General features: G+C 45.5%; 2 protein-coding genes across 2 annotated transcripts; one reads left to right on the top strand and one right to left on the bottom strand.

The window, feature by feature from the left end:
* Positions 1-8312: 8312 nt before the first annotated feature.
* ZCCHC3 (zinc finger CCHC-type containing 3) lies at positions 8313-12335 on the bottom strand. Its single transcript, XM_055434939.2, has one exon. The coding sequence runs from the start codon at positions 12125-12127 to the stop codon at positions 10913-10915; it is 1215 nt and encodes a 404-aa protein (XP_055290914.1). The 5' UTR covers positions 12128-12335; the 3' UTR covers positions 8313-10912.
* An 8579-nt stretch (positions 12336-20914) lies between these two features.
* C15H20orf96 (chromosome 15 C20orf96 homolog) lies at positions 20915-42945 on the top strand. Its single transcript, XM_088844382.1, has 11 exons — positions 20915-21185; positions 21471-21519; positions 21983-22133; positions 32609-32721; positions 35011-35169; positions 35666-35765; positions 36798-36955; positions 37036-37137; positions 37316-37402; positions 38071-38189; positions 42651-42945. The coding sequence occupies exons 1-11, from the start codon at positions 21166-21168 to the stop codon at positions 42709-42711; spliced, it is 1119 nt and encodes a 372-aa protein (XP_088700508.1). The 5' UTR covers positions 20915-21165; the 3' UTR covers positions 42712-42945.
* Positions 42946-71509: the final 28564 nt, after the last annotated feature.

Genomic DNA, 71509 nt, shown 5'->3' with positions numbered 1-71509 from the left:
GGTAACGAGGGAGGAGGAAAGAGCAGTGTGGAAATCTTACATAAGAAACCAGTTTGGATGTCACCTAGAAAATCTTGGGAGATAAAAAAAAAAAAAATCATGGGAGATGATAGCCAGAGGGCAAAAAGGAAAAAATAACGATGATAGCTACTGTTTACTGAGGGCCTGGCACTCTGCCAAACCCTGTATATGACTTTATTTCAATTTCTTATCAGTCCTGATAAGGCAGTTACCATTAAACCCATTTTTCTGCTAAGGAAATGGCTTGTCTGAGCTAAGAAATGACACCACCAAACAGGGATATTTGTAGTGCCCAGTACAAGTGTGCAACTGGAGGCCCATATACCATGTGTCTCTATAGTTAGAAGTGATCCATCAATTTAATGTGTTAAATATGGTATCTTCTCCTCCTTGACAGATCTATTTTCACCACCACCTGGAAGGGCCAGGTTCAAATTAGAATTCCAGGACCCTTGAAGATCAGAGCGGGGATTGTCTGCCCAGGGAGGGCTGCCCACTGGATCCTGTTTCTAACCCTTGTCCTGCTACCTCCCACCCCATCAGCGAGGGACCCAGCATGCATGAGTCCACATCACACCCCAGCCCCCACATCCATCTGACTCTTACAAACAGCTACTCTGAGACCTAAGCCTCAGGTCTGTAAGGGGTGCATCAGGCTGCACTGCCCTCAGCTGAGATGAACCCAGGGATGAGGCCCACGGAGGCGCTAAATGAGCATAGGGATATTTTGGAAGGGACTTCTGAGGCCTCAGAGAATGGTCTGGAAAAGGAGAGCACAGACTCTGGGTGGGCAGTTCCTCTTGTGCCCACAGTTTCCCACCCCACCCCCTGAGGAGGGGCAGGGCTCAGGGCCAGAGCTACTCTTGCCAGGGGTAAGAAAGTGTTTTGTTAAAGTTAGGCATTCACAATCCACTGGGCCTCATAGTGTGGGAGCCATGCAGGCTAAGTTTCAATGATACCCTTCAGCGGAATGGGGAGAACGGTCTGACCTTCAGGCTGAAGGAAACTCTTACCAAAGGTGAAAAGACCAAAGGAGTGAATTGCTTTAAAAAAAAAAAATTATTATTATTTTAAAATTGACATGTAGTTGATTTACAGTGATTCAGATATACAGCAAAGAACTCACATATATAGAGAACTTTTCAGATTCTTTTCCATTGTAGATTATTATAAGTTACCGTTTATCACCCCTTGTGCTGCACAGTAGGTCCTTGTTGTCTGTTTTATATATGGTAGTGTGTATTTGTTATCTCAAAATTTGAATTTGCTTTTTAAAGATGAATGAATAAGCCCTTATTCAGGAGAGTCAGTAACAGGTGTGCTAAGGGATATTTTGAATGTCACGTACATAGAACAAGGAAGATTACAGACTGCTGTATATAAAATAAACAACAAGGACCTACTCTACAGGGAAGTACATTCAGTATAATAACCTATAATGGAAAATAATATGAAAAAGAATAAATATATATGTAAAACTAAAGTCATGTTGCTGTACAACTGAAACTAACACAACACTGTAAATCAACTATACTTCAATGTAAAAAAAGGTAAAAAAAAAAAGGATAAGGAGGTACATATCCTGATCTGTAACTTTAGCCAAGTGATCTCTAGATTATCCTGCAATAAGTATTTATTGGGCTTTTACTATATGCCAGGCACAGTACACAATGTTGGAACTAAAAACCAAGGGCAAAAAAAAGCCATGTTCTTTGCCCTCTGGGAACTCAAGGCAGATAGTAATCAAACCACAGCGTAAACAAACATGTGGTACCTGCAGTGATCACAAAAAGGAGGGGAGAGTGTGAGAGGGTTTGGTCTAGGTTAGGGAAGGCGGTTGTTAGGAAGTAGCATTAGAGCTGAGCACCGGGGAAGGCAAAGGGTTAATCATGGGTCTAGAAGGGTGAATTCCTGGAATGATTGTTGGGAGCCCAGCCAGGGGGAGCGGGGGAGGCCCAGAGGGCTGGGCAGCCAGGCAAGTCCTGGTACACCCCCCCAACCCAGGACGCAGAGTCTTTGAAGGTCCTTAAGCTGGGCCTTACTGTGATCAAGTTTCACCTGGGGGACAGTTTTCCTGGGTGGAAGGAGGCGAAGCTTGTAAGTAGGGAGACCAGTGAGTTGGCTGCTCTAGAGTCTTAAACTTTCATATCAAAATGTCTTATTTTTAAAGAGAGAGAAAATGGACTCCTGTTTCTAAGGAGTCCACAGGAATTTCTTTCAAGTCTTGTGTTGCCTTTTGCATTTTGTTTTTGTTAAATTTTTTTTTTTGTCAGAGATAATACATGAAATAGAAACAACCCTCCACAGCCCCTACCAGGGATATACTGTGGAAACTGTTTTCCTTCCATCCCAAATCCTAAATAGCAGGTTCTTCTCAGAAGCTACAATGGTAATCATTTTCACTAATATCCTTCCAGATTATCCAGTACATAAGTGAGCATGTGTATATATTTATTCCATCATTTTAACATGTAATATATATATCTCATATTGCACACTTTAAATAACTTATAATTTTGTCAATTATACCTCAACAAAGCTGAAAAAAGTAAAATTGAAATGTAAACAGAAGCATACCATATCTTGCTTTGTTCACTTTAAAATGTATCTTAGGTGGTTTTTAATAGCTATTCCTTTTAACAACTTCATAGTGTTACACTATTTGAATGTATCATAGCCTATCTAACTACTATTGATAGATAATTGATAATCAGGTTGTTTCTAGTCCTTGGTACCCCAAGTAATGCATCAGGGAATGTTATGATACATAACATCTTTGTGTCCAAGTTTAGCTATAGATTCATCTTCTATAAATGACTGCTATGTTAAAGATTATGTGAATTTAAAGTTTTTATAGTGCCAAACAAACTGCTTTCCAAAGATGTTGGTGCATATTTTATTTTACAGCTCCACAAAGTTTGCATTCTCCTCCATAATGTAACTGTTTACTTTTGCAAAAATATCCTCCCCCAAATATTCTTAGTCACACTGACAAGCCAGCAAGTGGTGCTGTATGGATCCACTGGCTTTGCCCAAGGCTGATAACGCTCTCATGGAACTCTACCTTCAACTTGGTTTGATGAGACCCCTGGTCACCCTTAGCTTCCTCTTGTACCACTCCATACTTCATCATACTGAACTCCTGGTAGCTCTTTGTCAGCCAAACCTGGAGTTGACAAAGAGTAAACTAATGGGCACTCTGGCTGAGAACAAGGTTCCAAAGGGGCCCAGAAGCCTTTTGGAAAAGGAGTTGTATGCTAGGCTGATTCCAAGAGCAACAGGGAGTAAAAGAGTTAAGAGCGCTAGACTGCATTATAAGATTATTAGCTCCTCAGTCCACCTCTTTCTCACAGCACTCTAAAATGCCTTCACCAATAACCTCTATGTTATTCAATCCAGTGGGCACCCATTCAATCAATCTGTGGGTCATGTAAGCATTTATAAAAGAATGAAGCAATAAAAAATGAGTGCACCGCCACCCACAGAGATAATATTATTTCTTTCTATATATAAACTTTTTCGTTTATATGTGTATACACATGTATATGTTGGATGGCTGCAATGTAAAATGTATATCCTTCTGTGGAATGTGGGTAAAGTTTGAAAACCATTGCTATAGGACACTTGTGTTTATTTCTCAAGCCCGAGATCTCATTAGAATTTAAGACCTGTGGATATTGAACCACACGTTCCACACCTTTTAGACATCCTCTACAGAGACCTCAAACTCAAGACAGCCAAAATCAGACTCAAGACTTCATCCGAAACTTGGGTTTTCTCCTCTGTTCTCCATCTTAGGGAATGGCCTCACTATCTATCCAAGTGCAGAGGCTGGAAGCTTGGGTGTCATCCTTGATACTTCTCCTCCAGCCCATGTCTAAGTCCTGTTGACTTAACAACTTCTAGAAATCTCTTTATCCTGCCTGTTTTTCTCTGTTTGCATCATCTGGGTCCAAGGTACCTTGATCTGTCACCTTGGTGGACTTTTTTATACTTGGGCTTCCCTCTGTCCCATTCTCTACAGAGTATCCTGGATGGTCTTTTAAAAATAGACCCTGAACAAGTCACTTCCTTGTTCAAAAATCTTTCAATGGCACCTCATCATTCTTAGACTGAAATTCTAAACGTGGCTGACCAGACCTCTGCAAGAGATCTGCAGTCTTATTTTGCAGCATCACCCCCTGCCCCCTCTCTGCATTATTGCCACACTGGTTGTGCCAGATGTGGTTGGTTAGCAGAAGCTCCCATTCCTATTGTTTATGTGCCTTCTGTGCTACACGTGCTGGCAAGCGAAAGCATTTCCTGATTCCACTGAAGCTAGGGCTCCAACAATTAGGTACGCTAGCATGAGGTTTGGAAGGTGGAAATAGGCAGAAGTCAAACAATGTTGGCTGCTTTGCCTGGAAGTAAGGTTGTGGTGACTCTAGGATATGGTTTCTGGCTTCTAGTCTTGACATTTCACTGCTTTAGCAGTAGCACTGGCAGTGACCATGATCCAGCGGATGTTGGCAATTTGATCTCTGGTGCCTCTGCCTTTTCTAAAACTTGCTTGAACATCTGGGAGTTCACGGTTCACATATTGCTGAAGCCTGGCTTGGAGAATTTGAGCATGACTTTACTAGCGTGTGAGATGAGTGCAACTGTGTGGTAGTTTGAGCATTCTTTGGCATTGCCTTTCTTTGGGATTTGATGAAGACTGACCTCTTCCAGTCCTGTGGCCACTGCTGAGTTTTCCAAATTTGCTGGCATATTGAGTGCAGCACTTTCACAGCATCATCTTTCAGGATTTGAAATAGCTCAACTGGAATTCCATCACCACCACTAGCTTTGTTCGTAGTGATGCTTTCTAAGGCCCACTTGACTTCACATTCCAAGATGTCTGGCTCTAGGTCAGTGATCATGTTATCGTGACTATCTTGGTCGTGAAGATCTTTTTTGCACAGTTCTTCTGTGTATTCTTGCCACCTCTTCTTAATATCTTCTGCTTCTGTTAGGTCCATACCATTTCTGTCCTTTATCGAGCCCATCTTTGCATGAAATGTTCCCTTGGAATCTCTAATTTTCTTGAAGAGATGTCTTGTTTTTCCTATTCTGTTGTTTTCCTCTATTTCTTTGCATTGATCACTGAGGAAGGCTTTCTTATCTCTCCTTGCTATTCTTTGGAACTCTGCATTCAGATGCTTATATCTTTCCTTTTCTCATTTGCTTTTCGCTTCTCTTCTTTTCACAGCTATCTGTAAGGCCTCCTCAGACAGCCATTTTGCTTTTTTGCATTTCTTTTCCATGGGGATGGTCTTGGTCCCTGTCTCCTGTACAATGTCACGAACCTCCGTCCAGAGTTCATCAGGCACTCTATCAGATCTAGTCCCTTAAATCTATTCCTCACTTCCACTGTATAATCATAAGGGATTTGATTTAGGTCATACCTGATGGTCTAGTGGTTTTCCCTACTTTCTTCAATTTAAGTCTGAATTTGGCAATAAGGAGTTCATGATCTGAGCCACAGTCAGCTCCTGGTCTTGTTTTTGCTAACTGTATAGAGCTTCTCCATCTTTGGCTGCAAAGAATATAATCATTCTGATTTCGGTGTTGACCATCTGGTGATGTCCATGTGTAGAGTCTTCTCTTGTGTTGTTGGAAGAGGGTTTTTGCTATGACCAGTGCGTTCTCTTGACAAAACTCTATTAGCCTTTGCCCTGCTTCATTCTGTGCTCCAAGGTCAAATTTGCCTGTTACTCCAGGTGTTTCTTGACTTCCTACTTTTGCATTCCAGTCCCCTATAATGAAAAGGACATCTTTTTTGGGTGTTAGTTCTAAAAGGTCTTGTAGGTCTTCATAGAACCGTTCAACTTCGGCTTCTTCAGCATTACTGGTTGGGGCATAGGCCTGGATTACTGTAATATTGAATGGTTTGCCTTGGAAATGAACAGAAATCGCTGGATCATGGAAAAAGCAAGAGAGTTCCAGAAAAACATCTATTTCTGCTTCATTGACTATGCCAAAGCCTTTGACAGTGTGGATCACAATAAACTGTGGAAAATTCTGAATGAGATGGGAATCCCAGACCACCTGACCTGCCTCTTGAGAAACCTGTATGCAGGTCAGGAAGCAACAGTTAGAACTATACATTGAACAACTGACTGGTTCCAAAATAGGAAAAGGAGTGCGTCAAGGCTGTATATTGTCACCTTGCTTATTTAACTTATATGCAGAGTACATCATGAGGAACGCTGGGCTGGAAGAAGCACAGCTGGAATCAAGATTGCTGGGAGAAATATCAATAATCTCAGATATGCTGATGACACTACCCTTATGGCAGAAAGTGAAGAGGAACTCAAAAGCCTCTTGATGAAAGTGAAAGAGGAGAGTGAAAAGGTTGGCTTGAAGCTCAACATTCAGAAAACAAAGATCATGGCATCTGGTCCCATCACTTCATGGGAAATAGATGGAAAAACACTGGAAACACTGGAAACAGATGGTGATTGCAGCCATGAAATTAAAAGACGCTTACTCCTTGGAAGGAAAGTTATGACCAACCTAGACAGTATATTAAAAAGCAGAGACATTACTTTGCCAACAAAGGTCCGTCTAGTGAAGGCTATGGGTTTTCCCATGGTCATGTATGGATGTGAGAGTTGGACTGTGAAGAAAGCTGATCGCTGAAGAATTGATGCTTTTGAACTGTGGTATTGGAGAAGACTCTTGAGAGTCCCTTGTACCGCAAGGAGATCCAACCAGTCCATTCTAAGGGAGATCGATCCTAGGTGTTCACTGGAAGGACTGATGCTAAAGCTGAAACTGCAATACTTTGGCCACCTCATGCAACGAGTTGACTCACTGGAAAAGACTCTGATGCTGGGAAAGGTTGGGGGCGGGAGGAGAAGGGGACGACAGAGAATGAGATGGCTGGATGGCATCACCGACTCTGTGGACATGAGTTTGAGTGAACTCTGGGAGTTGGTGATGGACAGGGAGGCCTGGTGTGCTGTGATTCATGGGGTCGTGGAGAGTCGGACATAACTGAGCGACTGAACTGAATTGAACTGAACTGGCAGTGACATCTTGTTCTTGGGTAGCAGCTTTTCAATCTTTTCGGTGATGGCCTCCTGGCTCCTTTCTGTGAAAGGTAGTAGCTCCGCTGGTAGGTCAGTTCTGTGGTGTTCTTGGAATTCTTCCTAATATCTAGCCCAGAGCCCATCACTTTCCTCAATGCCTAGAGTGGTTTGTTTCTAAACATTGGACTTCATTTGGTTTCTAGAATCTGCCATGCCTCCTCCCACTATAGGGTTGTTATACTTGTCATCCTAATGGAAACCTAGGCTCATACCCTTATGCCACTTAATCTCCAACCCCATCTCTCAATTAACTCCTTATATGGTCTTTTGATCTCAGTTCAAACATTTTGTTTGGGAAGGTATCCCTCATCCCCAAGAACAGATCAATATTCCTTATTAAGCATATCACTCTGTATGTTTCTTTCAGTGCATTATTACAGACTATAATTACGTATTTGCAGGACTCTAGAATTCGAGCCTTAAAGGACTTGACTATTTTGCTGTAATCCATTGCCTTGAAAGAGTTGGTGTGTTAAATGAACAGAATGAAGGAGGCCAGAGTGGAGGGTGTTAGGACAAAATCAAGCCTCTTCTAACACTGACAAGCCCTGTGTCACTTCCTCTGGGCCTTTTCCCAACCACATCTTCCTGTGACTCTCCAGCCAGCCTGAACACACCTTGTGCTCTAGTCTCCAGGTCTTTGCATAAACTGCTTCTGTTGCCTGAATCTCTCTTCCTTCTTCACCTGACTCTTCTTCATCTTGCAGGTTTCAGTCCAGACATCATCATTTCTTCTGCCAGACCTATCCCTGGGGCAACTCTATACTCTTTTAGAACTTTAAAAAATACTGAATATTATTTTAAAAATTGCTTATTTCTTATCTGTAGCTCCCTCTGCAAGTGCACTGTCTTATTCACAGGTGTATAAAAGCGCATTGTTTGGGGCCTTGTGCTAATGGCCTTCAGTATTGTTGAAAGTTGAAGGAATGAATGTCAGCTAGCCCGTCAGCCTCAGTCTGGGGATCCGGACACCCTCCCCAGGAGCCCATAAACAGTGAAGGATTGTTAATTTGGGGACTGTTAGATCAGGAGAGGAAGTCGGGGGAGGTTTGTTCTGTTCCAGCCCATGACCCAGTCCAGAGACTGCCAGGCAGGAGGCCCTGGAGCAGATCCTGGTGGGGGCGGGGGGAGGGACAGGGGCCGGGGTGGGGGAGGAGAGGGGGGGGAGCATGGGCTGGGAAACAGTTTGTTCCTCTGCTCCCTCCAGTTAGGGGGGAGGGGCATAGAGAGGGAAGATTCCTTCCAAGGAGGCTCCTTGGCCCAGAGCCTGCTAGAAGGAAGGGGGAGGGGACTATGATGAATGCAGGCTTTTACCCACATCAGGCCTCCAGCACTGGGAGGGAAGACCAGGGGAGAGAGAGGACAGAGGGTAGAGGGATGGAGGAGGGAAAAGTATTTGCTTTGGGAGACAGAAGGGAAAGGAGAAGGGCTGAGCTAGTTCTGAAACGAATGATTCCCAAAAGCCATCCAGGCCTCAGCTGCACCAGATCAGCTCTGGAAATACCCTCAAATCACTGAGTCAGAGAATCAATACACTGGGAACGTTAATTCTTAGGATCAGATCATCTCATCATCTCAGAGACAGAAATTCCTTCAGAAGGTTGTGTCTAGAGTCTCCAGGGAGGCTTGAAGGAGTTCTATGGGAAGTTTCCTGGACTTTCTTCCTCCCTTATAGCTGGAAGAGACAGCTTTTTATTTTTAAGCCTATGAACAATCTGTATCCAATTCAGTACAATTACAATAACTGTAAGATGATGAAATTGACACCTTACCTTTGTCTATCCCACTGGTTTGTAATCTCCAGAGGGCAGAGTCCCTCTCATTCCTGTTAGTACTATTCAGAACTGTGGTCTCAAACTTGGCTGCCCATCAAGAGTTGCTTGGGGTGCTTATTAAATATATTTCCATTCACTCCAGTGATTCTGATTCCTTGGAGCTGAGTTAGGACTTAACACTTTAGTTTTATACACTAAGTGATTCTGATGCAGAGGTTTAGGTAACAACTCCCAAGGGCCTGGGACAACACTTGTTGTTCAGTCGCAGCACACCAGGCTCCTCTGTCCTCCACTCTCTCCCGGAGTTCCCTCAAATTCATGTTCATTGAGTCAGTGATGCTATCTAACCATGTCATCCTCTGCTGCCCCCTTCTCCTTTTGCCTTCAATCTTTCACAGCATCAGGGGACAACACAGTAGGTGTAAAATGTTTCCTGTGGAGCTAGACATGTATTTGCAAGGTAAACAAATGGTGTGTGGCAAGCCTTGGTTGAACTAGGGTCTGCGAACCTATGCAGCCAACATTTTGAAAGGAAATAGTGCAGCAGCATTAGCAATACAAAAGATAAATATTTATTCAGAACAAACCTTTAAACAATCGATTTTACATTCTAAGCCACAAGGAAATAGCAAAACATAAAGCAAAGACAAAAAAACTGTAAGAAAAGCAGTGTACTGTCTTTTCTACTTTAACTCGGTTACACTTAGTAGACCCAATGCCCTCTCGCTTGGCCTATTTAACAAGTACATTTTAGAGTTAACAGTTCACTTAGAATTCCATTTTCTCCTGTGAGCCAGGAGGTTGCAGTTAGCTGCTTCTCTAGGGGATCCAGCTACTGAAGCTAAGGTGCAAATGTAAACCTTTCTTTACTCAGGAGGGCTTCTACTTCTCACTGATGGTGACGACCAGGGAGGGGAAAGGTCACAAAGACCTGGGCCACTTTAATCCAGATGTGGTACCCCGGGCATCAGAGTGCACCCTGGATTGTGTTCCTTTGTCCCTTCCATATCTCCCAGGTGTTCTGAAGCCCCTGCCAAATCTTCTGCTTCCTCCCCCAGATGATGTCTTAGCATTCCCCTGGGCTCATTATTCTGGAAAGAGCAGACTTTCTGGGCCCTCAAGTGTTGAGGAAAATGTTGTGAAGTGTGAGAGGTAGTGGAAAGAGCACCGGGCTTGGGGTCAGGGAACTCTACTCTAGGCTAGCTCTGGCACCAGACAGCTAATGTGTTTTCGACCCAGGCATCTAACCTCTCGGGTACTGTTTCATCTGTTGGAAAACCAGGGGATTGGTCTTAATCAACTTTTAGGTCCTTTCCAGCAGGAAAACTAGATTCCATGATTCTGTGAAGAATGGCTTCTGAGCCACTGAAAGCGCTGTCACAAAGTCCATGCATTCGAACGCCATAGGAGAGGCCCGTGGCCACCATTCAGAGCTTATTGACTCAGGTTACATACACTTCTAACAACACTGGTTTCACAAAATTCTCAGACCACACAGATTAGAAGCAGCAAATTAAAAGGGGACGGGATGAACTGCAAAAGATAAACACCCTGACAGAAGCCAGAGTCAACGAAGTTCTCAATTCAACAAACACTGATGGAGTGCCTACCATGTGCTGGGCCCCTACCTAGCACTGGGGCATAAAGATGAGCAAGGCAGCTCCAAGGGTAAAAACCAAGGGAGAAGACAAGGCGTAGGAAGTAAAAAAGTACCAGAAAAAAACCAACTCTCCGAATACAAAAATGAAAATAAAATTTTGAAAAGGGCAGGGCAACGTATCTGCAACACTACAGTTCTCGGTAGTCAATACTGATGACGGAGTCACCAAATTCAGGAAAGGCCGAAAGGAGTAAACTCGATTTAGGAAGGCAGAGTGAGATGTCTCTTGTAAGTTTAAGAAGATCTCCTTCAAAAAACTATAAAAAATGGTTTAAAAAAAAGTTTTGGCACTTAAGAGGGGTAAGCTGGCTCTGTGTTCACCCTGGCTGGTAGGCGGGTGTTCAGTGCCCGGCCACGCCGGTTAGCTGAGCTCCCACGGAATTGTGAACCGCTTTGGGACATTGGGCAAAGGCGTGTCCTCGCTTGCCACAGAGGTTACACACGATGCCCTTCCGGCAGTAAGGGCTCAGGTGGCCCTCCTCCCCGCACCTGAAGCACCTGTCCTGTGTGCAGCTGCCGCTCATGTGGGTCCGGGAACCACATTTAAAGCACGTCTTGGGTTGCCCCTTGTACCAGCTGTAGCCCCTCTCGGCCCCCAGGAAAAAGGCTCCCGGCAGGTGCCTGACCCCTCCCTCCCCCTGGCGCAGCTCGATCTCGCACTTGTACTCCCCGGTCCAGATCCCAAACCTGTCGGTCACTTTCACGGGCACGGCCAGCACGTCGCAGTGGCGTTTGAGCCAGGTCACGATGTCCTCCACGTCCACCGTCTCGTTCCGGAAGAGAATGAAGAGCGTCTTCAAGCTGGACTTGCTCCGCCCCAGCACCACAAAGTTCTCCCAGCAGTCCTCCTGCTCGCGCTTCTCCTCGTAGACGCGCAGGAACAGGGCTAGCTTCTCCGCCGAACGGAAGCTCACGTCGAACTCGCGGCTGCCCGGGATCTGAATGACCGCGTAGATGTCGCTCGGGTCCATGCCGATGGAGCGCAGGATGAGCGCGCCCACTACGAAGTCCCTGGTTGGGCAGGCGCCCTCGTCTCCCTGGAAACAGATGCGCACTAGGAAGCGGCCCTTACCCGGGCCCGCAGCGGGGCCAGCTGCCGTAGCCTGCTCGTCCTGCGGGGGCCGGTCGGCTGCGTCCTCGGCCGCGTCGGGCCTCGCCGGGGTCGCCATGGCTGCTGCCTCAGCCTTCTTCCTCCTGCCCGCCTCGGCTGCACCCTTTTTCTTGCGGGAGTCCGCCGCCTCTCCGGCTGGGTCTCTCCGGCGGCCCTTCGGGTCCCCGCGGCCGGCTGGGGGGAAGTCGCCGAGGCTCGGCGCCGCCAGACCCGCGGGAGCGCCGAGCCCGCCTCCCGCGCAGCTGCCGCTTTCTTCCTCCCGCCGCGGCGGCCGCGACTCACGGAATTCGCCCTTCTTCTCGGCCAGGTTCTTCACCACTTGGGCCCAGCCCATCTTCTCGCGGCCGCCCTCGGCCTCCTCGGCCCTGGTCGCCGGGCGCGCGGGGCCCAGGAGCTGCGGCCGCCCCCGCTTCCTCTCCTCCTCCGCGCCGCCGCCGGTGGCCATTTTACCTCCTTCCCAGCATCCTCCACTCGCTCCCGCAGCCAAAGTGCGCCCATCGCGCGCGCCCGCCCGCCCGGGGCTGTGGGGGTTTGGGCCTTTTTTTTTTGAAATTCGATGCTTCTCTTCCCCGCCCCTCCGAAGTATTTACTTGAGGCGCTTGGGCGGCCTGCGGCCTCGGGCCGGGAACCCCCTGGAAAAGGCTGGACCGCGTTTCCGCTAGTGCTCGCTCCAACCCCACCTCCTCGGCTCCGAAGCAGGATGGGGATCTTGGAGCGCGTCCCTGTCCGTCGCGAGGGTTTGGCAACTTTGCCCTCGCTCTCGAGGATTTGGTGTTTCGCAAGCGGTCCTCGATGATTTCATTCAAGTGGCTTTGCTAACGGCTCACAGTCCGAAGGCGGGACAGAGTTAGGAAGATTTCGCCCATTTTGTTTTCATTTTTGTACCTTTTCTATTAAAAGAAAAAACAGATAAAACTTAGCTCTCCCTCCTCCCAAAGCAGATCACAATGCATTATTTTCGCAACACTGGATTATGGACATTTTCAAACACGCAGAAAGTAGAATTCTGCGGCGAACATTTTACCTTTAACATTTAAACTTTTAACTTTATATCATTAAAATTTTGCTATACCTTATCACACTACACCTCTCTCCGTCACTCATTTTTTGAGACACTTCCGAGTAAGTCACATTGCATTATTTTTTTTTAAGACCTTCATCATATTCGTGATGGCAGTTATATTGAGGGCTTAAGTGTCCAATATTGTTCTAAGCACATTGCAAGTTTTATCACATGAAACCTTCCAAAACGGCACTGTAATTACACCCATTTTGTAGGAAGCAGGGGTTTTGGAGATAGGAGTTAAATCACTTGGCCAAGTGGCAGAGTTAACAGGCAGCCCCACGCGAAGGTGACTTGTATTTCTTCCACTTTTTTGCTTCTGACATTGTGGAGAAAGGACTCTTTCGATTATACTCTCTAGAAAACCTCCTTCAAACAGAATCCCTAACTAAAGCTAGCACTGGACACAATCTGTTATTCCTCCCTTTTCTGTCTCAACTCGTGTTTGGAAGCAGTGATAAAATTTGAGTGCTTGAAGGCAGTGGATTTAGTGTCTTTTGTCATCTCGTTTTCTTTACCATAGCTGCTTGTATTTCAAGGTGCTTCAGTGATCTTTCTGGGTTTTGTGAAAGAAAAGACGATTTGTGGAGTCAGGGAGACCCTAGTTTGAATCTGACTGCTTCCAATCTCAGCTTTGTCCCGTGGGGACAGTGACCTCGGTTTTCATAGCTCAATTTGCTCATTCATAGCAAAGGGTATATTAATATTTACTCTCAAGAGGAATGAAGTGGGGTTTCTAGGAGATAATCTGTGTCAAAGAGGTTAGTCAACAGTGGGTTTCCAGAAAAGGTTATTCTTCCTTTCTGCCAGTATTGGATTCTTTCCTATTTCTCTTGCAGTTCTACCTACCATCTGGAAATCCCTGTGAGTTCTTTAAGAGCGTTCCCTTTACTCCACTTCCAGTATTGGTCTCAGGAAGCCAGCATCTCCAACTCTTGTGCTTCTGATTCCTTCACTTTATAACTCCTGACCTGATTTCCTCCATCTCTTCTCTGCCCCAAATGCCCAGGATCATACATATTGGGATCATTAACCGGAAGTATCAAAATCTTAGATTCACACACTCCACTCTTTTATTCTTTCTGCTCGCCTGCTCATATCTTTTTCATGGTGAGGATATTTACATAACCAAACAGAACCTATGTGTTTTAGTTTTTTTAAGTTTTTCTTTTTTGGATGTGGACCATTTAAAAAAAAATCTTTATTGAATCTGTTACAACACTGCGTCTTTTTTTTTTTTTTTAATGTTTGGTTTTTTTGGCCTTGAGGCATGTGGGATCTTAGCTTCCCTCCCAGGGATCAGACCCTGCACCCACAGGATTAGAAGGTGAAGTCTTAACCACTGGACTTCCAGGAAAGCCCTAGAACCTATTCATTTTTAATAATTTCTTTTGTTCCTCTTACCCTAACTCCCCACCCCAGGTAACTAGCACACAATCATTTATCTACAAGGCAGGTACTTTAAATAAAGAAATGGGGGAGTTGGAAGGGGCATAGTCTATCTGAAGGAGCAGCTGATAGTCAACTCTAGCTAATTACTGCTCCCACTGTGGCCAGATCTTCCTGTTTTTAAAGTGAAGCCTAACTCTAGTTTCTTTTTTTAAACGGGAAACATTCTTCCTTCTCTTTTTTCTTTGAGGTTGTCTCAGCTATATTTGGATCATCTGTATAAATTTTAGAACCAGCTTAGTAAATTCCAGGAAACCACTTTTGGGAATTGGGTTTACATTGCATTTATACAGAATTGCCATATTATAATACTGAGTTTCCCCATTTATGACCCTCTGGGATTCCTCATTTATGTAAGTCTTATTTTATGAATTTCAATAGCAATTTATGGTTTTCTTCATAAAGATCTTGTATAATTTCAGGAGGGATTTATTCCAAGGCACCTTGGTTGCTATTGTAAATGGTATCTTTGGAAATCACATTTGATGTTGGTGTTTATAGGAAACACATTTGAATTTTTTGTATTGAACTCATATCTGCCAATAATTCTGAAATCTTAAGGTTTCCAATGGCTTTTAGAATCAATTTCCTTTTTTTTGACAGTCATATTGTCTGTAAATAACAAACATCTTTCTGTTCAGATCTTAACACTTTTTCTTGTTTTACTGTACTAGACAGGACCCCTCATGGAATCAAGATCTATTGGGCATTTTTGTTTTGTTTCTGACTACTAAGGGATCTGTTTGTATTTTGAAAAGATTTGATCTGTGGACTGGGGTCTGGCTACTTCTCAGTTTTACTAACCATATCTTCTTCTATCATAAGATTTTGCTGGTATGGGTATGGCCATTCTTGCCATCAAAGCCTTTTTTCTCGTCAACTTTTGCAGATCCAAGTTTTCTCTATTCTCTTTTGGTCATTTTTAGTTTTTTTCCTTTATGATCACTATCAGCATTGTGAATTGGATAAAAGACTAAACATTTATATTGATTTCTCACTGAAGTTATTAAAAAGTTGTCAACCATTCCCCTCGGCACTGCTCCAGCAGTCAGCTTGGTCTGACTGTAGACCAAATCTACAGTCAGAGATCGCTGAAGATTGTAGAGATTGCTGAACCGGAAGCTGTGGGGCCAGGCAGGTATCCTGTGAGCAAAGTAGTCCAGATGGGCACCAAGGCCATCTGAAGAGGGCAGCCTTTACTTATTCCTGGCAGATTATCGCCAGAGAGGGTTATTAGAATTGGTAAGTTTGGCATCTCAGTCTGAATTTTAACAGACAGAGTTTTGGAATTTGCACTATTATTAAAAGGCTAGTTAGGAGACTGTGGGGGATGTGTGATTTGAGATGGCCTTTGAAAAAAGAAGCAGGTTTTGGAGAACAATAGAGAAAAAAATCTGTGACTTAGAATTACTGTTCCTATGCACAGATGAGGAAACTAGGCTCAGTCACGGAAGTGAATTGCCCAGTGTCACAAAGCTTGTAGTAGTTTGAGTGAGTGACAGTCGCTCAGTTGTGTCCAACTCTTTGTGATCCCATGGACTGTACCCTGCCAGGTTCCTCTGTCCATGGAATTCTCCAGGCAAGAATACTGGAGTGGGTTGCCATTTCCTTCTTCAGGGGATCTTCCTGACCCAGGCACCGAACATGGGTTTCCTGCATTGCAAGGATATTCTTTACCTTCTGAACCACGGGAAGCCTACTATTAAGAGACACTTCTAAGTATAAACACAGGGAGGCCTGGAGTGCTGCAGTCCATGGGATCACAAAGAATCAGACACGACTGAGCGACTGAACTGAAGTATAAAGACAGGTCAAAAAAAAAAAGGTCATCTTAAAAAGTATCAGCAGATACATGCTTAACTTTATCTTATAATCTGTAGAATATGGAATGAATCCATACTCCTTTTCCAAAGGAATGCCTGACAGGAGTAGCAATAAAGTTATAAATGACAATCATCAATCAGATGTAATAATTCAGATGAAGCTTATCTCTCTTGAAGCAAGTGGGTAAGTGGTCAAGAAGGAAATACAATGTGCTTTTAACTTTGTATGAAAAATAATGTTCAGTTCCATGTTGTTTAACATAGTTCTGTTTTTTCGATTGTCAAAATCTGTGCCCCCATCAACTATATAAGCTCCAAAGCTTATATGGTTATTCACTTATGTACTTCTGCCTCATGTCTGTGAAATGGAGATAACGATGCCTACATCAAGGTTACTGTTTACTGACAACTTACATTCATGGTTCTGTCAGCACACAAGCTAGGCTCTTTATTTTCCCAGGTGCTTATCAACATTGTTTAATTAATTAACAATGCAGCAATTTTAACAGGGTAATGTGGTCCAGAGAAAACTGTTGCATTATGCATTTGACATTTCATTTAAAAATTTTCCTTAAAACTGAAAGGTTTCATTATGAGATACATTTCAAATGTACTTTATTAAATCTGATAGTTAATTAGAGCCTAAGCAATCATAAAGAAATGACACAATAATATTCAATCAAAAGTTATTTTTCTGGACATATTGACATATTAATGTAGTTTTCTTAAAAAAATTTAATTTCCAGCAAAAGCAGATATTTTTCTGCTTTCTGGGAGAGATCTAGGAGGACAGGAAAGGACTAGGAGTGTTTATAAGAATCGACCAGTAGCTCTTTCCATTAGGGAGGTGGTGCTCATCAATATTCGGAGAAGGCAATGGCAAGCCACTCCAGTACTCTTGCCTGGAAAATCCCATGGATGGAGGAGCCTGGTGGGCTGCAGTCCATGGGGTCTCTAGGGGTTGGACATGACTGAGCGACTTAACTTTCACTTTTCACTTTCACACATTGGAGAAGAAAATGGCAACCCACTCCAGTGTTCTTGCCTGGAGAATCCCAGGGACAGGGGAGCCTGGTGGACTTCCATCTATGGGGTCACACAGAGTCAGACACGACTGAAGTGACTTAGCAGTAGCAGCAGCTCATCAATATTGATGGTGGTGGTTCCTTTCAAGTTATCATAATCTGTTACTAGCTTCTTGTCTAAGAATTTACAGGGCCTTATGGTGAGGTTTTTGGGTAAATGACTAGCAAGTAAAAATCAAAGACTGCCTTCAGGAGACCAAAGCCACACCCACTGCCTGATGGACAGGCACATCGTTTTGGAGTCTGCCTAACACCAGAAAGTCCTGTAAGTTCTGATAGCCGCATACTGACAAGAAAGGCTGTTGGAGTTACTACTGCTGTTTGAAGTCTGTTTCTGAAGACTTTCCATTATAGTTAGTATAATATTTTTCAGGTAAGAAACTTGGTTTCAAGTGTTTCTTGTTTAAATAGTCCTAAAAGTATTTCCCCTGGGATTTTCTCCACATAGAGAAGTTATCCATATAATTATTTTTAAACAGTCTTCCTAGCTTTGGGAAGACTTTGCTGTCCCTCCAACAAACACACACACACACACACACGAACATAACCAAATCAGCTGTAAAGTACAGCACACAGAAATGGCTGTCGGCCTCCTGTGAGGACACTGAATGCTATCTATCCCATAGGTCAGTCAGCAATCTGCATGTGTTCCTGAGAAAGCAATTGAGTCCCTCTGCTGTTGTGGCTTCTCCAAAGACAGCCCTTCCCATAACGGTTGTTCTGCACTTTATCCACCATGCTCATCTCATCTGCATTTCAATGCTTCTTCCCACTCAACAGTTAATCCAAGAGTTCTTCAGAGGGACTTCCCTAGTGGTCCAGTGGCTAAAACTCTGCACTCTCAATGCAAGGGGCCCAGGTTCCATCCCTGGTTAGGGAACTAGATCCCACATGCTGCAACTAAAGATTCTGTATGCTGTAACTAAGACCCATGCTTAAGTGTTTTTTAAAAAAGAGTTCCTGGGAATTGTTGGAAATATTGATTGCATTTTACTTCGAAAGTCTTTCATCTGCTTCAAAATTGTGAAGATTAAATAATCTGCTGTGTCTAAATGTCTGGTACAATGCATTGTGAACACCCAAAGTTTTCCAGATGTGAAGCTGATCACAGCAACCCTACACCATGCATAAAGTGAGCCCCACCCCAGGGCTTGAAAGGTGGGGGAATACCTACTTTCCAGTAAGAATACGTGGCCTTGTTGAGCTATTTAGGACTTTGTCTTTTAGCCAAGGATAATGTGAAACTGCAATACTTTGGCCACCTCATGCGACGAGTTGACTCACTGGAAAAGACTCTGATGCTGGGAGAGGTTGGGGGTGGGAGGAGAAGGGGACGACAGAGAATGAGATGGCTGGATGGCATCACCGACTCTGTGGATATGAGTTTGAGTGAACTCCGGGAGTTGGTGATGGACAGGGAGGCCTGGCGTGCTGTGATTCATGGGATCGCGAAGAGTCGGATACGACTGAGCGACTGAATTGAACTGAATGTTGTAACAAATCCAGCTAGCATTCCTACTGCAGCATCAGTACCAAGGAGAATTCCACCTTTAACCAGGAAAAGCCAGTCATCAGTGGATACTAGAGCCTCCAGCTGGCAGGACAGCTCTCTGATCCCAGTGCCTTTGGTCTCCATGTTTATCTAGTCTCCTTTCCTTTTAAGGGCATGACCAAAAACTGCACATGTCTCTTCTGCTCACATTTGCCAAAACCTAATCACATGGCCTCATGTAGCTACAAGGGAGGTTGGGAAAGGAGATCTTTATTTTTATTTATTTATGTTTTCTTTATTATTTGTTTATTGAAGTATAGTTAATTTACAATATTGTGTGCTTTTTGCCACAGCAGTCTCTTCTGTTGACCACAGTGTGCAGTGCTATTTAAAACATTTTCCCGTGATTTTTAAGAGGGGGAGAAAGTTGGGAGCTCTGGCCTAGTGTTCTCTCTCTTTTTTTTTTTAATAGATTTTTAAACATATAGAATGATAGGTTTAAACAATTTTATTTATGTATTTATTTTGGCTGTGTTGGGTCTTAGTTACAAGATGCAGGATCTTTTGTTGTGGTGCATGGAGTCTTTAGTTGTGTTATGCAGGCTCCAGAGCATGCAGGATTCAGTAGTTGCTGCATGTAGGCTTCTCTAGTTGCAGCTTGTTGGTTCTCTAGTTTCTCCTTGGCATGTGGACTCTTAGTTCCCTGACCAGGGTGCAAACCCGCATCTCCTGCATTGCAAGGCAGGCTCTTAATTGCTGGATCACCAAGCCTTGTGTTCTATGGAAACATTCCCCTATTGAAGTGTGACTGATTTAAAATTATTTGTTCCTTCCCAATTATTTTTTTAAACAGGAATGCACTTTTAAATCTGTGCTCTATCTAGCAAATCTGAGGTGTGGATAGAGAACTGGAGTGGGGTCAGGGTGGGAACTGGTACTTATAGTCTTGGAGTGAGGGGGAAAGTGGGGTGTTTGTTTGTATGGGTGGTGGTGGGAGTAAGCGGTCTGACTCTACATTACTTTGAAGGTATTGCTGACAGATTTGGATGTGGGAGGAGAGATGAGTCAAAAGATGAGCTAAGAATGACTCCAGGGGAATTCCCTGGCAGTTCAGTGGTTAGAGCTCCGCACTTTCACTACAGGCCACAAGCCTTCCTGGGTGTGGCAAAAAAAAAAAAAAAAGACTCCAGGAAGAGAGTTGCCACTTTGAGTTGGTTCTGGGGAAATACTGAGTGTTAGTTGCCTCTCAGGTACCCAAATGGAGATGCTGAGGAGGCAGTTGGATGCATGTAACTGGAAGAAGATGGAGATGTGGGTCTAGGAGGCATCTGGGTAAAGATGGCATCTGAAGTCACAAGACTGAAGGGGAGCACGAATGGATAGGAAAAAAGAGAGGGCTGAGTCCGAGTCCTGGGGCAACCTGGGAGTAAAGGGTGAAAAGGAGAAACCAGGAAAAGAGAAGAAAACGAGGTGGGAAGCACCGCTAGAGAGTGGTTTCCAGGACACCATGTTTAGGAAGTGGGTCAAGGAGGGAGTGATCCATTGTGTCAAATGCTGCAGAGAGACTGAGGAAGATGCATACGGAGAAGTTTAGCAAAATGGAGCTCACTGGCAGCGCTGACAGTGGCAGTTTCAGTGGAGAGGTGGAGAGTGAAAGCCTGACTGAAGAGGCAAAAAGGAATGGGAAACAGGAGGCAAACCTCGTTGGAAGTTTTGCTTTACAGTGAAGCAGAAATGGGAGGGTAGCTGGATGGGAAGTGTTTGCTTTTTTTTTACCGGAAGAAATTAAAACATGTTGGTAAAGCAGTGAAAATAATACAGAGGAGAGGGTGATGGAGAAAATGGGGAAAATTCCTGGGGGGATGACTTAGAGAAAATGAGAAAGGACAGGTTTCAGTGCACAATAGTAGGAATCGAGGTCAGCAGGCAGTTTACACAGTCTCAGGAGGGAGGCATGTGGGTGGACCTGAGTTTACTGATTCCCATGATTTTCCCGGTGAAACAGGAAGCAACGTAATTAGCCACTGGAAAAGACTATGATGCTGGGAAGGATTGGGGGCGGGAGGAGAAGGGGACGACAGAGAATGAGATGGCTGGATGGCATCACCGACTCGATGAACATGAGTTTGAGTGAACTCCGGGAGTTGGTGATGGACAGAGAGGCCTGGCGTGCTGTGATTCATGGGGTCGCAGAGAGTCGGACACGACTGAGCGACTGAACTGAAGGATGGAGAAGGACGTGATGGAGGTTTGCTGAGAGGAGGAATGTGACATAATTCTTTAGCATGATAGGCGGGGCTAGCTGAGGGGAATTTGAAACCACGATGAGTGGAATGTGGCGAGAGCTACTTTTTCCAGTGCGATATTGGTCCCTCTAGGCGCTCGGTAGTCTGAGTCCGTTTCCTTGGAGACCGAGACGGGCGAGAAAGCATCAGGTCTCTCTGGGAAGTTTGAGTGGCCTTGGTTACCGCGCGATCCACGCTGAGACAAGGAAGTTGGAGAAGCCGTAGAAACAGGAATCCCCCAAAACAGGGGCCCCAAAGCCTCGGGACTCTTCTTCCATTCTCCCTAATGGCCCGCGACTTTCCAAAGTATGTGAAAGGGGTACGGGGGGCGGTGGAGTGCGCATGCGTGGCCCCCAACCTAGCGCTGGCTGGGTCCTCTCCGGGTGTCAGCCGGCTCTTTTGACCCCGCCCTCTCCCCCGCCCTTATCTCCCTAGCCCCGCCTCTCTTGCGTGTTCTCCCGCTCCCGCTAGGCTTGTGTCCTTAGTGACTGAGGTTTCGGGTTCGAGACCCCATCCCAGTTTCACGCTTGCTGCTTGCATCCTCACGGGTTGGGACTGATGGGAGTTTTCTCCCGCCCCAACACTTTGCAGACGCAGCCACTCTAAGATCGGCTCCACTGTCCCCCAGTTCCAGGTTCTGGTGAGTACAGGAGGGCTAGGGTCGGTGTGGGGGTGGGGCTTGCTGATCGGGGCGTGCCTCAGAACCTCAATTTTCTCACCGTCTTATCAGGAGGTAAGGATATATTATGCTCCTCTCTTCTTTATCTCTAATTGCATATCTGCTTTCCTATCGGGTCTTTTCCATGCCTTCTGTTTCTCACAGTTCTTAGCACCTCCCCGCCTGGATGTGCTTAGTAAATTCTGACTGGCTGATGCAAACTTGATAACATTTAGGGAGCACTTACCACACACTTTACAAATATCTTTGGGGATGTTTGTACCAACCTATGGAGGTAGGTTTTTAAATTCGATCCAGTTTATAGATGAGAAAATTGAGGCTCAGAGAGGTAAACCCACTTGGTCAAGGTTACAGATATCAGTAAGGGGGGAAGCTGGGATTTGAGCCCATGAGCTGTGTGACTGATTTGTGTTATGTCTGGTAGGATTATGTTCCATGGCAGCGGTCTAAGCAGAGAGCCAAGCCATCTATTCTGCCTCCAATCCCACAGACTGTGGGTACTAAGAAAAGCAAAAGGAAGACCTGGTCTACTGTCCAGCCAGGTGGGCAGAGGTCCTTGGGCACTGGGGAAGGAGGTGGGGACAGGATGGGGTAGAGGTTCTTGGCCCTTGGTGACAGCATTTATATCAGGGTAGGCTAATTGCTATAACAAACAGTCCCCAGATTTGAAGTATTAATACAGATGCTCGCTTCTCATTTATGTCAGAGTACATTTGTGGATCTGGGGGAAAGGGTAATCTTTTTCACATGATCATTCTGGGGTCTAGGCGCCATCACCTTGTGACTAGGACATCTTGTAAAGTCCTGAAGTCCTCCCTGTTGGGTCCTTTTGCATCCAGCAAAAGAAAGAGAGCAAGAATATGGATGATCTTGTGGGCAGTTCTTTTTCAGGGCCTAGACTTGAAGTGACACACATCAGTTCAGTTCAGTTCAGTTCAGTCGCTCAGTCGTGTCCAACTCTCCGTGACCCCATGAATCACAGCACGCCAGGCCTCCCTGTCCATCACCAACTCCCGGAGTTCACTCAGACTCAATCCACAGAGTCGGTGATGCCATCCAGCCATCTCATCCTCGGTCGTCCCCTTCTCCTCCCGCCCCCAACCTTTCCCAGCATCAGAGTCTTTTCCAGTGAGTCAACTCGTTGCATGAGGTGGCCAAAGTATTGCAGTCTCAGCTTTAGCATCAGTCCTTCCAATGAACACCCAGGATCGATCTCCCTTAGAATGGACTGGTTGGATCTCCTTGCGGTACAAGGGACTCTCAAGAGTCTTCTCCAACACCACAGTTCAAAAGCATCAATTCTTCAGCGATCAGCTTTCTTCACAGTCCAACTCTCACATCCATACATGACCACGGGAAAAACCATAGCCTTGACTAAACGGACCTTTGTTGGCAAAGTAATGTCTCTGCTTTTTAATATATTATCAAAGTTGGTCATAACTTTCCTTCCAAGTAGTAAGCGTCTTTTAATTTCATGGCTGCAATCAGCATCTGCAGTGATTTTGGAGCCCCCAAAAATAAAGTCTGACACTGTTTCCAGTGTTTTTCCATCTATTTCCCATGAAGTGATGGGACCAGATGCCATGATCTTTGTCTTCTGAATGTTGAGCTTCAAGCCAACCTTTTCACTCTCCTCTTTCACATCACGCCACTCATATTCCAGTGTCCTTAACTCAGCCACATGCCCACCCTTAACCCCAAGGAAAGATGGGAAATGTAGTCCAACTAGGAAAAGAAGACAGAGTTTGGTGAACTTGGGATAATCTCTGCCACATCACTGTCATGCCTTCCAGGGGAGTTCTGAGGCCTTGGCTTAGGCAGACATGGATTCAGATCTTGGTTCTCTCATCTACTCTCTTGGGAAAGTCATTCATCTCTAAAGTTTCTGTTTCTTCATTTTTAAAATGAGGAAACTAATACCTGATATGATTGTTGTGAAAATTAAGTGAGAAGATCTGTGTAAAGCCCATTGTTATTCAACCTTATGAGACTCAGCACTCCTTTTAATGACAATATTTTGTAATATTCCTTTAGTATCCTGAAATAAACTTCACAGATAATATAATCTACCTTTTTAATTTAATTTAAAAGTTAATATAATGCCCTAACGGTAAAGAAGACATACAAAAAGAAATGAAAAAAACCAAGAAAAAGAAATGCAAAAAGGCAAAATGGCTGTCTGAGGAGGCCTTACAGATAGCTAAGAAAAGAAGAGAAGCTAAAGGCAAAGGAGAAAAGGAAAGATATACCCACTTGAATGCAGAGTTCCAAAGAATAGCAAGGAGAGATAAGAAAGCCTTCCTCAGTGATCAGTGCAAAGAAATAGAGGAAAACAATGGAATGGGAAAGACTAGAGATCTCTTCAAGAAAATTAGCGGTACCAAGGCAACATTTCATGCAAAGATGGGCTCAATAAAAGACAGAAATGGTATGGGCCTAACAGAAGCAGAAGATATTGAGAAGAAGTGGCAAGAATACACAGAAGAACTATACGAAAAAGATCTTCACAACCCATATACCCACGATGGTGTGATCACTCACCTAGAGCCAGACATCCTGGAATGCGAAGTCAAGTGGGCCTTAGGAAGCATCACTAAGAACAAAGCTAGTGGAGGTGATGGAATTCCAGCTGAGCTATTTCAAACCCTGAAAGAGGATGCTGTGAAAGTGCTACACTCAATATGCCAGCAACTTTGGAAAACTCAGCAGTGACCACAGGACTGGAAAAGGTCAGTTTTCATTCCAGTCCTAAAGAAAGGCAATGCCAAAGAATGTTCAAACTACTGCACAAATGCACTTATCTCACACCCAGGGACGGCGGAGCCTGGTCAGCTGCCGTCTGAGGGGTCGCACAGAGTCGGATACGACTGAAGCGACTTAGCTGCAGCAGCAGCAGCAGCAGTAAAGTCATGCTCAAAATTCTCCAAGCCAAGTTTCAACAGTACATAAACGGTGAACTTCCAGATATTCAAGCTGGATTTAGAAAAAGCAGAGGAACCAGAGATCAAATTGCCAGCATCTGTTGGATCATCAAAAACGCAAGAGAGTTCCAGAAAAACATCTACTTCTGCTTTATTGACTATGCCAAAGCCTTTGACTGTGGATCACAACAAAATGTGGAAAATTCTTAAAGAGATGGGAATACCAGACCACCTTACCAGCCTCCTGAGAAATCTGTATGCAGATCAAGAAGCAACAGTTAGAACTGGACATAGAATAGCAGACTGGCTCCAAATCAGGAAAGGAGTACATCAAGGCTGTATATTGTCACCCTGCTTATTTAACTTATATGCAGAGTACATCATGCGAAATGCTGGGCTGGATGAAGCACAAGCTGGAATCAAGATTGCCGGGAGAAATATCAATAACCTCAGATATGCAGATGACACCACCCTTATGGCAGAAAGTAAAGAGGCACTAAAAAGTCTCTTGGTGAAACTGAAAGAGGAGAGTGAAAAAGTTGGCTTAAAGCTCAATGTTCAGAAAACTAAGATCATGGCATCCGGTCCCATAACTGCATGGCAAATAGATGGGGAAACAATGGAAACAGTGACAGACTTTATTTTGGGGGGTGGCTCAAAAATCACTACAGATGGTGACTGAAGCCATGAAATTCAAAGATGCTTGATCCTTGGAAGAAAAGCTATGACCAACCTAGACAGCATATTGAAAAGCAGACACATTACTTTGCGAACAAAGGCCCATAGACAATCTATGGTTTTTCCAGTAGTCATGTATGGATGTGAGAGTTGAACTATAAAGAAAGCTGAGTGCCGAAGAATTGATGCTTTTGAACTGTGGTGTTGGAGAAGATTCTTGAGAGGCCCTTGGACTGCAAGGAGAGCCAACCAGTCCATCCTAAAGGAAATCAGTCCTGAATGTTCATTGGAAGGACTGATGCTGAAGCTGAAACTCCAATACTTTGGCTACCTGATGCGAAAAACTGAGTCAATGGAAAAGACCCTGGTGCTAGGAAAGATTGAAGGCAGGAGGAGAAGGGGACGACAAAGGATGAGATGGTTGGATGGCATCACCGATTTGATGGACATGAGTTTGAGCAAGCTCTGGGAGTTGGTGATGGACAGGGCAGCCTGGCATGTTGCAGTCCATGGGATAGCAAAGAGTTGGACATGACTGAGTGACTGAACTGAAGTGAACGGAACTGTAAAGTAAAGAAAAAGGCAAGTTATTTACATTTAAATAGCATAGGTTTCAGTATGTAAATGTTCAGGATGGAGCCCATGAAGACATGAGCAAGTCATCAGAAGCTTACTCATAGATGTGGCATCATGATGAATGTAACAGTTGCAAATGCTGACTGACACACGATGGAAACTGGGGACTCAAATACCAAGAGGGATTTTTCATTGCAACCCGATTTTCAAAATTGTGTCATCTCTTACTAAATTTCTAAACAAACAAGGTACAATCTTCCCCTGATTGTAGCTGCTTCGTTGGAGAATTCAGCATTATGTTGTTGTTTAGTTGCTAAGTTGTGAATGACTCTTTGTGACCCCATGGACTGCAGCACCAGGCTTCCCTGTCCTTCACTAGCTCCCAGAGTTTGCTCAAACTCATGTCCATTGAGTCGATGATGACATCCAACCATCTCATCCTCTGTCACCCCGTTCTCCTCCTGCCCTCCGTCTTTCCCAGCATCAGGGTCTTTTTCAGTGAGTTGGCTCTTCGCATCAGATAGCTGTAGTATTGGAGCTTCAGCTTCAGCATCATTCCTTCCAGTGAGTATTCAGGGAATACTTGATTTCCTTGAGGACTGATTGGTTTGATCTTGAAATCCAAGGGACTCTTGGTCTTCTATAGCACCACACTTCAAAAGCATCAATTCTTTGGCACTTAGCCTTCTTTGTGGTCCAACTCTCACATCTGTTGATGATTACTGGAAAAACTATAGCTTTGACTATATAACCCTTTGTCGGCAAAGTGATGTCTCTACTTTTTAATGTGCTGTCTAGGTTTGTCATAGCTTTCCTTCCAGGGAGCAAGCATCTTTTAATTTCTTGGCTAAAATCACTGTCTGCAGTGATTTTGGAGCCCAAGAAAATAAAATCTGTCACTGTTTCTGCTTTTTTCCATTTTTATAGTTGCATGTAAAACAAAATCAGGTTCTGGGATCAGATCATTATAATCGGATTTTACCTATGTCAGAAAAGTTAAACAAGATAGGAGAATTCTATGTTCTATGGGGTTGTCCTGTCTGGGAGATGTTGGACCCCTAGTATTTATGTGAACCACAGATTCCCCCAGCAGTATACGTAAACACCCCTGTTGAGCTGTTGAGAGTCATTGATGTAAAGTGATGAGCACACGACATTGTGATAGTGACAGAATTTTTGTCTTTGGTCCTAGACCCTATTCAAACAGCATCTACAAGGAAACGCTTGCCCTTCCCTTTCACTGGGAAAGCAGTGAGGTATGTAATAGACGCAACCACAACCAGAACAAGAGCAATTAACATATGCCAAGGACATATATGCTAGATACTATCTGAGCAATTTACGCATATCACTTCATTTAATCTTCCCAACAGCCCTGTGGGATGGGTGCTGTTGTTATCACCTCCTCTTACAGATGAGGAACCTGAAGCACAGACAGATGCAACTCCCAAGGTCACACAGGTAGGAGGGGGCACAGCCAGGCTTGATATTTGGCAGTTTGGCTCCAGGACCCAGAGTCAACCACTGGAGAAATGTAGACCTGAGCTGGTGTTCCAGTTTCCTTTCTTGCTAGCAATTCTATCTGAGTTACTGATCCCAGCCTCAGTTTCCTTCCCTGTGGAAATGGGCACAAAGATTCCTGCCTTATTCAAGTGTAATCTATGTAAATAACAACAGGTAGCATTTGCTGAGGACTTATTTTGGGTTAGACTGTATTGTAGAGGCCTTATTTATTCCTTCATCCGTTCATTCATATGTCCATTCAGCAGCAGCCATTTGCTGAGCCCCCGGTGTACACAGCATTGGGCTGAGCATTGTTGACTTAGGAGAAAGATTGGTTTCTAGCCATGTAGAGTTCATACTCCCAACCTCACACATGTAATTACACAAAACTTTAAATACACTTGTAGGGATTTCCATGGTGGTCCAGTGGTAAAGAATCCGCTTTCCAATGCAGGGGTCTTGGGTCCCAATGCCTTCAGTTCAGTTCAGTTCAGTCGCTCAGTCGTGTCCAACTCTTTGCGACCCCATGAATCACAGCACGCCACGCCTCCCTGTCCATCACCAACTCCTGGAGTTCACTCAAACTCATGTCCATCAAGCTGGTGATGCCATCCAGCCATCTCATTCTCTGTCGTCCCTGTCTCCTCCCGCCCCCAATCCCTCCCAGCATCAGAGTCTTTTCCAGTGAGTCAACTCGTCGCATGAGGTGACCAAAGTATTGGAGTTTCAGTTTTAGCATCAGTCCTTCCAATGAACACCCAGGATTGATCTCCTCTAGAATGGACTGGTTGGATCTCCTTGCAGTCCAAGGGACTCTCAAGAGTGGGACTTCTTCAGCACCACAGTTCAAAAGCATCAATTCCTTGGCGATCAGCTTTCTTCACAGTCCAACTCTCACATCCATACATGACCATGGGAAAAACCATAGCTTTGACTAGACGGACCTTAGTTGGCAAAGTAATGTGTCTGCTTTTTAATATGCTATCTAGGTTGGTCATAACTTTCCTTCCAAGGAGTAAGCGTCTTTTAATTTCCTGGCTGCAATCAGCATCTGCAGTGATTTTGCCTTAGGGCAACTAAATCTGCTGTGCTGCAACTAGAGATCCCACAAGTCACAGCAAAGTGCAGCAAAAAAGAAAAAAAATACACTTATAATTGAAGGAGGTCATGATCTCATTCATGGGCTTCCTTGGTGGCTCAGTGGCAAAGAATCCCCTACAATGCAGGAGACGCAAATGACAAGGGTTCAGTCCCTGGGTCAGGAATATCCTCTGGATGAGGCAATGGCAGCCCACTTCAACATTCTTGCCTGGGAAATCCCATGGACAGAGGAGCCTGGTGGGCTACAGTCTCTGGGGTCGCTAAGAGCCAGACACGACTGAGCAACTGAGCACATATGCGTGACCTCATTCACTTCTGGAAAGCATGTCATCACCATTTTACAGATGAGGACACTGAAGCTTGGGTTGGTAGCGTGTCTTGTGGAAAGTCATGTCCTTGAGGGCAGCTTTTGAGTATTAAAAAAAGATAAATCTGTTGATTCCACCAAGATGGAGTAGCCCCATTCCTTCCTGGTCCTCCCTTTTGCAACTAAAAATCCCTGGACACTACATAACAGAGAGAGGCTCTGAAAACCGGAAAAAAGAAAGTGGGCTGCTAGAATGGGGAGCATACACCATCCTCTGGCCTTCCCGATGAATTTCAGCAGGAGATTGTCTGCTAAAAAGAAGATGAGATAGGATCCAGAGCAATATCTAAAACATCCAAGATACACTCAGAATCACCCATCATACCATGAATGAGAAAAATCACAACGTGAATGAGAAAAGACAGCCACTAACACCGAGACGAATCAGAATTATCTGACTGTTCTTATTTATAGACGACATGACTGTCTACATAAAAAAGCTTAAGGGATCTGCTATATCTAAAAAGAAACTAGAAGTAATGAGTTGACCAAGGTTGTGGGATACTAGCACAACACACAAAAACCCATCACATTTCTATGGACTAATAATAAATATGTAGAAAGCAAAATAAAAAACACAATACATTTACAGTCACACCAAAGAAAATGAAATATTTAGGAATAAACTTAACAAAACATGTGTAGGATCTGCAAGCTGAAATCTAGATAATGCTGATGTAAGAATCAAAGAAGACCTAAATAAATGGAGAAATATACTGTGTTCATGGATTAGAAGACTCAACATAGTAAAGATGTCAGTTCTCAGATTGATTCATGTTTAATACAATTCCAGTCAAAATCTCAGCAAGCTTTTTTGTAGACATAGACAGATTTATTCTAAAATTTATAGAGAAAAGCAAGGTCCTAGGATAGATAAGACAATTTAAAGTGAACATCGGAAGGATCACTTTACCTGATATTAATGCCTATTTTTGGTTATAGTAATCAAAACAGCATTGTATTGATAGACACATAGATCAATAGAACAGAATAAAAAACCAGAAAGTCACACAAATACCCAAGCAATTTTTGACAAAGGTGCAAAAACAGTGGAAAAAAGAAAGCCTTTTCCACAAATGGTGCTAGAGCAGATGGACATCCACAGATGAAAAAATGAACTTCTATTGAAGTCTCACAACTTATACAAAAATTAACCCAACATGTAAATTGTAAATGAAATAAAAATTAAATGTAAAATGTAAAACAGTAAAACTTTTAGAAAAATCATGAGAGAAAAATCTTTGGGACTGATGGCCAAGTGAAGAGTTCTTTGTCTTTGTACCAACAGCAGATTCATAAAAGAAAAATGGAATAAGTGGACAGGTAGGGTTTCATAAAAATTTATGACTTCTGTTCTTTTCATAGTCTTAACAGAGATTAAGTATGAAGCTATGTACTTGGATAAAATGTTTGCAAACCACATATCTGACAAAGGACTGCTTTGTAGAATATATTCTACAAAGTTTGAGGGAAACTTCAAACTCAACAGAAAAACAATTCAGTTAAAGAGTTAAAGGCAAAAGACTTGAAGAGACATTTCACTAGAAGAGGAAATACATATGGTAAATAAGCACAGGAAAAGATGTTCAACATCATTATCCACTAGGGCTATGCAAATTAAACCAGAATGGGGTGTCACTGAACATCTATCAGAATGACTAAAATGAAAAATAGTCACAATGCCAAGTGTTGGCAACAACGAGAGATTGGGTCATTCATTTCCCATAATGATCCAATAGTTGCACTCTTGGGCATTTATTACAGAGAAGTGAAAACTTACAGTCACACAAAAACCAGTGCATGACAGTTTCACTGTAGCCTGATTCATAATACCCTCAAACTGGAAACAATCCAGATGTCCTTTAATGAGTGAGTTGTTAAAGAAACTATGGTGCATCCATTCCATACCACATAATACTATTCAGAAGGAAAAGGAAAGAACTTCTGATATGTTCACTAACTTGGATGAATCTCCAGTGAATTACACTGAGTGAGAAAAGCCAATCTTAGAAGTGTCATATTGTCAGATTCCATTTGTTATAACATTCTGGGAATGACAGAACTGTAGAAATGGAGAACAGATTCATGATTGCCAGCAGTGGGAGAAGGATGGAAGGAGAGGGAAATGGGTATGCCAGTAAAAGTCCCCAGGAGCAATCCTTCGCGTTTGTGGAAATGTTCTGTAACATGCTGTCTTTCAGTGTCCTGGCTGTGATACTGTGCTTAGTTTTATAAAATGTTACCATTGGGAGTAACTGGGTTAAAGAAACACAGGATTTCTTTGTATTATTTCTTAAAACTGCATGTAATCTGAATTTATTTCAAAATTAAAAGTTTAATTAAAAAAAGATAAATCAGGGCTACCACCACTAATGAAAAGAAATACTCGTTATTAAACCGACAAATCTTCCTAAGTATTTAAGTTCAACCTACAAATGTTATAATTTTTAAAAACCCTCATAAAGGAGGTTTTGGAACTTGGTTAATTTAATTCCCCTAAATTGTTTAAGCTACGTTTAAAATTTAATATATACATTTTCACTTTCAGAAAGTTCACTTGTTCTGATTAACAAAACCACTGGGCATGTAATGTAATTCTTGTATATCTAATAAATAAACTTCTAAACGTGGGTACTCTTATGTTCTCTTAAAAGTTGTGGTAATTTATATACATTTAATAAGATTGTATTAAACCTTGCAACTTAAAACAAATCTAAATCAAAATCTCATTTACGTATTTTGAATTAGAATCACAAGGGACCTCCCTGGTGGTCCAGTGGCTAAGACTGAATATAAGGGGCCCGAGTTCCATCCCTGGCCAGGGAACTAGATCCCACATGCCACAACTGAAGATCCTGCATGCTGCAACAAAGATCGAAGATCACACATGCTGCAGCTAAGACCTGGTGCAGCCAAAAAAAAAAAAAATTTTTAGAATTACAAGAGTAATGTATTAATCACTCCATCTCTCAAACAGTTTCAAGTAAATATCAGATAATTCATAACTAACTCAAAATTACTCTAATTTTCTTTGTCACCTCAGTACTTAATACTAAATTATGGATATCGATCCATTAAAGAAATAATATTTTTCCAAATGAACTGGGTTGTACCTCTAACAGGGCCTTTGAGGGCAGCGTTTGCGATGGTTTGTGTGATTTGCCTCACGCCGGTGCAGGACACGCCAAGAGGAATCAGGGATTCTTGGAACATGCCCTCTGAGTGTCTTCTGCTCTGAATTATTTTCATATACTTCATATCTGGCAGGAGCACAGGTTTTACAGGTATTTCAGAGACAGTGTTTTGCTTGACTCCTGTATCTTTATCTGATGCTGTGGTCCTGATCCCAGTTTTCAGGTCACTGGTAGTAACAGTGACAACTGGTAATTTATATTTGCACTGAATATGTGTTAAACATTATTCCAAACACTTTAAAGGACAGTAACTTCTTATTTAGTCTTCACGACAATCCTGTGAGGTAGTCATGATGATGATTCTTGGATTATAGAGTAATGGGGAAGTGAGGGGCAGAGAGGTCATGTGAGCTGCCAGATTCAAACCCAGGCTGTCTGGCTCGTTCGTTATTGCTTTTAACCCCTTTCCCTCCTGAGCTTACCACTGGCCAGCTAGGTGGGAGAGATGAGGGTGTCTGGCCATTTCCCGCTGCTACCCCTCAGTGCCCTTCTGTTCAGCCACACAGTCAGTGTGGTATGTGGAAGTTCCCTGGGCTTAGCTGTCCTTTATAACAAGGACCAGAGTGGGGCCTGGGAGCTTACTGATGGATGTGAGCTTTGGCCTCCGTCTCACTGTCATACACTATAAGGCCATGAGTGGATGCAGTTGGGGCCTGGGCTGTCTGACTCTCTTTCTCCTGTCTCTCTCTCTGTCCTTTCCCATGCCCTAGGGTGGCAATCCAAGACTACCTTGTGGATGACAAACCAGCCGAGGAATCCACTAGAGCTGCGCAGAGGAAAGTTGGACTCTGGGAAGACACAGGCCACAATCCGACTAATGAGAGTATGAGCATCCTCCCACAGGCACGGGGGGGCCAGGGCCAGGGGTGGGGGATGGTGATAGCAAACATGCCCTGAGCACTTCGTGGGTGCCTGCCTACAATCTTGTTCTCCTCACAGCAACCCCATGGGCATGCTTATCATCAGCCCTATTTTACAGAAGGGAAAACTGAGGTGCATAGAGATAAATGACTTGCGCCAGATCACATAGTTAGAAAATGCAATAGCAGGGGTCAAAACCAGTTAGGCAAAGATTTGCCTTTGTGCTTAAGATTCAGGAAAATGATTGGAATCATTTTATTTCACTGCATTAGGAATACAATCTAGTGGCTTGTTCATTTAAACACTCTGGGAAATTAACCTTTCATGAAATACAGTGCATCTTGAAGCAAGACTTAGGATCTTCCTATTAAAACTTTTCACATCAACTGATAGAACTTTTGATCATTCATTTTCTCAAAATCTGTTTATTATGGCTTCTGAACAATGTTTCAAAGTATTTGAAATGAACTAGAAGTGGGGGCATTAGTGTCCACAGCAGAAAGTAACATACCAAATACTATAACTACTACAAAATATTATAGAAGAGTTCTTAACTTCTTCAGGAAAGTTTTTAATAGTTCAGTGAAAAATGACTGTTATAGAAAGAAGTAGGGAGAAATGTATTTGCCTTGAAATCATTTTTTTCCCTTTAACCTTCAATTTTGCAAAAATGAGTTATTAGAGGCAGCTCAGTATTCTTAAAGGAGGAACTCATATTTCTGATGTTATTTTTTATCCTGATTTTGGAAGGGTTATGTGTTTTTGTTTGATATGAAACATGAACCTGGACAATTGGCTCCAAAACGTGTGCTCCTAACCAGTTCCTAATACTCTCTCTTATAATCATTCATTTGTTTTGTCAACAAATATTTGAGCATCTACTGTGTCCCAGACCCTGTTCTAAATGTGGGAATTCACCAGTGATGTGGCCTCTGACCTTCGGGAGCTCACAGTCTAGTAGGGGAGACAGATAACAAACAAGATAGATAAAAATATGATACGTGCAGTGAAGACAAGAGCTATGAAGAAGTATAAAATAAGGTTAGGGGGCTAAAGGGGCACAGAGGAGGGGGTGGCCATGACCATTTTAGGAGGGTGGTCAGGGAAGGCTGTCAAGGTGGTGACATCTGAGGCAGGAATGCTCCAGGCAGAAGAACTGGAACTGCAAAGGCCCTGAGGTTCATAGGAGTCCCTGGGCTGCTGTTGCTGTGTGCAGAATGGGCTGTGGGGACAAGGGGGAAACAGAGCAAGAATGCAGAAACGACCCAGTTGGTTTGTTCTTGGAGTTGGAGTAGTGTTCTGACTCTGCCCCTCAGCCTCAGGACAGTTTTTTATTCAAGCAAGAACTCCTGAGAGTGCCAACGATGTGTCAGGCACCAATCTGGGTGCTGGGGAGATAGCCATGAACATGATCCCAGAATCCATGCTATGATGGAGCTTATACTTTAGTGGGGAGATGCATAACAAATTAAAAAACCTCCAAAGAATATTTACTCATCAGTTGATTAAGCCCACCCTTATGGAGCTCTAGGCACTGTTCCGTGTGTGCTGGAGATACAGCTGTGGCAAGACAACCAAAGCCCCTGCCCTCCTGGCTGTAAAATTTTAGTTGGGAAGACAGACAAGAAAGAAGAAAATAAGAAAAATATGTTGGAACTTCCTTAGTGGTCCAGCGGTTAAGACTTCTTTCAATGCAAAGAGGGCTTCCCTGGTGACTCAGGGTAAAGAATTCGTCCGCGATGCGGGAGTCCGTGATCCATCCCTGGGTCGGGAAATTCCCCTGAAGGGAATGGCAACCCACTCCGGTATTCTTGTCTGGAGAATCCCATGGACGGAGGACCCTAGCGGGCTACAGTCCATGGGGTCGCAAAGAGTCAGACAGGACTGAGCGACTAACACACACACATGGTTCACTGATTCTAAGAAGGCACTGGTAATAAGGCGCACCTTTATCTTAATAACCCACTAATAAGGTCTTTTTCAACTAGACTGCAACACGCCACCAGCTGTAAGATGCAGCTCCACCCCAGAGTATAAAATTATGGGAAAATGGGTGTTTCAGAAGGGATGAAATAATTCAAGGTGCTCTGACCCGCAGACAATAGAGAACAGCCGCCCAGCTCGGGTGGCATTTATCAGTCGGGGCCACAAGGGGGCGGATTGCGGCGAGAGGGACGTGGTCACTGGGCTCCCGGAGGTGCCGGCCGGCCGCGCGCACCGCCGCCTCCCTTCCCTGTCTCTCCGCCCGCAGACAATGCTCCGGAATCGGCGAACCTCGTACCAGGAGCTCTGCGACCGCGAGGACTTCCTCACCAAGCTCTGTGGGGAATTGATCAAGACCCTCCAGGACACAGAGGACAGCGCGGCCCTGAAAGTGCGGATGCTGCTGCAGCAGCAGGACGTCTACACGGTGATTCTCCCCGCCTTGGCCCCGCAGCCCCGCCTCCGCCCTGAGCCGCCGTCCAGCCAGCTACACCGCCCCTCCCGAGCCCTCGGGCGCCCTCTCCTGCTTTCTCCCGGCCTCTCCCGGCCGGTTGCATAAGCTCCTTCCTCCATCTGGAAGATAACATCTTTTACACAGTCCACTCTCCCCGCCCCCCGCACCCCTACACGGGCCTTGGAATCAGACTGGGGGTGGGGTGGGGACTCATCCCAGTTCAGCACTAATTAGCTGGAAGACTCTGAGTCAACCTCGGAGCCCCATACAAGTGGGGCACAATAGCGCTCAGCCCGAAAAGGGGTTGCAGCTGGCACACAGGAGGTGTGGGCCCCAGTGTGGGGTTGGGTCGGGGAACTCCTCTGACCAAGTACTGAGTTCTCTGACGGTCCTTGCTTTGGCAGCACCAGTGGAAGTGGGGGTGGTGGGGTGGTGGTGGTGGTGAGCTAACGTCCCCCAACTCCCACAGACCATCACTGACATCTTGGAGTACTCCAACAAGAAGAAGCTGCACCAGATGAAGTGTGAACTCCAGGAATGGGAGGAGAAGGAGGAATCCAAGATCCACAGTAAGAATCTCTCCGCGGGTTAGTTGACCTTCACCTGGCTCTCTAGGGGAAGCCATCAGGCCCACCATCTGGCTTCTGAGGCAGAGGGGACTGCTCAGACGCACAGCAACAGCTTACTTATCACTTAGCACTTGCAGGCCCTATGTGCTTTGTTTTTACGGGCATGCTTTCAGTCCTTACAACTACCTATAAGGCAGGGAAGTTTTTCTTTTCTCCCGTTTTACAGATGAGGAAACTGAGGCTAAGGGAAGTGAAGTAGCCTGCCAAAAGTTATACAGCTAGGACCCAGCATCCAATCCCAGCCTCTCTGTTTCCTGCCAAGTTCCCTCTGGGAGTTGGTGGCTGGGCAGTTCACTGGTCACAGATTTGTTGAGCCTGTGGTGTTTTTCCTCTGGTGTGTCAGGCAGCTTCAGACACTTGGGATCCCCTCCATGGAGGGTGGCAGGATAGACTGCCTTTTTTTTTTGGCTGCACAGGCTCTTCATTGCAGCTCATGGGCTTTCTCTAGTTGCAGAGCACAGGCTCTGGAGTGCACAGGGCTCAGTAGTTGCAGTTAGTAGGCTTCTCTAGTTGTGGCGTGTGGGCTTAGTTGCCATACAGCATGTGGGATCTTAGTTCCCCGACCAGGGATCAAACCCTATCCCTTGCATTGGAAGGCAGATTCTTAACCACGGGACCACCAGGGAAGTTCCAGGATAGGCTGTCTTAATCCTGCCCTGTCACCCCATCTCCCCAGGCTTGGTGCCGAGGATCGTGCACTGGGATAGTTTGTTTCCTCTTTAGGGTAGGTTGTTGCTTCTTCTCCTGTGAAGGCAAAGCTCTTTCTGGGGGCTCACCTGTGCATCACCTCCCAGCTGTGTTTGGGCTTGTTTCAGCCCAGACCCCAATCCAGATGAGATCAGGCACGTCCAGGGTGGTACAGCCGTAGACCCAGACCCCAATCCCCTGGCTAAGGAGAGCTTTGCTTCTCGGGTGGCCCTGGAGTGGTCCTTGAGGGACGATCCTGCCTTCTCTCCCTCCCGAACTCGTCAGACCTGAAGCAGCAGGTGGAGCAGCTGGATGCCCAGATCGAGAAGGTCCGTGAGCAAGTGAGCTTTGTGAGTACGTACACGGATCATGAGTACCCCATCAAGTTGGTGCAGGTGGCCAGCCTCGTGCGCCAGCTGCAGCAGGCGAAGGACAGCCAGTTGGTAGGTGAGCCCCTGGCTTTGCCTCACCTGACCTTGTGGGAGGCAGGGTTGGTGGCCAACACCTTCCTGCTGACTCCTAGGATGAGCTAGATGAACTCAGTGAGATGTGCAGAATGGTCCTGGCATCTATGTCCAACCAGATTCAGAACAAGAAAAAAAACCTTCTGAGGTCTCTGGTGGTGGTGAGTAGCCAGCCACTGTGGCAGGTATCTGGGTCTGCCCCCAGCCCTGCTTTCTTAACCCTGTCCGCTGCCCTCAGGCCCACCACATGCCCATCTGCTACCCAGGGCAGGGGTAGACACTGGGGCCAGCCTAGGGGCCAGACTTCTAGGGGGCCAGAAGATTTTCCTTCTTCCACAGAAAATCCAGCGTGCCAATCAGGAGACTCTGCTGCAGAAGACCTGGAATAGCCAGGTTATACTGAAATACATGGACAAGTTCCAAGAAGTGAGTGGGTGCGATGGTGGGAGAGCAGGGGGAGTGGGTGGTCCCCAGGACCCCTGGGGGGGGTCAAGCTTGTCCTGACCTGGGGCTCACGACGTCTCTGGTGTTAGTCTTCCTCCTTGGCTGTGCCATTAATGTCACTCGTCTTCCATCTGAGAAGGGAATTTGTCCTGGACTAGGCCTTGCCTCATTAAAAACACTACCAGCCGTGACCCTTCGGCAGCATCACCAAGCTTCACCCACACAACCATTCACTTTACTATCACTGCCCACTCCTTGTCTTCACCTCTTAATTCTTGACATTGCCCATCACTCAAGACCACGTTAATGAATTCCATGATCACCACACTGTCACAGTAATTTTTGTTATCTTGCACCTTCATCAGTTGTCTGCGTGAATGACCTTCATCACCTCCACCAGCCCCCACTAATTCTCACTGTGGAGCACTGCCACCCCCTGCAGCCTGTCTCCCTCACCTTTTTCAGCACCATCAAACGTTGTCAGTAACTCATGAGCCAGCCCTGCCCTGCAAGGAGAGAGCCCCGCTTTGGAGTCCAGAAGTCCCAATGACAAAGCCCAGGCCATTTCCCTAGATGTCCTTGTTCACGCATTTTGCCCTTTTCTTCTATTGGTTGGGGGATGTTTTCTCACTTTCACCTGCTTTCCTCAGTTTATAGACCGTTTTGAGGAGGAAATACCCAGATTAAGGGCTGAGATGGAACAGCTGGACTTTCAGATCTGGGAACCCCGAGAGATCGTATTTGCGGATGTTCTCCTTCGGAGATCCAAGTAGGTGGTCCTTCAGCAGCACCTCTTACACTAGCCATGCCCTGGGCTTGATCAAGCTCTCCATTCTTGGGGGGCAGCCTGGGGGAGAAGGCAGGACCTGTGCAGGGGGGCAGGAGACTGGGTGTTTGCCACTGACCATGCGGCAGCTGTGACCTTTTGCCATCTCTTGGCCTGAGTGTCCATCTGCACATAACAGGCTGAATTAGGCAATCTCCCTGGACCCTTCCAGTTCCAGATTCCATGTCTCAACCAAGTGGGTGCACCCCTGAGCTCCCAGGCTGTTCAGGAAGACGGTGTTGAGTAGGGTGGTTGGCTCCAGCGAAGAATGGCCTGGAAGGCACCCTGCGAGGAGAGAACGGTGTTCTCTCTGGGGGGCAGACTTCTGGGACCCAAAGGAAGAACTTCCTTCCAAAACCAATTCCCTGCCTGACCTCGCAGGGGGCAGGCCCTCCCTGTTTGAGCGTGGGGATCCCACCAGGCCATGCCTCTCCAGGTGCGGCAGTTCCTGCCATTTGCCAATTATTTTTCTTCTCCTTAGCTTCTGTGTCTGTCTGTTTCTCTTCCTTTCCCTTTCCTTCTTCTTCTCTACCTCTTCCTTCTCCTCTTAAGTTTCCTTAAAAAGTGCTGTCAGATCTATGACGGGCCTATGGAGCGCCAGGCATGGTGAGGGCAAACAGTCCTTGGCTCTGCCACCGCAGAGCCGAGGATGGGACCAGACATGAATCGATAATGAGCCACAGATAAGTGTGGCAGCTGAGATGAGAGCTGCTAAAGAAGAGGTGTGGATGCGGTGACGGGAGAGCGTGGCCTGGACAGAGAGGTGTCTGGAGTGGCAAAGAGATCTCCCTAAAAATGTGACCTTTTTTTTTTTTTTTGACTGTGCTGGATCTCCATTGTGGCGCCTGGGCTTACTTGCCCCACAGCATGTGAGATCTTAATTCCCAGACCAGGGAACGAACCCGTGTCCCCTGTATTGGAAGGCAGATTCTTCAACACTGGACCACCAGGGAAGTCCTGAGAATGTGACATTTTTAAACTAAAGTCTGAGGGATTATTCATAGAAGTTCACTGGGCAAAGGGGGCTGAAGGGGAAACTGAAGAAAGAGCATTTCTAGGTGGTGGCGCTGGCATCTCAAGATGTGCTAAGTAGGCTCCATTGTCCCTACCTGAACTCTGGATACATTGAAATAAGAATGAAAGGGGCAAAGGTGACATGGGCCAGACTCTCACTTTTATCTGATAGAGCTGATCTTAGAGAATGTAGCTTATATCTCCAGGCATGTTGGCTTCTGAATACTAACCCAGAATTAGGCAAATAGAGTTCCATGGTCAGCTTCATGGGAGCAAAGGAGACTGTAGTCCTTGCAGGCTGCTCACTACTGAGAGAGAATGGGGCAGGGCTACCCAGGTCCCCTTCCTCTGTCCAGACTCTGTTCAGGTTGTTGTACCTCGTTCCCGGGCAGAGTAAGTAAAGAGATGGAGAGAGGCCAGGAGCAGCGTGCCCACTGATGATGTGGGCCCACTGATGATGTATGCCCACTGACGATGTGGGCCCACTGACGATGAGGGCCCACTGATGATGTATGCCCACTGATGATGTGGGCCCACTGATGATGTGCGCCCACTGATGATGTGCGCCCACTGATGATGTGGGCCCACTGACGATGTGGGCCCACTGACGATGTGGGCCCACTGACGATGAGGGCCCACTGATGATGTATGCCCACTGATGATGTGGGCCCACTGATGATGTGCGCCCACTGATGATGTGCGCCCACTGATGATGTGGGCCCACTGATGATGTGCGCCCACTGATGATGTGCACCCACTGATGATGTGGGCCCACTGATGATGTGTGCCCACTGATGACAGTATACCCATTGATGACAGTATGCCCACTGATGACAGTATGCCCACTGATGATGTGGGCCCACTGATGATATGTGCCCACTGATGATGTGGGCCCACTGATGATGGAGGCCCATTGATGACAGTATGCCCACTGGTGATGTATGCCCACTGATGATATGGGCCCATTGATGATGTGTGCCCAGTGATGACAGTATGCCCACTGATGATGTGTGCCCACTGATGATGTGTGCTCACTGGTGATGTAGGCCCATTGATGACAGTATGCCCACTGGTGACGTAGGCCCATTGATGACAGTATGCCCACTGATGACGTAGGCCCACTGATGACGTAGGCCCACTGATGATGTGGGCCCACTGATGATGGAGGCCTATTGATGACAGTATGCCCACTGGTGATGTATCCCACTGATGATGTATGCCCATTGATGATGTATGCCCATTGATGACAGTATGCCCACTGATGATGGAGGCCCATTGATGACAGTATGCCCACTGATGATGTATGCCCACTGATGCCCTTCCATGGGTAGGGAGATGCTAGGAGTGGGAAGAAGCTGTCTCCTCCTAGAATGTGGGAAAGGCACGCTGCTAAGTAGAACTTTTCCATCCAAAACGTGCACTGAAATCACCTGGAGATCTTGTTGAAAAGCAGATTCTGAATCAATAGGCCTGGAGTGGGGCTCAAGAGTCTACATTTCTAAGAAACTCCTGGGAGATGCTGAGGTGCTGATCTCTGGACCACAGGCTGAGCAGTGAGGCTGTAGATATGTGGTAGGGGGGAAGCTGGTGTTAATGGGGAGCTGAGTGAGGTTGGACTGCAGAGTGAAGGGGAGAGTGATGCCAGCCCCGCTCCTGGGGACTTCCACGCAGGGCTCTGTAGACCAAAGATACTTGATCCTGAAAGCAAAGAACTTTTTTTTTTGCCCATACTACTTGGCATACAGGATCTTAGTTCCCCAAGTGGGGATCAAACCTGTGCTCCCTGCAGTGAAAGTGTGGGGTCTTAACCACTGGACCACCAGGGAAGTCCTAAGTAAAGACTTTTCAAGCTCAGTGACGACATCAGATTTGCATTCCAAGAAAAGACACTTTGAAAAGAATATGGAGAAGATATTGGAGAGGCCATGTTGGGAGTCCAGTTGGTTGTGATGGCGGTTGTGTGTGGAGGGTGTGGTTGGGAATGACTTGGCCAAGATGGGTGGCAGAAGAGAGAGGAGAGATGGACGGAGTGAATAAATATTTAAGAAGGTAAAATCTGCAGGCCTTCGTGATATTTGGTTATGGGAACCTCAGTACGGGGAGGTGTCAAGAATGACCCTTGGGTTCCTGGCTTGTGTAACAGGGTGGGTAGTGGTACCAAACCCGGAGAGAGGGAAGACTGGGACTGGGGGTGAGGGATGCACATGTAAGTCAATCAGCAGTTGATTTGGACGTGAGTTTAAGTTACGGAGATCTGAGCGTGGAGCCGACAGATAGGGAGCTGGGGGTATAAGCGTAGATCTCAGAAGACAGACTTTGGCTGGAAATGGAAATTTTGGCAATGCCAGTACAAGCTGGAATCAAGGTTGCTGGGAGAAATATCAATAACCTCAGATATGCAGATGACACCACCCTTATGGCAGAAAGCAAAGAGGAACTAAAGAGCCTCCTAATGAAGGTGAAAGAGGAGAGTAAAAAAGCTGGCTTAAAACTCAGCATTCAGAAAATAAAGATCATGGCATCCAGCCCCATCACTTCTTGGCAAATAGATGGGGAAACAATGAAAACAGTGACATTTTATCTTCTTGGGCTCCAAAATCACTGCAGATTGACTGCAGCCATGAAATTAAAAGACGCTTGCTCCTTGGAAGAAAAGCTATGACAAACCTAGACAGCATGTTCAAAAGCAGAGATATCACTTTGCCAACAAAGGTTCATATAGTCAAAGCTATGGTTTTTCCAGTAGTCATGTATGGATGTGATAGTTGGACCTTAAAGAAGGCTGAGTGCTGAAGAATGGATGCTTTTGAACTGTGGCTGAGTGACTGAACAACAGTGCAGAGATGCATTTTTTTTTTTTTTTTACTATTACTTTGAGCGATTTCAAATGTATAGAAAAGTTGAGAGAATACTATGATGAGTACCCAGTTACCCATCTAGATTTAGAATTTGTTATATTTTGGCCATATCGGCTTCATCTTCATTTCTTCCAGACCCTCCCCATTTGCTAGTGAGGAAACAGAGGCTCACCTGGGGTCTGTCCCCAGTGAAGGCAGGAGGCTCAGAGAGGAAAAGCAGTGTGTTTGAGGCAACACAGCCAGGCTTCCAAAACTGTCATTCTGACTCCAGAGAGAGAGCACTCATCCTGAAGGGCCCCAGCGCTTGAGAGCTGAGCTCCTGCTCCCTGTTGACCTGAGGCCTCTGTAGGGGAACATGAGTCCTGCCAAACCAATTCCTGTTTCATTTTGATGTGTGTGTGCGCACAGGTTGTTTTGACATGGGGCTCCCCAGTAGCAGTGTTCTAAAGAGCAGGGTTCCCCTGAGGCCATGCTCCCCTACCTGCAGCTCTAGTGCCTGGCCTCTTACACCCCGCTTTGTTCTTCCCTACAGGTGCACCCCCGACATGGACGTCGTCCTCAACATCCCTGTGGAAGAGCTGCTGCCCTTCTAGATGGCAGGGCTGGGGGCAACCCTCTTTCCCTGGTCTCTTCCCCCTACCCAGAGCCTTGAGTCCTCTCCTAAGGCCTCGTCCCCGTCCAGGTGCCGGCCTGCAGTTCCTTCCCTCCTCACTCCCTCCCTCTCTCCCCACTTTCTTTCCTTCTCTCCCTTCCTTTCTTCTTTCCTCTCCTGCCCCTCATTCTTTCTGATTGGAGCTGCTACTTGGGCCAGGCGGGAATTCCTAGGCGAGTCCTTTTTACCAATAAAGTTGGGCTTGCCCTGGTCTTTGCCAGCGCCTGGGGCTTCCTAAGGCATGGTAGGAATAGATTTTGTCTTAAGAGGTGGATAACTGTGCTGCCTGCATCTGGGGCTCAGAACTTCTCAACAAGTGCTGGAGGAACCCCCTGCCTGAGTCTCCATGGTTCTGTGGCTCCAGCCGCCCCCTCCCTGGTGCAGTGGGAGCCCAGTTTTCCCCCTGATTTGTGCCCAGATCTTTTGAGACCAGTGCCTGGGTGGAGGGGGGATGCCTGGAGTTTGATGCCCCTGGGAACTTGCTGAACCTTCACTGCTGCTGTCCATCTCTCTTACAGTCCAGTTGTCTGTCTGTCCACCGCCTGTATTCTCATTGTATGTGGATATGAACACCAACTCACCCTCGGGTGCCCGGTCAGGCACCATTCCCCACCACATAGTCTTCCAAGGTGGACTTAGAGAGGTGATGCCTGGAGCCCCTTCAAGCAAGGGCTTGTTGCTCGGGTTACTGGGAGGGTCACTGGCAGGCATCCTTCAGCTGCCGGTCACATCGGGGTTTGTGTGAGGTGAGAGAGCCCGGCCCCTTCCCACATCTGATCATGCTCAATGTGCAAACACCAAAGGCTCCTCTGGCTCCACAGCTCCCTGGAGGGTTGGCGGAAACTGCCCCTGGGTCTGCACAGTAGCTCAACTTCCTTGTCTTCCCAGCCCTGCCTAGCCCTCTCTTCTCTCCCTCAGCTGATCCCAAGGACACTCAGTAATCAAAGCTTGTACCCTATGCTCTGTCTCAGAGTTGCCCTCCCTGGGGACCTAGTCTACCCACTACTCCCAAGAGCCTCTGACGGCTCACAGATCCAGTCTGTGTGTTGGGAGACTTTGGGTTACAGGTGACAGAACACCCAAGTCAAATTGGTCTAAACAGTAAAGGGCTCAGGTACATATTTCTAGGTGAGGTAAGGCTTTAACCAGAAATCAAGTGATGACACCAAGGACCTGGTTTCCCTTTTTCTCCTTTGTTTTCCACATGTTTCCCCTTGCTGAGGTTGGCACTCCTTGTGGTCCCAGAATGGCTGCCAGCATCTCCTAGGGTGTTATGATTCTTTGTTCATGTCCTGCTAGAAAGAGAGAGTGTCTGTATCCCAGAATTTTCAGCCAATGTCTTTATGGATTCACTATGGCTGGATCAGATTATAAGCCCACCAGGAATCAGCCTAGGAGGTGGAGAACACCTGCTAGTTTAGTCTACACCCCTGGAGCAGGGGAAGGTGTGGATGGGCTGGGCACGTGACCCAGGCTAAGCCAACAGGCACCCCCAGAAGCATATGGATCTCCAAACAGAAATGGACAGTGTTGAACATCATCATAGCAAATGCTTAGCTGGAACTTCTGACATCTGTCAGCTCATCAAATCCTCACAGGAACAACCCTAGGAGGTGGGTATTGTGAGCATTTTCATCTTTACAGAGGAAGAACCCAAAGCATAAAGCTGTTTAGTGACTTTTTCGAGAGTCACCAGGCTGAAAGTGGTAGAGGCAGTTCACTTTTAATCAGTGCACTGTCAGGAGCTCAGCCGGGCTGGAGAGAGCTGAGCCACCTGGTGTCATAGGAGCCAATTAAGACAAGTCCAGGACTTCCCTGGTGGTCTAGTGGTTAAGAATCCTCCTGCCAGTGCAGTGGACACAGGTTCGATCCCTGGTCTGGGAAGATTGCATTTGCTGGGGGAGATACTAAGCCGGTGAGCCACAACTCCTGAAGCCCACATGCCTAGAGCCCCGTGCTCCACAGCACAAGATGCCAGCACAATGAGAAGCCCGTGCGCAGCAGTGAAGACCCAGCACAGCCAAAAAGTAAAACAGAGTCCAAATGAAAGTAACAGTCCAGCTTCACTTCTGTAGAACAAGGAAGAGGCTAGTAAACTGGAGAAATGCTGACATCGCTCCCTTGCGTTTTCTGCTTGGGATGAATGGCACCATCGGGTGGGGTGGGTCAGCACCAGGGATGTTCTCACTGCTGGGGGCCTGTGAACCTGGGGCCGGAGTTGGGGATTGGGGTGGGGGTGGGTGGAGTGGGGAAGGGAGTGTAGGGAGGGCTAGGAGCAGGAAGGTCCTGAGTCAGAGTGGAGGCAAGTGTCTTTGAGGTCTCTCCTCTACCCCTGATCAGGGGGAGGCACCTGAGGAGGGCCTTGGTCAAAGTCTACCCTGTTCCTTGCTGAAGGTCTCTGAAGGAAGCTGGGCTAAGAATGTAGGATGGGCCAGGGGCTTGAGTCCTTGGCTGTGACCCCTCAGAGACTGCGTGCATTGGCGGGGCACCACGCTGGGTTGTGGGGGGCGGGCAGACTTCCCTACCAGGCCTGCCGGGGAGAGCCTTTGTAAGGCCTGTGGTTGCGCCTGAGAAGTTAACAGGTGTACACTATCCTCTGGGGCCTCCATGGTGGCCCAGCGTAAAGAATCAGCCTGCAGTGCAGGAGACAAGGATCCAACCCCTGGGTCGGGAAGACCCCCTGGAGGAGGGCATGGCAACCCATTCCAGTATTCTTGCCTGGAAAACTCCATGGACAGAGGAGCCTGGTGGGCTACAGTCTACAGCTAGTAAAGAGTTGGACAGGACTGAAGTGACTGAACACACACACACACACTACGGGCTTTCCCAGGTGGTGCTAGTGGTAAAAAATCCACCCACCAATGCTAGAGACATAAGAAAAGTGGGTTCGATCCCTGGGTCAGGAAGATCCCCTGGAGGAGGGCATGGCAACTCCAGTATTCTTGCTTGGAGAATCCCATGGACAGAGGAGCCTGGTGGGCTACAGTCATGGGGTCGCAAAGAGTCAGACACGACAGGCGACAGCACACACACATGCACGCACACTCTATATAAAAATAGATGAACGACCAAGACCTGCCCTATAGTACAAGGAACTATATTCAATATCTCCTAGCAACGCTGATGGAAAAGAACCTGACATCTATAAATATCATATGTATATGCATGCATATATATATCTCACTTGGCTGTACACCAGATATTAATACAACATTGTAAATCAACTATACTTCAATCAAAAAAAAAAAACACTTTAAAAAAGTCAGGCATAAGTTTTTGGCCAGAAGCTGGATTCCCTGTAGTGAGGGGATGAATGAGTTTTGAGGGGAAACCAAGAAAGGACGACTGGCCCGATCCCCTGACGTCATGCACAGCCGTGGTGTCTCCAGTTGTGACAGAGAGCGACCCCCTACGTGCACAGCTGTATGTGGATGCTCTCTCACTTTTCAGAGCTTCACAGGGGTGGATCCTCACGTGCACATGTGCACACAGACACACAGCAGGACTGCCCTCATCAATAACAGGACCAACTGTGTGTCCTGTCCAGAACTCTCTGTGTTAGTCAGCTTTGTCCCCGATAGCACGGCTGCATGAGAAGCACTTACAGAACTCAGTGGACCACAGCAATGAAAGTTTATCCTCTGCTCAGGGTCCTCAGGTCGACGGCACTTTGGCTCAACTCAGCTGGGCTGGTGCGGCAGCTCTGCTTCAGGTTGTGGGTCAGCTTGGTTTGGCTACAGACTGTGGATCAGGCTCAAGGATACTCCTGGGCTCTGGAGTTATCTGAGGATCCTGGGAGCAAATGAGTCAGGTCTTCACTTAAGACCTCTGCTTTCGGATGTGTGAGCGTTTCACTGGGCAAAGGAGGTCGCAGGTCCAGGGAGGGACTTGGGGAGGGAGGTAGATCCCTCCCCCACCACCTCCCTTCACCTACCCATGGGAGGGTAAGGGGAGTGGATGTGTGCTGAGCAGTAAACTAGACCATCATGCTTTTCTGTCTATAGAGGCAGGGACTGAGCTCCTGGCATTACTTTTCTATTGCTGTTGTAACAAATGGTTGCAATCTTAAATAAGGCAACACAAATTTATTATCTGACCTATCGGTAGGTCAGAAGTCTGACACAGATCTCAGAAGGCTAAAATCTAGGGGTCATCTTTACTAGAGGCACTAGAGGAGAATCTATTTTCTTGCCTCTTCCAGCTTCTAGAGTCCACCTGTGTTCCTTGGCTTGTGGGTCCTTCCTCCATCTTCAAAACCAGTAACAGCAGGTCGAGTCCTTCTCCTGTCACATCACTCTGGCCTCCTCTTCTGGCCTTTCTTCTACTTTTAAGGACTCTGTGATGACACCGGGCCCACCAGGATAATGCAGAGTAATCTCTCCATTATAAGGTCTGCTGATTGGTAACCTTAGTTTTATCTGCAATCATAATTCCTCTTTGCCATGTAGCATAACACACTCCCAGATTCTGGGGATAGTATGTGGACATCTTTAAGGGGCTATTTTTGGCTCAGCTGGTAAAGAATCTGCCTGCACTGCTGGAGACCTGGGTTCAGTCCCTGGGCTGGGAAGATCCCCTAGAGAAGGGAAAGGCTACCCACTCTAGTATTCTGGCCTAGAGAATTCCATGGACTGTATAGTCCATGTGGTCTCAAAGAGTCGGACATGACTGAGCGACTTTCACTTTCAGTTCAGTTCAGTCGCTCAGTTGTGTCCGACTCTCCACGACCCCATGAATCACAGCACGCCAGGTCTCCCTGTCCATCACCAACTCCCGGAGTTCACTCAGACTCATGTCCATCGAGTTGTTGATGCCATCCAGCCATCTCATTCTCTGTCATCCCCGTCTCCTCCCGCCCCTAATCCTTCCCAGCATCAGAGTCTTTTCCAGTGAGTCAACTTGTCACATGAAGTGGCCAAAGTATTGGAGTTTCAGCTTTAGCATCAGTCCTTCCAATGAACACCTAGGACTGATCTCCTTTAGAATGGACTGGTTGGATCTCCTTGCAGTCCAAGGAACTCCACAGTTCAAAAGCATCAATTCTTCGGCGATCAGCGGGAAAAACCATAGCCTTGACTAGACAGACCTTGGTTGGCAAAGTAATGTCTCTGCTTTTTAATATACTATCTAGGTTGGTCATCGGAGAAGGCAATGGGAAGCCACTACAGTACTCTTGCCTAGAAAATCCCATGGACGGAGGAGCCTGATAGGCTGAAGTCCATGGGGTCGCTACAAGTCAGACATGACTGAGCGACTTCACTTTCACTTTTCATTTTCACTCATTGGAGAAGGAAATGGCAACCCACTCCAGTGTTCTTGCCTGGAGAATCCCAGGGACGGGGGAGCCTGGTGGGCTGCCGTCTATGAGGTCGCACGGAGTCGGACACGACTGAAGTGACTTAGCAGCAGCAGCAGCAGGTTGGTCATAACTTTCCTTCCAAGGAGTAAGCGTCTTTTAATTTCATGGCTGCAATCAGCATCCGCAGTGATTTTGGAGCCCCCAAAAATAAAGTCTGACACTGTCTACACTGTTTTCAGTTCAGTTCAGTTCAGTCGCTCAGTCGTGTCCGACTCTCCGCGACCCCATGAATCACAGCACGCCAGGCCTCCCTGTCCCTCACCAACTCTCGGAGTTCACGCAAACTCATGTCCACAGTGGGTTGTTATTCCTCCCACCCCAAAGATTCATGTCTATCCTACAGGCAAAGTATACATTCACCTCTTCCCAAAGTCTCATCCTGTTACCACATCAACTCAAAGGAAAAGCATCTCATCTAAAACCCATCAGTTCAAAAGTCCCAAATATCATTTAAACCAGGTAGAGGGAGGCTCTGAAAAGACTTTATTCATTCCTGGACACAATTCCTTCCCATCTGTGAACCCGTGAAACTCAAAAAACAAGTTATTTGCTCACAAAATGCAGTGGTGGAGTAGACATTAGGTAAAAGTTACAGACTTTCTCATTCAAAAGGGAGAAAATAAAAGGAAAAAAGGAGTCACTGGTCCCAAGCGATTTTAAAATTCAAATGCTTTCTAGGCCTGGAATAATCCTTTGGGCTTGTATCATCACAAAGTCCTTTAAAATGGAAGAAGGGGGCAGAAGAAGAAGCTGGAGTGTTTCCAGGAGGCCATACGGGGGCAGAGCAGTGGTCGGCAGTCAAGTGGTCCTTGATAGCCTGCAAAGAATGGAGGTTAGAGGGGCAAAAGTTGTGGAAATTCTTAATTTTTGGAAATCATCCACCCAGGAGAGGGTCGCCACTGATTTGCTCTTCAAAGGGTGGGGTTGATCTAGATTATTCAGAACAGCAGTCCCCAGCCTTTTTGGAATGAAAGATTGGTTTCGTGGAAGACGGTTTTTCCACAGATGATGTTTCTGGATGATTCAAGCACATTATATTTACTTTGCAGCTGCTCCCCAGCACGAGCATCACAACCTCGGCTCCACCTCAGATCATCAGGCATTATATGCTCATAAGGAGCACACAACTAGACCCCTCATATGCACAGTTCACATTAGGGTTCCCACACATATGAGACTCTAATGCTGCTGATCCTACAGGAGGCAGACTCAGGAGGTAGTGTGAGCATTGCAGAGACTGTGAATACAATTGCCTGTCTCTTGCCTCCTGCTGTGTGCCCCCCCACCCCCGTGGCCCAGGGGTTGGGGACCCCTGATCTAGAGAATCTACATCTGCCTCCAAACTTTTAAAAGCCCTCAAATCTTGTGGGGTAGATTTATGAAACAGGTTTGTATAAAGCTCTCTAGCAGGGAGTCATTAGCCTGAGTGGGTCTGCTTCGTCCATTTTCCTCTCTCTGCCTAGGGACTGCTGCGTTCACAGGGGGGTCTCATCAGAGAATTCAGAATTTTGCACAGAAGAGATTAGCTTACTCTGGGTGGGTAGGCAGACGCATATTCAGAGGCTAAGTGCAGAAGCCAAAGCTTAAATACACAATGGTTCAGTGCATCAAAGTTTCACTATTGATCTGGGGCAGCAGGGCTGGCGGCCAGTGGTGCCTGGATTCTGCTTGTCTTACTGAATGTGTTTATGCTGGGGTGTGTTGGGGGCCATTCCCCATCATCAGAGATGTGGGACCTGCCTAGATTGGTTGAGAAAAATGCCGGGGCAGTCTAAGTGCTGCAGTGGCCCCAGGGTGTCATCTGGTGAGCACACCCAACAAGAGGAAAGACAGAGCTTTCATGGGGCCCACGGGAGGCAGGGTCTGTTCTGTGCCAATGTCAAAATTAGGGTCCCAGCTCAGGGTGGTGTCCTAGGCAACGCTGTCTCCTGTGGAGTCTTCTAAAGGGGTGATGTCACCTTAGGTGAAATCCTGTGGAGAGGCGATGTCCTTTCATCCGCTCAGGTGCAAGAGGGGAGACACCCTGAATTGAGGTCATTAGGGCCTGGTTGAGTCCAGAGTGTAGTTATAATGAGGAATTGGCCTCTGAATGACCTTGAGACATAGAGCCTTGTTCGGCGGAGGTGGGGGCGGTTGCAGATCCATTAATATTTACTCCATAGGTTAGTGTCCCCGTTTGTCTGGGGGGGCTTCCCTCATAGCTCAGTTAGTAAAGAATCTACCTGCAGTGCAGGAGGCCCCGGTTCAATTCCTGGGTCGGAAAGATCTGCTGGAGAATGGATAGGCTACCCACTCCAGTGTTCTTGGGCTTCTCTTGTGGCTCAGTTGGTAAAGAATCCACCTGCAATGTGGGAGACCTGGGTTCGATCCCTGGATTGAGAAGATCCCCTGGAGATCTTAACTGTTGTCAGGTACATGGGAAGGGGCCAGGGGCCAGGGCAGTCACCCCAGGCTCAGTAGGAGTACAGCCTGAGTGACACCACTTGTGGGGAGTTTCCAGACCATATTATTTGAGGGTATTTTTCACATGTGTCAGTTTTAAGTTATTCTGCCCCCTAATCACTGCTGCTGCTAAGTCACTTCAGTCGTGTCCGATTCTGTGCCACTCCATAGACAGGCAGCCTACCAGGCTTCCCTGTCCCTGGGATTCTCCAGGCAAGAACACTGGAATGGGTTGCCATTTCCTTCTCCAATGTGTGAAAGTGAAAAGTGAAAGTGAAGAAGCTCAGTCATGTCCGACTCATAGCGATCCCATGGACTGCAGCCTACCAGGCTCCTCCATCCATGGGATTTTCTAGGCAAGAGTACTGGAGTGGCTTGCCATTGCCTTCTCCTGCCCCCTAATCACTAGCCATACCATATTGTCTGCGGGGCTAGGTACAATTACCTCCTCTTCCTGTGAAAGTTCATAGCTATTACTGGCCCTTGTATCCTGGAATTTAGGCAAAGCTTCTGCCTTAAGCAGATTAGGATTCCAAATCAGCATACTTGGGGCCGTGGATTGGGGGAGGTGGAGCACTCTGTAATGAAAGAATCCCACCCTATTGTCTGTCCATCACCCTTTCCTGGAGTATTGGAAGGTGGCAGGAGCCAGAGAGGATGTGTAAGGGGAACCAGGGGAGGGGAAAAAGACTAGGTATCACCTTTGACGACAAGAACAGACCATTGGGGGTGTCTTCTGAGCGTTTTGCTGGGTATCTCCAAAGGGGGAGAATTTAACAAGGTGAGCATTGTGGGCAGGCATGAACCAGATGCTAAAATATTAGATGACCAGGCACTATTTTTAAATTTTAGTAGGGGTTGTTTTGAAAAACCTATTCTGTTACTCAGTGAGGCCAGCTAATTGGACAAAAGGAAATTTCCTGTTTTTTTTTTTTTTAATTATTTGTTTATTTGGCTGCACTGGGTCTTAGTTGCGGCATGTGAGACCTAATTCCCTGACCAGGGATCAAACTCAGGCACCCTGCATTGGGAACACAGTCTTGACCACTGGACCACCAGCGAAGTTTCGGAAGTTTCCTGTTTAAAGGCCCATCTCTGTGTATCTTGTAAAGTGCATTGTGAGCTTTGATCTGAATCTAGTTTAAGGCACATGTGGAAATTAGAGGGGTCCCGGAGCAGTGGCATCTCACGCTGAATGTCAGATTATCCCCACAATAAGCCCGTGTGTTGACCATGGCTTGTATATACTGAATATTGCCAGAAGGTGGCGGTACAGGCCCAATAAAATGAACCTGTCGCCAGCTACAAGGGCGTGATAGGAGGGAATGGCAGAGTATATCACTGGAAATGCTGGACTGAATAACTCACAAGCTGGAATCAAGATTGCCAGAAGAAATATCAACAATCTCAGATATGCAGATGATACCCTTTTAATGGTAGAAAATGAAGAGGAATTAAGAGCCTCTTGATTAAAGTGAAAGAGGAGAGTGGAAAAGGTGACTTAAAACTCAACATTAGTAAAACTAAGATCGTGGCATCCGGTCCCATCACTTCATGGCAAATAGAAGTTGAAAAGTGACAGATTTTATTTTCTTGGGCTCCAAAATCACTGTGGATGGTGACTGCAGCCATGAAATTAAAACACACTTGCCCCTTGGGAGAAAAGTTATGACAAACCTAGACGGTGTATTCAAAAGCAGGGACATCACTTTGCTGACAAAGGTCCGTACAGTCAAAGCTATGGATTTTCCAGTTGTCATGTATGGATGTGAGAGCTGGACAATAAAAAAGGCTGAGTGCTGAAGATTGTTTTTGAACTGTGGTGCTGGAGAAGACTCTTGAGAATCCCTTGGACAGCAAGGAGATCAAACCAGTCAGTCCTAAAGAAAATCAACCCTGAATATTCGTTGGAAGCACTGATGCTGAAGTTCCAATACTTTTGATGCAAAGAACTGACTCACTGGAAAAGACTCTGATGCTGGGAAAGACTAAAGGCAGGAGAAGGGGATGACAGAAGATGGGATGGTTGGATGGCATTACCAACTCAGTGGACATGAATTTGAGCAAACTCCAGGAGACAGTGAAGGACAGGGAAGCCTGTTGTGCTGCAGTCCATGGGATTGCAGAGTCACACACGACTGAGTGACTGAACAAGTTAAAGAATTTAAGGCTTTTCTACATATGGGAAGATGCAATAGTCTAGGCTTGCTGAAATCATTCCTTTCATATGCATCTCAGCTATCTAGGGCCAGTGCTTACAGTCACCATGGAGAGTGGCTAATGGCTGCCAGATAGATAGCATTGTTCGCCTTGGGTGCCCTCTGGGCTCAGAAATTCACATTTGGAGAGCCTGAATCTCAGATGGCTTTGACATCCTCCTTGTTTATTGATATGGCAGTAAATAACTCCATTTCATGGGGGCTTCCCTGGTGGCTCAGTGGTAAAGAATCTACCTGCAATGGAGGAGCCACAGGAGATATGGGTTCAATCCCTGGGTGAAGAGGATACCCTGGAGGAGGGTATGGCAACCCATTGCAGGATTCTTGCCTGGAGAATCCCCTTGGCAGGGGAGCCTGGCTACTTAGCATGCATACACACACTCTGTTTCATCACCCTCCGGAATCCTAGACAGAGAGTAGGAGAATGGGTAGAAAACTGGAAGACATGTGGCCAGTTTGAGTTGTGGTATGCTTTGTACTTATTGTGCCTCTGTTAGAATATTACTTTTTCCTGTTAATGTGTTTACTGTAGAAACATTATGCATATAAGTAATCAATAAAAAACACTATTCATAATTCCATATCTTTGTGTCACTTTAGGGCCTTTCTTGCTACCAGAAATGCATTTATATTATAAAAATATATTTATAATCCATGCTATTTTCTCAAAAGATCAAATGCTATGAAAGGTTATTGTTTGCTGATCTAGTTATAAGGATGTGACTAGGAGAAGCAGAGAGAGGGCAAAATGGCAAAAGAAGGGGAGAATCAGATGGGATGGGGGTGAAGAAGGAATTCATAGGGCCTGGACTCCATCTTAGGCCTGTTCATGCTGATCTTGCTCGGCCACCTCTTCAGTGGACTCTGAACTCTGTGCTTAGTGCCTATGGAAACTACAATAGAAGGATAAGACCCACTCTGGACAGGGGAATCTTGAAGATCATATCCAGGTTACTCATCGCCTAAGAAAAAACATACTCTAATCACCCTTTCCTCCAGACAGGCCATAAATTTTCTGTATCTATCGGAGTGTAAACTCGGGTTTATTGATTATTGGCTAATTGTTTGACTGTTTGAGCACATGAGCACATAGCACGTGAATGATGGGGTTATTGGGATTGTGTTTTCCTTGGTTTATGTAAGTCTCAAGGAATTTGGAGTGGTGGGTTCAGACACATACACATGGGGTATAAAAGATTTTCACAAATGCTGGTCGGGGTTCTTGGCTAAGAGGAGACTCTGCCTTGGGCCCGCCGGTGTAATAAACTGTACTCCACTATCTGCATTGTCCTTCTGAGTGAGTTTGTTTCCCAGATCGCGTGGCTACAACAGGGGTACTGAGTGGAGAAGTAGAGTGACTTCAAGACCCAGGGTCCATGGGCTGAGATGTAAGTGGCTAAAGAGAACTTGAAAGAAAAAAACCAAGAAACTTTAAAGGGAATTGTTATGAAATTTTGTTGGATAGGGGTGATGCAAAATTTCTCCCACATCTCCCCATGGCGTCTTCAGTACAACTTGTATTTCTCATGCCTCTATTGTGGGGTTGAATCTATTTGGGGATGCCCTGTATTTCATCTTTGAGAAGGGCGTGGAGCAAAAACTGTAGCTGATGGGAGCGTCCCAATGTTTTGGGTACCAGTTTGCATGTGTGCTTGGATTTTTGTTGTAAAATGGGATCAACTTATACATATGATTGTTTAAATTGCTCTTTAAATTAATAGCACATCAAAGTTATTCTCTATGACTGAAGAGAACTCTAAACTTATCCTTTAAGAAAAAAATTGTTTATTATTTATTTGGCTGCATGAGGTCTTGATTGCTTCATGAAGGCTCAGTAGTTGCCCCACAGTATGTGGGATCTTAGTTCCCTGACCAGGGATCAAACCTGCATTTCCTGCATTGCAAAGTGGATTCTTAACCACTGGACCACCAGGAAAGTCCCTGAATTTATCCTTTTTAAGAGGTGTATGCTGCTGCAGATGCTAAGTCGCTTCAGTCCGACTCTTAACGACCCCATGGACTGCAGCCTACCAGGCTCCTCCGTCGGTGGGATTTTCCAGGCAAGAGTACTGGAGTGGGTTGCCATTTCCTTTTCCCCATAAGGGCTGCATAGTATCCACATTATGAGTCTATAGCTACTTTACTTCACATTTCCCTCATCCCTGGACATTTAGGCAGCTTCCGGTTTTTCATTATTTTAAACTATGCTGTTAAGATTATGCCTGTTCACACATTTTTATTTTAAATTTATTTGGTTGCACTGGATCTTAGTTGAAGCATGTGGGATCTAGTTCTGCATTGGGAGCATGAAGTCTTAACCACTGGACTACCAGGGAAGTCACCATCCATCATTTTTAAACTACAGATTCTGGTTATTTCCTCAGAATACAGTCATTCCTAAAATTAGAGTCTCTCAGCCAAAGAACATGAGCAAGGTTTAAGGTTTTTAACTTTTAAAATATTTTTTAGAAAGGATATAGATTTCCAGAAGTAGCATTAACTGGTTTAAATGAATAAAAGACCTGTTTCTTTGTACTTGTTTTCACTAGGCCTTCTGATAGGATTATGCCAACTTTACATGATATGGCTATCACTGACTCAATGGACATAAGTTTGAGCAAGCTCTGGAAGTTTGTGATGGACAGGGAAGCCTCGTGTGCTGCAGTCCATGGGGCTGCAGAGTTGGATATGACTGAGTAACTGAACTGAACTGATATGATATGGCTGGGCACATTCAAGTCACTAACATCATTGCCTTGCTTTCAGATAGTGCTACGAATGTCAGATCTATGTATTTTGTCCATTTCACTATGCAAATGAGTACCTCATCTGTCGATCCACATGGAGGCCAAATATACGCATTCAGCTCCTTTCTGTCCCATGCTTTGTGGCAGGCATGGGGTACCCCACTCAGATCTCCCATCAGGAGAACTGCCTTGAGGATGTAGTTGGTGGAGAGCCTTCAGCTGCCATATTTCCAGATGTGTGGTAGCATTCTCCCCAAGGTCGTGTTCTCCAGGGCCTGCTCCCAGCCAGTGACTGAACCCAGTGCTTAGCCATCCCTGCCATGGGTGGGGCTCCTCTGAGGAGCAGTTCTTGTTTGGGGGCCTTGATGGTCTTGGCTGAGACTTTTCTTCAGTCTTCAGCCTCAGGCTCCTCCTATCCAGTCCTCTGTCTGTCCATCTTTCCTTTTACAGGTATCAGACAGTAATGTAGTATGAGGACTCTCCCTGCCTACTCCTTCTCGCCTCCTTTCATCACAGCTGTTCCCCCTTAATAAATGGTTTTGTGTCAAATTCTGTTTTGGCATTGGCTCTTGGAAGACCCAAGCTGATGCGCACCCCATGGATGAGTCCACAGAGCAGCCACTCCTGAAGGATAGATACAGACTCCAAACTGTTTATTGAGTGAAAGATGGGGAGAGAGAAAACAGGAGCTTTAAGTCATAATAGTCCTTCTGCTCCGTGAAGATTCTATTGTTTTACCCATTGGTCCTTGGTTTGGCCAACTGTGTTTCCTGTATGGTTTGTTAGGTTTCTGGATGGGTGGTTGCATCACGGGCTTTGCTATGAAGAAGCCTTTGACACAACACTGTTTGTACCTGTCACACATGAACATCGTTTTTTCCAGGGAGCCGCATTCCAGCCTGCAGTGTCCTGAGATCTTACGCCCACAAATTGTCCCGCCGCCTTTGGCTGCAAAGGAGAAGAAAAGATGGAGAATCCAAGGTTAGAAAAAATTGAGGGACTGCCAAGGGGTTGGGGATTTTTTTTTTTTTTTTTTGGCCCCACTATGGGCATGTGGGATCCTGAACTCTGACCAAGAATAGAACCCTCACCCCACTAGACTGCCAGGGAAGTCCCTAAAGGGGACTTTTTATCCTCAAATGTATGCTTGAGGTATGAGTCTTGAGAAGGACTCAGGAAGAGACAGAATTTCCCTTGATGGATGGCCCCTGGGAATGCGGAAGAGCTCTTTGTCTTTGCCAGCATCTACATCTTAGGAACAGCGAAAGCCTCTCATTTTTGCTGTAGTTTGTACCACAGAATGTCTGAGTGAAAAAGGGGGATGGGGAGCCAGGTCTTCATTGTCAGGGAGGCAGCTGAACACTCCGAGGGGGGCTTATGGCTATTCTTACTCATCCCACATCTCCTTTTAAAGGCGTTCCTGCCTCATGTGTTCTTAGGGAATATGAACTTGTCAATATCAATCAATCCAGAGTGGGGGAAAAAAAAAGTTGAATCATTCTCCAGAAGCATTGAAGAGAAAATAATGGTTGCTATGACAGGCTATTTTGCATTCATACACCGTTACCAAGGACAACCTTCTCATCAAACCCGCGGGCTTTGTCTCTGTTCTCTGTGTCCACCATGGGCCCACAGCCCAGCCATCTTCTGAGAGGCTTCTTCTCTGGTTCTTCACACCCATCGCCTGGCTCTCTGAATTTTCTCTCTGGCTTTTCATTCTCTTCCCCCAGGGTTTGAGCGGAGCACCTTGTTTGACATTTTATGTAAATTTACCTTCTTAAGAGGTCTCCTGTTCTCCCTGCCAGCCCTCTTGGGCATAAGCAGGTGCTCCTGAATTTCTTACCCCAGGGCTTGGTCTCTCCTCTGAGCACAAACCTGGGTCTGATCTCAGAGGATGCAAATGTCGAGAGAGAGAGACGCCTTCTCAGTGTTTTACGAGATTAGATGTAGAGAGCTCATGTAAAGGGAAAGGGAGATATTTTGAACCAGCTTGGGGCTGACTCTTGTTTTAGAATGGGAAAAAATTGGGGCGGATTGGTTTTGGTATAGGGTTAAAGAAAGTGATGGATGGATAAGGGGTATTGGGGACAGTGGTGGATGCTGGGAGACCCCCACTTTAGGTCAGAGCTCAGTGGGCTGAGCCCTGCCTACTTCCAACCTGGCTTGTGTGTCACCAGAGCAACCAGATCTGCTGGTGTTCTTGGCCCCCAGTCCCTTCACTTTTCTCCATCCAGTTTACCTGGGGTCACCAGGAATCCCAGGGCTGTAAAGACCAGGAGCAGGCGCTTCATGGCTGAAGGACTGGCCTGGGGAGTAGGTGGTGGTTTAGTGGAGTCAGGGCCCTCTACTGTCATATGCTTGGAGCTACTGCCTTTATAGGGTCTACACAATGCCAGGCTCTTGGGCAGTGAACCAGGAGAAGTCTCTGAAACCCAGAACAGACAGGTTAGATCAGAGTGTCTAATAGACTGTAGCCTGGATTGATTTATTGAGCACCTGTATTCTAGGCTATTAGCAGGGAGAGAGAAAAAGAACAGAGAGCACCCATCTTTGAAACTGTCTTCTAGCCAGTGTTAGTGACGGTATGGGGAAACTTGTGTCCTCTCAAAATGCTGCTGGGAGTTTTGCTTTTGTAGAGCAATTTGGCATCAGAAGTCTTAAAAATAATGCATACCTTTTGACTCAGAGACTCTGTTCCTTGGACTTCTGTCTGATGAAATAATTAAACAAGTACACAGAGAGGTTTATCTCAACGTTGTTCACAGTAGCAGAAAACCAAAAGCAACCTCAGTACAATTCAGTCACTCAGTCGTGTCTGACTCTTTGCGACCCCATGAATCGCAGCACGCCAGGCCTCCCTGTCCATCACCAACTCCTGGAGTTCACTCAAACTCATGTCCATCGAGTCGGTGATGCCATCCAGCCATCTCATTCTCTGTCTAACTTATGGTAAAAACAAACTATGGAAACAAAATACATATCTAGTATGATTTATCTATAGGAATATTACTTTTTGCCTGTTTCAATATGAATACATGTGTGCTCAGTCATGTCTGATTTTTTGTGACCCCGTGCATGGTAGCCTGCCAGGTCCCTCTGTCTATGTAAGTTTTCTAGGCAGGAATATTGGAGTGGGTTGCCATTTCCTACACCAGGGGATCTTCCCGACCTGGGGATAGAACTGGTCTTTCTTGCATCCCTTGCTTTGGCAGGCAAATTCTTTGCCCCTGAGTCACCTGGGAAACCCCTTCAATATTAATACTCTCATTGAAACTGAGCAGGGCCCTGAGGTGCCCTCTCAGATACAAAGCCCCTCTATCCCCTGCTTCTTATAAAAAAATAGCTTTAGTGTCCTAGCCTTTCCTGAGTTCCAAAGAGCAGGCACAGGCAGCTACTATTTAGGGAAAGGAGGGAATGCAGAAAACACAGGAAGAACAAGAAAACAAGAAATGTAATGACAATAGCAATAAAAGAGTCCTAGTTCCTCTCCAAGGGATATCCATAATAATCTAATACATATCTTTGAGAAGTTCTTTGAGAACTAAGATAGACCACAAACATCCCCCAGGCCCCCTATCCTGGACTCTTTTGGTGATCTTTATTTTGATTAATCTGCCTAACCTTTTCCCAAAGGACTGTGGGTCAGGTTTCCCATTGTAATATCTGCCTTCTAGCTTTTAAAATTATACTATACTGGGATAAACAGAGAAGACTGGTTTGGGGTCCTCAATGTTGGGGGACCAGCAGGGGGTCCCTTTGTCTCACCCAGCCTTTGGTAGTGCTGCATTAAACCTTTGTTTTAACTCATCCATGTCCATTTTAGTCATTCTGATGTTGGCCAAAATCTTGGCTTTCTCTGAAAACTGAAGCCGAACAAAAAATACAGAGACAGAGTTTACAAAAGATAGAAAGGGGGCTTTAATTCTCAGCCGACGGAGGGGAACACGGTTGGCTCGTGCCTCAAGAACTGTTCCCTCGCTCCGTGAGGCGTCTAGAGGCTTATATAAGGGCTTGGCAGTCAGGAATCAGCTGGAAGTCGTGATGAGGAACAAACGTGATAGGATCTTGATTTCTTCCTCTTGCATTGTTTCAAAGACAGTCATAGACTGGTGTTAAGTGTTAATCACTCAGTCGTGCCCAACTCTTTGCGACCCCATGGACTGCAGCCCACCAGGCTCCTCTGTCCATGAGATTTTCCAGGCAAGGATACTGGAGTGGGTTGCCATTTCCTTCTCCAGGGGATCTTCCCAACCCAGGGATCAAACCTGGGTCTCCTGCACCGCAGGCAGATTCTTTATCAACTGAGCTACAAGGGAAGCCTGGTGTTAGTAACCCAGTAATTGAGTCTGGCAGTTTGGTGGCTCTGCAGCCTTCTTTCTGATATGTAACTACAAGGGAAAGGGTGTTTGGAAGGGTAAACCCCAGATACAGGATGTGTTTAGCATAGAGTCCAAGGAAAAAATGTGAATTATAGAGCTCCAGGAGTTGGTGATGGACAGGGAGGCCCGGCGTGCTGTGATTCACGGGGTCGCAAAGAGTCCGACAGGACTGAGCAACCGAACTGAACTGAACTGATAGCTCCTGCAGAGTTAGGGGGCAGAAAAGGAAACTTAGTTACAGACATTCAGAGTTGCTGCTGCTGCTAAGTCACTTCAGTCGTGTCCGACTCTGTGCGACCCCATAGACGGAAGCCCACCAGGCTCCCCCGTCCCTGGGATTCTCCAGGCAATAACACTGGAGTGGGTTGCCATTTCCTTCTCCAATGTGTGAAAGTGAAAAGTGAAAGTGAAGTCGCTCAGTCGTGTCCAACCCTTAGCAACCCCACGGACTGCAGCCTACCAGAGTTAGGAGTAGTTAAAATAAAAAAACAAGAAATCAGGCCTGCTCACGGTTTTCTTTATTTTTGTTCTCAGGAAGGGGAAAGGGAAAAACTCACTCCTCTTTTCTCCTTTTTACTGCAACAATTCTATCTCTTAATAACAGTCTAGACTTCCGCCTGCTGGGATGAGCCCCAAGACTCCCCTCTTTCTGTTTCCTGTTTGTTTCATTGCTATCAATATTTGCTTTGCTCACCTTATTTTTAAATAAGACTTTAAAAATTTCAATCTTGTTGGGAGGCGTCCCTGGTGTAAGGTCAAAACGGCCCAATGATGTTAAATAAAAGAACCCAGATGCCAAATAGATAATGTTATAGGCTTTAATGGCTAGGCGCCCCCAGGTGGGATTCTAGGACCCAACAGAGTGAGGTGGAGGAAGTCGGCGTGGAACAAAGGCAAGAGGCAACTTACATAGCTTTAGGCAAGATTTGGAGAGGTGGTCTCTCATAGGTCAGTTAGCCGGGGGCCAAGACTGGGTTGGTCGCCCGATCTGCTCAAGGTTGTGCTGACGCAGCAGAATAGTTCTTGCTGTTTCTGGACAGGTTCGGAGGGGGAGGTTAGGAGAGGGTTGATTTCTACCAGGAATGGATACATCAAGGACACTCCAGCAGTGGGAGAGGGAGTGAGAGAATAGAGCACAATAGTCAGAGTCCGGCGGGACTTTTTCCCGCTGGTGGGAAAGGGAAGAGGAGAAGGAGAAGCCAAGATGGCCACCGGGGTCCGGCCTTACACCTGGAACATCTCCTCAGTCGCTCCCCATTCTCTTGTTCATTAATGTCTTTATTAGCATCTGTTATACCTATGAGGGGGCTTCCCTGGTGGCTCAGCGGTAAAGAGTCTGTTGCAGGAAGGGGGATTGATTTCAGGGTCCGAAACCGGGCTCTTGTCTAACATTCAGAAATGAATTGTCTGAGGAGACATATATGCTGACAAGGCAAGAGATTTTCTTGGGAAAGGGCGCCCGGGTGTAGAGCAGCAGGGTAAAGGAACCCAGGAGAACTGCTCTGTCACATGGCTCATAGTCTCAGGTTTTATGGTGATGGGATTAGTTTCCGGGTTGTCCTTAGCCAGTCATTCTGACTCAGAGTCCTTCCTGGTGGTGCACGCCTTGTTCAGCCTAGATGGATGCCAGAGAGAAGGATTCTGGGAGGTGGTTAGACATGTGGTTTCTCCTTTTGACTTTTCCCGAACTCTTCTCGCTGGTAGCTTACCTGTTCCTTACCAGGACCTCCTAACAACTCGTGCAAATGGTTACTATGGTGCCTGGCCAGGGTGGGCTCTTTCAATCAGTGTGCTTCCCCTAACAAATCTGCTTGCAAGGCAGGAGCCATAGGAGACGTGGGTTCAATCCCTGGGTCGGGAAGATCCCCTGGAGGAGGGCATGGGAACCCACTCCACTCCAGTATTCTTGCGTGGAGACTCCTATGGACAGATGAGCCTGAAAAGTTGCAGAGTCAGACACTACTGAAGTGACTTAGCATGCAAGCATACCTATGAGGGGAAACTGAGACAGCAAATTTGAACTGTTTCTGGTTTTGTAACAAGTTTATATTGGGTGTCCATGTGAAAGGGGCTCCCTGTCAGCTACAAATTGGCAATTGCCATCTGACTTTACAAGCATTAAATCATATGCTGCTGCAGCTGACCCATCCCCTGAAAGTTCAGTGTGGAGAGCAGCAATGAGGGACTCTATGCTCAGGGGAAAGCCTGGCAGAACAGGTCTTCAGATAGTTATTTTCACCAATTTATAAAATGCCATGTAAAGACAGTTCATAGTTGCTTATTTCTTAGTTTTACTAAAATTTTCTGGAAGAGTTTAAGCAGGAAAAGTTTAGCAGGATAGGTTTAGTTTGCTGTGCTGTGCTTAGTCGCTCAGTTATGTCTGACTCTTTGTGACCCTGTGGACTGTGGTCAACCAGGCTTCTCTGTCCATGGGGATTCTCTAGGAAAAAATACTGGAGTGGGTTGCCATGCCCTCCTCCAGGGGTTCTTTCCAACCCAGGAATCCAACCCAGGTCTCCTGCATTGCAGGTGGATCCTTTACTATCTGAGCCACCAGGGAAGCCCCCAGGTTTAGTTTAGCCCTTCTCTAAACTTTTGGTAGAATTCGCCTGTGAAGCCATCTGGCTCTGGGCTTTGTTTGTTGGAAGATTTTTTATTACTGTTTTGATATAAAATGAATTATGAGAGTAGTAATTTAGGAGCTGTGTTTTTGGTTTGGACAGTGCAGAGTGGAATAGTATATTTGGGTTGAGAGGACCCACAGCTCACTACAGAAAGGGTAGCAGAGTTTGCCACCCCAAAATATATCTCTTTGACAGAAGGATTACTTTAGGTTGATTATTTTTAAGAAAGCATCAGACATATGGAAAGCTCTGAAAACTGAGAAGTTACCCTTTTGTAAGAGAGGTTTACAATTCTAAGGGAAATTTTAAGGGTGTTTCCCTGTTCCAGCTTTAGAAGTAGAGATAGCTCACACATATAAAGTGTATACGACATAAACAAACCAGAGATCTCATGGTTTTAGTAAAAACTTAGATATGAACCAGATATCACAATATTGATATGAACTTACTAGTTAACAAACAGTCGGAATATCTTAAAGTTGCTTGCTCAGATGATTAAGACTTACTGTCTGTAACAGGGAAGCCTGGCAGGCTGAAGTCCATGGGGTTGCAAAGAGTGGGACACAACCCGGAGACTGGAGAACAGCAATCATCTGTAATGTTTGGCAGTGGGAACAGTCTCAGCAATTTAGATTTTAAATTGCCACTCCCCCACCTTTGTCTTTCAGGTCTTGCCTGGTTAATTGGGCTTACTCTAGGTCCTCATGGCCTATATTCATACTCTGGTTTAGACATTTGTGAGACAAAGGGAGTTGCTTAGTTTTTCAAATAGTTTTGTTGCCTAAAGTTACTGAAATCAGTGGCAAGATTTTTATCAAATGGAAATGTAATTTACGAAGTTCTATGCTTTATAACTGTAGAGCTTTAATCTATTACATCTTCAAAGGTTTGTATAAGGCATTTAGCAAAGATCTTTCTGAGTTTATAAATTAAATCAAAGCAAAATCACTATTTTTATTTTATGAGTCTTTGTATGTTAATTCTCAGTTTTTACTTATTTTGTATGGCTCAGGTTTCCTCAGTACTTTTAGTTAATATTTCCTCAATGCAATTTATATGCCTTATTTATCCCACAATATAATTAAATAAGAGCTGTAAAATTCTACCAACTTTTTCTATATCTTTAACTTTAGTTTTCTTAAGGATCTAATCAACAAGTTTTGGTCTTAGGGGAGCATTTAGAAGGCTTTTTCTTTTTGTTCCCTGTCTATTTTACTTTACTTTTATATAAAAGGCTCTGGGATCCCCAGAGTTGGGTAGACCTGAGGAAGTCAGGCCTTTTGGCCTAACTGTCCCAAAATAACTGGTAGGATATCTCAGTGTAAATTTTTCTAGTCCCTTAAATATATAACTTAAACAGGTAATAGAACAGACTTGGTTAGTTTTTATTGTTTGGGACCAGTAGGGTGTCCCTCCTGGCTCATTAACTTTGGGTATTGTAGTAATATCGAATCGTTTAATCACGTGAATGTCTATTTATCCCATTCTAAGTAATCATCCAAAGAATTTTTTATTCATTTTAGGTAATGCCTTGTTTTTTTTTTACCTCACTGAAATAATAGCTAGACTTTTTTTCCCCCCTCCAAGTTGTTTGTTGATATTCTTAATGCTCTTATTAGCATCTGTAAGGCCCATTGAGGGGAAAACCACAATGACCAGTTTTTCTTCCTCAAGAAAAGTTCTTCAGTTAATTTGACTTTTATAGGTACCAAAAAACAGTTGTCTACAATGAGAGCACTCTAGATTTAATAACTTGTTAGTTTCTCTAATTTTTAAAGGATATATCATTTCACCACCAATAAATATCTCCACAGAGTTGCCAACGATTAAAAATGCAAAAAGACTTCTTATAGGCTACACAAACAAACAGAACAGCCTAGAAAGGTCAGATGGAGAAGGCAATGGCAAGCCATTCCAATACTCTTGCCTAGAAAATCGCATGGACAGCGGAGCCTGGTGGGCTGCAGTCCATGGGGTCGCTACTAGTCGGACACAACTGAGCGACTTCACTTTCACTTTTCACTTTCACACATTGGAGAAGGAAATGGCAACCCACTCCAGTGTTTTTGCCTGGAGAATCCCAGGGACGGCGGAGCCTGTGTTAGGAGCCCTAACATCTGAGTAGCCAGGATAGGCCTGAGACCTTGCTTAGGCCTAAGTTGCAATTTCCTGGAGACAGGGTGGAGGCTAAGTTCACAGAAACTCCTCCCTAAGAAAATCCCGCTGGGGCCAAAATTAAGAAACTCCTCCCTAAAAAAGTCCCACCCCCAAGCTACCCACCCTGCGCCAAAAATTGGGCCAATCAGAAGAAAAAGGGAAATCCCCCAGAAAAACCCCTGCGGGCGCCTGAACTGGCCAATGAGCTTCTGCCAGCTTGATCTTTTGAACAAAAATAGGTGCTTATGTAATCTGAGACTATAAAAACTGCTGTGACCTGGGTTCGGGTCTCTTGTCCGCACTCCACTGCCCTGGAGGAGGCATGAGCCCTAGCTGGAGCTAGAAATAAACTCCATTCTTGCTTTTGCATTGCTGCGAGTGTCTTATTCTACCAGTATAGGGGGACCGGAATTCAGGGTATAACACCTGGTCGGCTGCCGTCTATGGGGTCGCACAGAGTCGGACACGACTGAAGCGACTTAGCAGCAGCAGCAGGAAGGTCAGATACATCTCAAAGACACAGAGAAGTCTGAGCTTTCCCCTAGAAGGCCTTGTTTAAGGTTTTACCGAGCCAGCTTTTAATTTTTAACTGGATACGCATTAAAGAGCCCCCTCAATATTTAGCGTGAAATTAAATCTCTCCCAATTGTTACCTACAGAGTCCAAGCTCACTCTGCTCTCCAAACAATAGGCCAATGGACACAAGAGATGAGGTGTTGAGGCAAGGAATAGACTTTAATCGGGGAGCCTGCAAACTGAGAAGATGGCAGGCCAGTGCCTCAAAATAACTATCTTATTGGGGTCTGGATGCCAGGTTCTTTTATAGATCAGAGAGAAAGAAGCAATCAGGAACTAAAGTCAAAAGGCAGAATAGAGAGGGAGATGCAGTGGGGAACTAAAGTGAAAGGGTCTTCAGTCTGGCAAAACATCTCCAAGGAAATGGCCAGCCTTTGGAAGGGGGTGTATTAATCTCTTCTATTCACAGGTTGGTAGGGACAAACTATCCCTTCATGAGCTGAACAAAGGCACTTTAGTTTACAGTCAAGTAGAGGGGCAGGGTCCTTCAGGCAAGCCATTGAGTATGACTATAATAATAAAATCAAGTCAATGAAGAAGTTTCCAACAGGGAGTCAGAATTGGTTTCCTCCCTGTAACACAGTTAACTAGGTACTTGCAAGTACGAGTTCTGTCTTATGTCTTTCTACAGGGGAGCCACCGAGGTGTCTTCCAACCCAGCCTGGGTATTTCTTGGTAACTTCCAACCAAGCCCCACCCAGCATCTAGACCTTGGGTGGATATATTTACCAATGCCAGGTATCTTTCAGCCAGGTCTCTCCTCAGCACCTTAATGGGAGGGGTCAGGCACCTGCTATACCCCATCAAATATAAAATTCAAGATCTCAACTGTCAAGCGAGTGTATGCTCCTCGGTTCTCTCTCGTCACAACAAAGATTTGGAGTGACGGACATCAAAGCCCTCGGCGCGTCACAGCTCTCGGGTCTTGGACAGTGTTATAGCTCTTAGACAAATCAGTGTTACAGCTCTGTGTTACAGCTCTATTTTATTTAGAAAATAGCAGGAAAAAAAAAATAGCAGGAAAATCCATCCTTGAGGCATGAGAGCATGCCGACCCAAAGACGAAAAGAGAAGCGCATACCTGTGTGCAGGGTCGGGGGTGAGAGAGAGAGAGAAAGAGGGAGACAGACCCCCGGCCCTTTGGTTCCTCTTTTTATATGTTTTTTCCTCCCCCTGGGCCTGCCTTATGTAAATTGGTCTAGCCAGGAGTGCTGTTTGTTCTACCTGAGGTCCTCACTCTGGTCCTCGGGCCTTCCTTTGTTCTATTTTCACGGGCTTTTCCCTTCCTTGTCTTTTAGCCACTGCCATTCTGGACTCCTGTTTCTTATTCTAACTGCTTAACATCAACCAATATGGGAGATCTGAGAACAAGGAGAGACTTACACAAATCCATTTGGAACTCCCAAGGAAGAGGATGGAAACAAGGGGCCTCTACTGGTACAATGGCTCTGGTTTCTTGTAAAGTTCAGACGGAGGAGAAAAATCTACTGTGGGTCCCTTCAGTTCAGTTCAGTTGCTAAGTTGTATATGACTCTTTGTGACCCCATGGACTCCAGGCTTCCCTGTCCATCACCAACTCCTGGACCTTGTTCAAACTCATGTCCATCAAGTCGGTGATGCCATCCAACCATCTCATCCTCTGTCATCCCCTTCTCCTCCTGCCTTCAATCTTTCCCAGCATCAGGGTCTTTTCCAATGAGTCAGTTCTTCACATCAGGTGGCCAAAGTTTTGGAGTTTCAGCCTCAGCATCAGTCCTTCCAATGAATATTCAGGACTGATTTCCTTTAGGATGGACTGGTTGGATCTCCTTGCAGTCCAAAGGACTCTCAAGAGTCTTCTCCAACACCACAGTTCAAAAGCATCAATTCTTTGAAACTCAGCTTTCTTTATAGTCCAACTTTCACATCTATACATGACTACTGGAAAAACCATAGCCTTGACTAGATGGACCTTTGTTGGCAAAGTAATGTCTCTGCTTTTTAATATGCTATCTAGGTTGGTCATAGCTTTTCTTCCAAGGAGTAAGTGTCTTTGAATTTCATGGCTGCAGTCAGCATTTGCAGTGATTTTGGAGCCAAAAAAAATAAAGTCTGTCACTGTTTCCACTGTTTCGCCATCTATTTGCCATGAAGTGATGGGACCAGATGCCATGATCTTAGTTTTCTGAATGTTGAATTTTAAGTCAACTTTTTCGCTCTCCTCTTTCCCTTTCATCAAGAGTCCCTTTAGTTCTTTGCTTTCTGCCATCAGAGTGGTGTCATCTATATCTGAGATTATTGATATTTCTCCTGGCAATCTTGATTCCAGCTTGTGCTTCATCCAGTCCAGCATTTCTCATGATGTACTCTGCATATAAATTAAATAAGCAAGGTGACAGTATACAGCTTTGATGTACTCCTTTCCCAATCTGGAAGCAGTCTGTTGTTCCGTGTCCAGTTCTAACTGTTGTTACTTGATCTACATACAGATTTCTCAGGTGGCAGGTAAGGTGGTCTGGTGTTCCCATCTCCTTAAGAATTTTCTACAGTTTGTTGTGATCCACACTATCAAAGCCGTTGGCACAGTCAATAAAGCAGATGTTTTTATGGAACTCTCTTGCTTTTTCAATGACCCAGTGAATATTGGCAATTTGATCTCTTGGTCCTCTGCCTTTTCTAAAATCAGCTTGAACATCTGGAAGTTCACTGTTCATGTACTGATGAAGCCTGGCTTGGAGAATTTTGAGCGTTACTTTACTAGCGTGTGAGATGAGTGCAATTGTGAGGTAGTTTGAACATTCTTTGGCATTGCCTTTCTTTGGGATTGGAATGAAAACTGACCTTTTCCAGTCCTGTGGCCACTGCTGAGTTTTCCAAAGTCGCTGGCATATTGAGTGCAGCACTTTCACAGCATCATCCGTTAGGATTTGAAATGGCTCAAATGGAATTCCATTACCTCCACTAGTTTTGTCCGTAGTGATGCTTCCTAAGGCCCACTTGACTTCACACTCCAGGATGTCTGGCTCTAGCTGAGTGATCACACCCTTGTGGTTATATGGGTCATGAAGATCTTTTTTGTATAGTTCTTCTGTGTATTCTTGCCACCTCTTCTTAATATCTTCTGCTTCTGTTAGGTCCATACCATTTCTGTCCTTTATCGAGCCCATCTTTGCATGAAATGTTCCCTTGGTATCTCTAATTTTCTTGAAGAGACCTCTGGTCTTTCCCATTTTATTGTTTCCCTCTTTTTCTTTGCATTAATTACTGAGGAAGTCTTTCTTCTCTCTCCTTGCTATTCTTCGGAACTCTGCATTCAAGTGGGTATATCTTTGCTTTTCTCCTTTGCCTTCTCTTCGATTCACAGCTATCTGTAATGCCTCCTCAGGCAACCGTTTTGGATTTCTTTTTCTTGGGGACAGTCTTGATCCCTGCTTCCTGTACAATGTCATGAACCTCCATCCATAGTTCTTCAGGCACTCTGTCTATCAGATCTAGTCCCTTGAATCTATTTCTCACTTCAACTGTATAATCGTAAGGGATTTGATTTAGGTCATACCTGAATGATCTAGTGGTTTTCCCTACTGCCTTCAATTTAAATCTGAATTTGGCAATAAGGAGTTCATGATCTGAGCCACAGTCAGCTCCCTGTCCTGTTTTTGCTGACTGTATAGAGCTTTTCCATCTTTGGCTGCAAAGAATGTAATCAATCTGATTCCAGTATTGCCCGTCTGGTGATGTCCATGCATAGTGTCTTCTCCTGTGTTGTTGGAAGAGAGTATATGTTTATTGATATGGCAGGACATATTTTCACTTCACACTGACAACATTAATTGCTGGCAAGGATGTGAAGCAAATGGAAATCTCACCCATTGCTGGTGTTGACCTAAAACTGTTAGAGGAAACACTGACAGAAACCAGCTGCCCACGCAAGATAGTAGCCACTTGCATGAGTTACCTTCAAAAGGAGGTCCTGGTAAAGAATGAAGAACTAACAAGCTACCACCAAGCAGAAAAATTCGGGATAGGTCAAAAGGGGAGAGGAGTCTCCAGTCCACTCGTCCTACCAACCTCCCAGAATCCTCTCTGGAATCCATCTTGGCTGAGCCATGCACACGACCATAAAGGACCTTAAGTCAGAGTGATTGGCCAGAGACAACCTGGAAATCAATCCAATTACCATAAAACTCAAGGCTGCAAGCCTCATGGGCAGAGTAGTTCCCCTGGGTTCCCTTACTCTGCTGCTCTCATCCTGGGCATCCCTTCCCAATAAAGTCTCTTGTTTTGTCAGCATGTGTGTCTTCTCAGACTATTCATTTCCAAGTGTTAGACAAGAGCCCACTCTTGGGCCCTGGAAGGGATCCCCCTTCCTGCAACAAAACAATAAAACAGCCATTTGTTTTACAAGCAAAATGTGTTTATTCAGGAACAGCAAAGAATTACAATGTGAGACACATAAATCTATTGCAAACCACAGGCAAGTCCAGAGGACAAAAGTAGAGAAAAGATGCTTTTATAGAGAAGGGGGAGTTGAGAGAGGCTGTTAAAATCAGTTTGTGGGAGTAAACTGGGCACTGAAAGGCCACTGAAAAGCGTAGAGGCTTTTTCATTGGCTGAATAGTGACAGTTTTTTCATTGGTAAGGCTATAGCCAGGCAAGGAGAAATTCTTTCCTTTTCCTGCTGGGTAGTAAAGTAGTAAAGTATTAACTTTCTTCTTGTTGATAAAGCAATTAACCTTGAGTAGTAGAGTAAGACAGCTCCCCCTTCTGACCTCCGGAGTCCCTTTTGGAAGAGGTTTCCATTGATTAATTTTCAGGAGTGGCAATGTAAAATGCCACAGTCACTCTGGAAAATGGTTTTCAGTTTCCTTTAAAGTTAAATATACCTTTACCATAGAACCTAGCAGTCTTACACCTGGGTATTTACCTTAGTGAAATGGAAACTTTTAATAACACAAAAATCTATAAGCAAATGTTTATAGCAACTTTACTTGTGTTAGTCAAAAAACTGCAAACAAATCAAATGTCCTTCAGTGAGTGAGAGGATAAAAAACCAGTATTAAATGTCTAGAATACAATACTATTTAGCAGTAAAAACGTATGTATTATTGATACTAATATATTTGGGAAACTTGGATGAATCTTAAAGCCATGTTAAATGAGAGAAGTCAGCCTCAAACATTCCATTATTGTGATATTCTCAGAGAAGGCAAAACTACAGTGATGAAAGATAGAACACTGGTTGCCAGGAGTTACGGTGTAATTAGAGTTTGAATACAAAGTGGTATATTTTAGAGTGATGAAACAATGTCCTGTTTGTAGTGATGGTTGCATGAATATAAAGATGTTAAAATTCATAAAACTGTGCACTGAAAGGAAAAACAGCCAAATGTACTCTATGATATTAATAAATTATGGACTTCCCTGCTGGCGCAGATGGTAAGGAATCTGAGAGAATCTGTCTGCAATGTGGGAGACCTGCGTTCAATCCCTGGGTTGGGAAGATTCCCTGGAGAAGGGAACGGCTACCCACTCCAGTATTCTGGCCTGGAGAATTCCATTGACTGTACAATCCATGGGGTGGCAGAGTCAGACATGACCGAGTGACTTTCACTTTGCTTTATATAATAAATTATAGAAAATAAACAATTGCATCATCCTATACTTATTGTTTTTCAGCTTCCTTTTTAAAATTTAACATGTCTAAGAGCTCTTTTCATATCTAAAAATATAGATCTCCATTATTTTTTTCTAATTTTACATAACGTTATATATATGAACATACAGTGGTTTAGTTAAACCCTTTTGATGGACCCTATTGGGGGTTCCATCATAGCTCAGTTGGTAAAGAATCTGCCTGCAGTGCAGAAGATCTGGGTTCTATCCCTGGGTTGGGAAGATCTCCTGGAGAAAGAAATGGCAACCCATTCCAGTATCCTTGTCTGGAAAATCCCATAGACAGAGGAGCCTGGTGGACTCTAGTATCCTTGTCTGGAAAATCCCATAGACAGAGGAGCCTGGTGGGCTGCAGTCCATGGAGTCGTAAAGAGTTGAGCACGACTGAGCAACTAATACTTCCAATTGATGAACATGTATTTTACTTTTCCTACCTTTTCTTTTTACAAACAAACTGGGAGAGATTATTTCAAATATTGGTTACTTCAAATAGCTCTTCTATTTGTGGTTATGCTATCAATTCAATACACACTTTACCTGTTTATATTAGGTAAAATATTTAAATAATTTCTAAGTCAAATCTT

The sequence above is a fragment of the Moschus berezovskii genome, chromosome 15, assembly GCF_049115385.1.
Source record: "Moschus berezovskii isolate FMDL1 chromosome 15, NW_MosBer_1.0, whole genome shotgun sequence".
Taxonomy (NCBI): domain Eukaryota; kingdom Metazoa; phylum Chordata; class Mammalia; order Artiodactyla; family Moschidae; genus Moschus; species Moschus berezovskii.
Note: the sequence above shows the minus strand (reverse complement) of the source record. Positions and strands in the feature narration are given on the sequence as shown.

Coding starts and splice junctions, on each gene's coding strand:
- C15H20orf96 (XM_088844382.1), top strand. CDS start 21,166: ATGGCCCGCGACTTTCCAAA. Junction 21,520..21,982: donor TCCCCCAGTTCCAGGTTCTG/GTGAGTACAGGA, acceptor TATGTCTGGTAG/GATTATGTTCCATGGCAGCG. Junction 36,956..37,035: donor AGGCGAAGGACAGCCAGTTG/GTAGGTGAGCCC, acceptor GCTGACTCCTAG/GATGAGCTAGATGAACTCAG.
- ZCCHC3 (XM_055434939.2), bottom strand. CDS start 12,127: ATGGCCACCGGCGGCGGCGCGGAGGAGGAGAGGAAGCGGGGGCGGCCG.